Source organism: Pogoniulus pusillus, chromosome 10, assembly GCF_015220805.1.
Source record: "Pogoniulus pusillus isolate bPogPus1 chromosome 10, bPogPus1.pri, whole genome shotgun sequence".
NCBI lineage: Eukaryota > Metazoa > Chordata > Aves > Piciformes > Lybiidae > Pogoniulus > Pogoniulus pusillus.
In genome coordinates this window covers 18359791-18431879 of record NC_087273.1, presented here as the reverse complement: position 1 = coordinate 18431879, position 72089 = coordinate 18359791, and positions in this window count along the sequence as shown.

The window sequence follows — 72089 nt, the reverse complement described above, 5'->3', positions numbered from 1 at the left end:
ATTATAGAGTTTTCAATACGTGGAGAAACCAGGAGGGGCATCAACAGAACCTCCACACTGGACTTCTGAAGGGCAGACTTCAGCCTATTTAAGGAACTAATTCAGAAAGTTCCTTGGGAAATAGCCCTTAGAAACAAAGGGGTCCAGGAAGGTTGGACCTGCTTCAAGAAAGAACTCCTGCAGGCACAGGAGCAGGCAGTGCCACTGAGCCGGAAGATGAGCCGACGAGGGAGGCAGCCAGGCTGGATGGGCAGGGAGCTGCTGAAGGAATTAAAGATTAAAAAGAGAGTGTATCACCTTTGGAAAAGAGGGGAGGTGTCCCAGGAGAAGTTCAAGGAGGTTGCTAGGTCTTGTAGAGGAAAAATTAGAGAGGCACTTGGAGCTCAGGCTGGCCACGGCTGCCAAGGAAAATAAAAAGTGTTTCTTTAAATATATGAATGGCAAGAGAAGGGCCAAGGACAACCTCCAGTCCTTGTTAGATAGAGAGGGGAATAGAGTGACAAAGGATGAGGAAAAGGCAGAGGTGCTTAACACCTTCTTTGCCTCAATCTTCACTAGTGGGGCAGGTTGTCTCCAGGACAGCTGGACTCCTGACGTGGTGGATGGAGTCAGGGACCAGTACAGTCCCCCTCTAATCCATGAGGAAGCAGTAAGGGATCTGCTAAGTCACTTGGATCCTCACAAGTCCATGGGACCGGATGGGATCCACCCTAGGGTGCTGAGAGAGCTGGCAGCTGAGCTGGCCAAGCCACTCTCCATTATTTATCAGCAGTCCTGGCTCACTGGAGAGGTCCCTGAAGACTGGAAGCTGGCCAATGTGATTCCCATACACAAGAAGGGTCGTAAGGAGGAGCCAGAAAACTACAGACCTGTGAGCCTGACCTCAGTGCCAGGCAAGGTCATGGAACAGGTCATCTTGGGTGCCATCACAAAGCACCTACAGGATAGCCAAGGGATCAGGCCCAGCCAGCATGGGTTTAGGAAGGGCAGGTCCTGCCTCACCAACCTGATCTCCTTTTATGATCAGGTTACTCGCCTGGTGAATGTGGGGAAGGCTGTGGATGTAGTCTACTTGGACTTCAGCAAAGCCTTTGACACTGTCTGCCACAAGAAGCTCCTAGCCAAGCTGGCAGCTCATGGTTTGGACAGATTCACTCTGTGCTGGATCAAGAACTGGCTGGATGGCAGAGCTCAGAGAGTGGTGGTGAATGGTGCCACATCCAGTTGGCAGCCAGTCACAAGTGGTGTTCCCCAAGGATCAGTGCTGGGCCCAGTCCTGTTCAATATCTTTATTGATGATCTGGACGAGGGCATTGAGTCCAGCATCAGTAAGTTTGCAGATGACACCAAGCTAGGAGCAGGTGTTGATCTGTTGGAAGGTAGGAGAGCCCTGCAGAGGGACCTGGACAGGCTGGATGGGTGGGCAGAGGCCAATGGGATGAGATTTAACAAGGCCAAGTGCAGGGTTCTGCACTTCAGCCACAATAACCCCAAGCAGCGCTATAGGCTGGGGACTGAGTGGCTGGAGAGCAGCCAGGAGGAAAGGGACCTGGGGATACTGATAGATAGTAAGCTGAAGATGAGCCAGCAGTGTGCCCAGGTGGCCAAGAGAGCCAATGGCATCCTGGCCTGGATCAGGAACAGTGTGGCCAGTAGGACAAGGGAGGTTATTCTTCCCCTGTACTCAGCACTGGTCAGGCCACACCTTGAGTACTGTGTCCAGTTCTGGGCCCCTCAATTCAAGAAAGATGTTGAGGTACTGGAACATGTCCAGAGAAGGGCAACGAAGCTGGTGAGGGGCCTGGAACACAAATCCTATGAGGAGAGGTTGAGGGAACTGGGCCTGTTTAGCCTGGAGAAGAGGAGGCTCAGGGGTGATCTTATTACTGTCTACAACTACCTGAAGGGACATTGTAGCCAGGTGGGGGTTGGCCTCTTCTCCCAGGTAACCAGCAATAGAACAAGGGGACACAGTCTCAAGTTGTGCCAGGGTAGGTATAGGCTGGATGTTAGGAAGAAGTTTTTCACAGAGAGAGTGATTTCCCATTGGAATGGGCTGCCCAGGGAGGTGGTGGAGGCACCGTCCCTGGGGGTCTTCAAGAAAAGACTGGATGAGGCACTTAGTGACATGGTCTAGTTGACTGGCTAGGGCTGGGTGATAGGTTGGACTCGATGATCTTGGAGGTCTCTTCCAACCTGGTTGATTCTATGATTCTATGATTCTATGATTCTATGGTTGTGACACTTTGTGCCATAGTTTAGTTAAGTAGAAGGGTTAGGTGATTGGGTGGACTCGATCCTAGAGGTCTTTTCCACCCTGGTTAATTTTATGATTATGTGATTCTATTATCATGATCTAAGGAAATATCCAAGTAAACAGCTTGAGCCATGTTTAGCAGGTTTACTGTTCAAATGTTTGCGTGTCCATGAGCAATGGACAAGCAGTTTTCTGAGATTCCTCACTTCTAAAATATTTATCATGCATAGAGTACCAGAGAAGAGAAGTGTTCTTGTTTGAATTTCATTACATAAGGGTCTTGAAGTTTTACAGTGCACATTTTGATGAGTTTTATACTCTTTGCATACTTGTGCACACTATATTTAGGTCTTCTGGAGATGTTTCCAGAGCCAATCTTCCTTACAGAAGGGACTGATCTTTCCAGTTGCTGCCACTACATGGAATTTTCAGAAGAGGAAGAAACTCAATACAATAAATATGGATATTATATCAAGATGCCTTTGAGGTTTCTCATTCAGACAATTCAGTATATGTCTGCTGCTATGTTATGCGGGATGAGCTTTCAGATGCACTGCATTTTTGCACTATTAATCACTTCAATACTCAGTAAACTACTTTCTACACAGTGGAAGAAATTTTACTCCTTCAACACTCTATCTCCTGAGCGATTCAGAATGATAAATTCTGCATGCCACTGAGGAGCACTGCAGCACAGAAGATCTATTTTCTCAGTGTGGTCCAGAGAGCAAGGAATGTGTGGAAAAAAAATATTGATCTATTCTTATTTCTGATAGCTTCATAATTTTGTATAAATAATCACAATATAGTCTTATGGTCTTGTAATTATAAGTACAGGTCTGCATATTTTACTGATTGAAATCCAGCTTCTTTAAAATATTATCACTCATAACTCTATGTCAGTCATGTTTGGTGAAACAGTAACTGATTACAACCGAATGAGAGTCACTTCCTATATTTACAAACAAAAAAAATCATTAAAAGGTTTATTATTATTATTGTGTTTTTTTTTTTTTAATTTTCTTTTTTCACTTCTGCACTTTAGAGGAAAGCTTCATTGCTTATGAATGTGTGTGGTATCTCATTTAAACAATGCAAACTATCTCATTTTCACTGGTGTGCAAACCAGCAAATTTAAGGTGCAGAAGTTGATTTTTAAAAAATAAAACAGAATTGTTTTTCCATTGACTGTATGAGGTACTTTAAGCAAGTGGGGTGTCCAACTGTATTGAGTTTTAACGTTGAAATGTGTAGTGATGCATTATATCAATGACAGTGCACCAAGACACACAGACCAGGAATCTGACTATGAGCACATAGGAAAAACAGAGGGGAAATAAAATGTGTTTTTTATTGTGTTCAGGAGAGATTGGGACCTCAACATCATGAAATAACTGTGAGCAGTACTCACAGTTTCCTTCCTCAATCTAGGCTATGGGTGTTTTCCTATCCTCAGAGCCATTAATGATCACAATCAATAGTAAGCTGATGGTCTCAGAATTTTAATGTGTTGTCAAGGAAGAAATAATTACTACTTAATTTATCTGGAAATACCAGAGTATATTGATTTTTTTTCACTAACCTGTGGACATTGTTTTGTCAGAGCATTTTACTTGGAAACAGAGTAATGTGGTTTATGTCAAATCAAGAACTATTTTGAAATTAAATTTCACTATAGATTCTAAATGATTCAACTTAACAGTCCAGAAGCACTACAAGAAGCGTCTTCAAAATGTCTATAATATCTTTATAAATGTGTAACTCCATTATATGACAGTCTGAGGATACATTTCTATCGTGCACTGTCAATACACTACAACAACTTGCAAACAGGTTGTATGCCTTTGCCCAGTACTAAATTTGACCTGATAATAACTGCAGAGTTAACCGTTTGAGTACAGGTCTGTGGTAAAATGGCTGCACTGGTTCTGGATTAGAGATTCAACTGGTGCTGCCAGGGCAACTGATGCCAGCTTGGTTCTATACAGCCATACATATACATATGTATTTCATGCCATCCTCCATTGAAAATAAAAATATTTGCTTTCATGAAGCACTAGAAGTTTAGAAACTGACATCCAGTGTTTTTTTGAAGCCTGAAGAAAAAAATGGTTGAAAGAAATCCAAATTCAATTAATTTTTTTTTTCAAAATCCAATTGAGTTAAAAGTGCTGCATGCACAGGTTTCAGTGGCTGCTTTCTTTTGTTTGTTAGAATCATAGAATTATAGAATGTCAGGGGCTGGAAGGAACTTCAAAAGCTCATCCAGTCCACTCCCCCTGCCAGAGCAGGATCACCTATAGCAGATCACACAGGAACACATCCCAGGCGGGTTTTGAATATCTCCAGGGAAGGAGACTACACAACTCCCCTGGGCAGCCTGTTCCAGGGTTCTGTCACCCTCACAGAGAAAAAAAACAAAAACCTCCTCATGGTTAAATGAAACTTCCTCTGCCTCAGCTTCTACCCATTGCCCCTTGTCCTGTCATCAAGCATCACCCAGCAGAGCCTTGATCCATCCTCCTGGCACTCACCCTGTACATATTTATAAACTTTGATGAGATCACCTCTCAGTCTCCTCTTCTCCAAGCAAGTGCCTTTTTTGATCCATTTCACAGATGCCACATTAATATCTAAACTACCACCACCCATAAAAATAATTAGTTTCACAAACTTGAAAGAATGGGAGAAGTGTGTGCAGATGAGAGAGATAGAAGCACAAGGTGCTCACTGGCTTATCTCGACGCATTAAAACCCATCTTATACAGTTTTCACTGTGTGTGTGTTCAGTATAGCTCTGCTCCTTTGCCATGGCTTTCACAGCTACAGAACCATCAGATGCAATCTGTGAGTAATAGCACAGATATTAAACAAGTAGGGTAGAGGTCACTGGGTTAATTATTTATCCTGTACCCCTCTGGAAGAGGAAAGCAGTATAAACAACTTTTATTTATCTAAATGAGGCTGCTACTTGTACATAAACTGATATAGCCCCTGCCATTGATAGGACTGAGTGGGGCATAGTATCATATGAAAATGGAAACCTGTAATGGTGAAAAGAAATTGTCTGAATCTCATTATCAGGAATATAGCACTACAGCAGCACTTAACAACACTCATATTTTCAGATGGGAAGATGATAATTTTATCTTGTCTGGTTTTAAGTCAGTGTCTTTTATTCTCCAAACTACTTTTAAAAAGTATGTTTACACTCCCTGCCCCCCCCCCCCCCCCCCCCCCCCCCCCCCAATGAGCAAAAAATGAGAGGATATTCTCTTCAAACCAGGCATAAAAAGAAATGAGAATCTGAAAGGACATTTCAGCCTTTTTAATGGAACTGGCAGCAGACTGGAAGCAGCAGCTGATTTAACATGGCCAAAAGCTTGAGCTTAGTATGGTTGCTTTTCAGTAGCTTGGCTTTCCTTCTTCAAATGAAATCACAGTAACATACTAGTCTAGGCATACCTGTTCTAACTTGCATTAAAACAGAAATGAAAGAGTTCAGGTGTTTTTATTTCAGTATTTTAAAAAGTAATCTCAATCAAGGGAGGTTCTCCTTCCCCTCTACTCTGCCCTGGTGTGTACTGTGCTCAGTTTTGGGCTCCCCAGTTTAAGGAGGACAGAGACCTACTGGAGAATCCAGTGGAGGGCTATGAGGATGATTAAGGGACTGGAACACTGCCTGATGAAGAGAGGCTGAGGGACATGGGTCTGTTTAGTTTGGAGAAGAGAAGAATGAGAGGGGATTTAATAAATGTTTATAAATATCTGAGGGCTGGGGGTCAGGAGGAGTGGGACAGGCTCTGCTCACTCTCTGGGATAGGAAAAGGAGCAATAGATGTAAGCAGCAGCACAGGAAGTCCCACCTCAATAAAAGAGGGAACTTCTTTACTGTAAGGGTCACAGAGCACTGGCACAGGCTCCCTAGAGCAGTTGTGGAGTCTCCTTCTCTGGAGACTTTCAAGCACTGTCTGGATGTGTTCCTGTGTGATCTGAGCTAGATTATATGGTCATGCTCTGGTAGAGGCTTGGACTTGTTCTCTTTAGATCCCTTCCAACCCCTAACATCCTGTGAACACCTACTTCAATTACACTGTAGTTTAGGGCTCCCATGGCTAGATTTGCATTGTGGTGTTTTGACTAAATTAGCAGCAAGTTTCTAATAAGCTAAATAATAAAATCTTGTTTTCCTGTAGATGGTAGAGGGTAGCCAAGACCTTGCAAGCAAGGGCAGAAATTTCTGTGAGATCTACATGATTTGGAACCAGCAGCAGACTGGATGCAGTAGGTAATTAAGCATGGACAACAATTTGAGCCTGTCCTCAGTGGTCTCATGTGGAGGCTTTCTCAATTCCCAAATGATACCTACTACCTTCAGGGGCAGTCAACACTGAAAACAGCCTTCTGAAGAAGGGTAAGAAGTCTCAATAGGTGTGAGCCTAGCCAAAAAAATATATGGGCAAATGAGGAAGCCAAGGAGCTCTGCAGCCTGTTAGTTTTCACATGGGGTTGGTGACTCAAAGGGAGGTGCAGCTGCTGTTGAGGCTCATCCTTCTGTGTCTCCCCACTGGCCAGCGTCAAATATTGCATCCAAATATAGACAAGAATCCTGAAAAGGAAAACAACATAACAAGTACCTGTTTGAGACTCAGGTTTTTGGTGTGGGAAAACATAATTCGAACAGGTAATAAAACTCAGAAGACATCATTCAAAAAAGAACAAGCAGTAGGTTCATGGATTATTTCATTGCTGTCTACAACTACCTAAAGGGAGGTTGCAGTCAGGTGGGGGTCGGTCTCTTCTCCCAGGAAACCAGCAACAGAACGAGGGGACAGAGTCTCAAGTTGTGCCAGGGAAGTTATAGACTGGATATTAGGAGGAAGTTCTTCACAGTAAGAGTGATTTCCCATTGGAATGGGCTGCCCAGGGGGGTGGTGAAGTCACTGTCCCTGGAGGTGTTCAAGACTGGATGAGGCACTTAGTGCCATGATCTATTTTATTTGACAGGAGTGGGTGATAGGTTGGACTGGATGATCTTGGAGGCCTCTTCCAACCTGGTTGATTCCATGATTCTATGACTGAAGGAACATTAAGAAGGAAGTATAAGAGAGAAGTACTTCTCTACTACTCAGCACTTACCATCTCCTTTGGAGAAATTGTCTGAATCTCTTTTGGAGAAGATGGGAAGTGCTGAGTAGTAGGGAAGAGAGGGGAGAAAAAGCTGTTGAGCAGTAGAAGCAGTAGAAGTTAGAAATAGGTATCACCTAAGTCAGATCTTTTCACATTTTTAGTCTAGAATATGTATAGTCTGTACCTGTGGTGTGCTTATGAATCCTTTGCTATTCTTTAGGAAGTGAGCTCTAGATATAAGAGCATAATGGCATTTTTAAAGAAGAGAATGTTTCTTCACAGATACCTATCATGGAGTTACTGGAAGAGTCATGTGGAGGACAAGGAGGGTTGGGATGCAAGGGCAAAAGCAGAGCACTATTTTGTAGACCTGTAGAAGAATATGAAAACTTGTTAGTTTTATTTTATGACTTCCGGATTTGTTATATCAAAACTGGTACCCACAGGAAATCTTTGCCTGTCTATGGTAACTGCATCAGGGCAGATTCTTGTCTTTCAAAGATAGATGATTCAGTTCCTTTCTTTCAAAATAACCTCTTGTGTTAGAGTGCTTTAAATATCACAGTTTTATTCAAGGTTTCTGTGTGCAATGCAGTGCTAGAGAAAAAGGAAGGCTTGAAACTACTTTTTGTAGGACTGATTGTTAATGCCTCCACTGAAATAAAATAACAAATACACATAGTAATTTAGAAGTTTAATGTACTCTTGTGTTCACACTCAACTTTCAACACACATTGCATTAAAGCAGAAAAGTCTAAAGCTGTACTTAGTGTAACCTATTGTTGGTGGCAACAATGAAATGAAAATCTTCAGTATGTATGTTACGTACTTTGGAGGTTAATAATTACTCAGTGCTTATTCTATAAAGATAAAATATTTTTTTTTTTTGACTGCTGGTTTACTGAATCCTTTCTCTGCACCCACTTGAAGTGCATTTAGTCACATAATACTTGGTATTTTCAATAGTGTCAGGCAGGTAGGCAGACAAAATAGAGTGCCATTGCATGAGTAATTTATACCCACGAGTAAATTTGGGTCCTAAATTTGCATTAGTGAGCTTATAAGCTGTTTTCCTTTAGAAATAAAGTTGACTTTCATGGAAATACATTTGTAATTTTGCCCCCAAGATTGTATAACTTGTTGTTCTATTCTGGAAACTCCAACTAAGACCCAAATCCTTTCTACTGATGAAGTATGTGAATTTATGTTGGAATGAAGCCCTACTGAGACCTAATGCACCCAGGCTCCTTTTGGTGCAGTGCAAAGAATCATGGCATGCTTACTGATAAGTAGGATCCCACTGTGATTTTCTAGGACTCTGAAAATAAACTAATCTGTACCTTTGAAATTCATATTAGTCGAATGTGCAGAAGCAGGGGTTGATTCTGGCTGAGAATATGGCAGAAGCTATTCATAATTACACCCTGTCCCTGTTCACTGTCTCTGAAACAAGAAAGCTTAACTAGTGTTCTTAATACCTTTGAGGTATTATTCTCTAATGAAATGTGCTTAACCACAAGCATTTTCTAACTATATTTTTTAAATATATTATTATATAACATTATATATATTATTATATTTACATTATAATTATATAACATTATATAACATTCTGTGATTCCATGATTATCTATTTCTTTTTGTGTAAGTGCTTCAAGGATTTGTTGTTAATACTGTGCCAGCTCCAAGAAAACCAGTTTTCTGGAATTCTGTATTTAATAAATCTCCAGCTTGGTATCCCAAAGTTAAGTAGGAGAACACAAAAGGAGCTAAACTCTTGACAAGATGAGGTTCATATTTCTATTGGATAGAAAAGAAATATTCATCAGTAGATTAATATCTTATTTTCATAGTCACAAGGATCAGTAACAGGAAAAATAATCTTTAGGGGAAAAAATCAACTTTGGAAAAATATCTGAGAGTTTTTACACAATTCTTTAATTTTTTGCAGGATTTTGGGTTTGGGTTTTTTGTTTGTTTGGTTGATTGGTTTTGTTTGGGCTTTTTTTTGAGGTAGGGATGGAGGTGGTGTTGTTAGTTGTTTACCATAGGGATTTTTGGGGGGTTGGTGGTTGTTGCTGGTTTTTATTTTTTGTTTGTTTGTTTGTTTTGGGTTAGTTTGGGTTTTTTTAATCACATAGATACCTAAAAAACCCTGACCTTTCCAGAGTTCCTGTCCATAGTGGGTTAAGGAGCTTCTTCCCTCGCAATTAAAATTTACCAGACAAGATCAGATGGCTTGGAAGTAAGCTAAAGCTCTGTTTACAGCAAAGCTAAATGTACAAGCATATATATATATACATATATATATGTACAATGATATACAATTGAGAAATAATACAAATATCTAAATTCCCTCTCAGATAAACAAAAGAAGCCCAGAAGGGGCCACATCACCACTCTCTCTCTCTCCCAGACAGAAAATAATCTGCAAATCTTACTTGTTAGCTGTTAGCCAATGTTAGTGGAGGATATTAGAGAGAGAAGTCAAGAGATCCAGCACTCAGAAGTGAAAGAGGCAGAATTATTGACACTTTGGGTTTTTATCCCTTTTTAGTAAACCAACAAATGCTGTAGACTTTTCATTATTTTCTTTTCACAACTTTTCTCATTAATATATTCCAATTAACCTTAAACCATCATATTGTCATTGGGAATCTGTTTGGTACTCACCACTTTTCATGCTGATTTTCTCATAAGACTTGTTTAGTTTTCTGAAAGTAATTTTTTTAGGTGAGGAAAGGCAGGGAGAAAGGTCTTTGCCTTTTCAATACATACCACTCAACATCTGCAATCCAGATCTCTCAGTTAAGAATTTTTTTTATGTGCTTACTAGTGTCTGCCATGAATCACGGAGAAGACAACATGGCACCACCTATTAGTATATTTTATCCTCATTTGCCTTGTATTTTTCTGGGTTTAGATTTGTTCTCAGGTCTGAATTATATTATGCTGGAAATAATCAAAATATGCTTCAACATTTCAGAAGATAAGTCCTGCAGAAAAGCAAATTTAGCAATAAGGAGAAAAACAAACCAAAACATTGAGTATCTTTCAGTTAAAAAAATTCTAGTTCTGTGATGCAATCCATCGTCTACATTGAACTCTGTCTTGTTGGCTGCTGAGACTTGATTCTTCCCAGGCTTCTGAGAAAAGGAGGCAGACAATCTCTGACTTTGTCTTCTGGCTCCTCTGAACAATCTGTATATCTCCAGGACTTCTTGTCTTGTCAGGAGACACTCTGCACTGGTTAGACCACACCTCGAGTACTGTGTTCAGTTCTGGGCCCCCCAGTTTAGGAGGGACATTGAGATGCTTGAGCGTGTCCAGAGAAGGGCGATGAGGCTGGTGAGAGGCCTTGAGCACAAGCCCTATGAGGAGAGGCTGAAGGAGCTGGGATTGTTTAGCCTGGAGAAGAGGAGGCTCAGGGGTGACCTTATTGCTGTCTACAACTACCTGAGGGGTGACTGTGGCCAGGAGGAGGTTGCTCTCTTCTCTCAGGTGGCCAGCGCCAGAACGAGAGGACACAGCCTCAGGCTGCGCCAGGGGAGATTTAGGCTGGAGGTGAGGAGAAAGTTCTTCACTGAGAGAGTCATTGGGCACTGGAATGGGTTGCCTGGGGAGGTGGTGGAGTCGCCGTCCCTGGGGCTGTTCAAGGCAGGACTGGACGTGGCACTTGGTGCCATGGTCTAGCCTTGAGCTCTGTGGTAAAGTGTTGGACTTGATGATCTATGAGGTCTCTTCCAACCTTGGTGATACTGTGATACGGTGATACTGTGATACTATGAAGCAGGATTCATAATAAATCTGAAACTGCCTTTAGGTAATTGATGCAAACTTGATTTGTAAAAGAAAAACAAATGTACACTGTACTGTAAGAATAAAATCGACCTTAAACAGTCACAGGATCACTGGATAGCAGAGGTTAGAAGGAACCCAAAGAGATCATCAAGTCCAACTGCCCTGCCACAGCAGGACCATATAATCTAGCTCAGGGCACACAGGAACGCATCCAGACAGGCCTTGAAAGTCTCAAGAGGAGGAGACTCCGCAACTTCTCTGAAGAGGCTGTTCCAGTGCTCTGGAAACCTTACAGTCAAGAAGTACCCCCTTGTGTTGAGGTAGAACCTCCTGTGCTGCAGCTTACATCCATTGTTTCTTGTCCTACCCCAGGAAGCAAGTGAGCAGAGCCTGTCCCCCCACTCCTAACCCCCAGCCCTTAGATATTTATAATCATTTATTAAATACCCTCTCAGTCTTCTCTTCTGCAGACTACAAACAGAACACGATTGCACAAGGAATGAGCTAACCTGCCTTGCCCTTTGTTTGATGTTAAATTGGATAAGAGTTTTCTTGTGTGTATTGGACCATATGGAATATTATGGTAAGAATTTGTTTTGTGAATGTATAGGCTAATGATTATCTCTTTTATGCTGATTTTATGCTGATTTAAGGTTCTTTTCCTTTTCTGGATGGTACCATCTTCTTGAATTTTCTTTGGTTTTTCCTCAGTAATTATTTACTGGTTTAGATTTTTTAAGCTGATAATATAGTTAAGGTTAAGAGTTTATAATAGAATATTATAAAGTATTTTTCTTAATTTTTTTTTTCTGTCTATTAATATAGCATTATAGGATAAGGATTGCATAAAAATAAAATAAAATTTAAAAAATAAAAAAGAGAGGGAACGAGGGCAGCCACCCTGAAAGGGAGACTGCAAAAAGAAAACCGTATATATTTTAAATTTTTTAAGCTGATTTCTTATGGATAACAACCTCTGACAATCAGAATTTTTAATGTCAATGATTCTTTTGAGAGAGAGGGAAGAAAAAAATTGTAAAATTCTAATGAATCTTGGTATTTTCATGAGCTTTGAACAATTCTCACTCATAGGCAAAGATGGGAAACAACTGTTTTGTTAGCTATGTTTAAAGTGCTGTGATTGTTATCTTTTTGTAAAAGGCGCCTCGCAGGAAGATAGGAAGCACTGCCTTTATGTAAAAAAAAAACTCACCAAAAACCAAAACAAAAAACAAACCAAACCAACCAAACAAACAAACAAAAAAAATGCAAAACACAGAAAAAGGGGAAATGTTTGGTATAGTAATATTAAATGTAGTGATTTTATAGAATTGTCTGACTGTGGTACAGCTACTGGAAATTGAAATAGTGGAACATAAGCCATGGACAGGCAGGAGAGCACAAGCTCAGAAGTACTGATAGAAGATTGGAATGACCTTAGAGAATGGTGTAACAAATATAAACAAATGTAAGGCTGGAGTCTGTGGTTTTCGCCTATCTCTGCTGACGGACTGCTTAGACACAACATACATGTTGCTGAGAGAATGTGACGAATGTCTACGCTAACGTTTATGTCACTACATACACCTATAGACATCTGACTGTAGGGGTTTCTGTGTGTCTGGATACATATGTACACACATTTAACTTTTTTTTTTTTTTTTTTTTTAAACTGTGATGGCATGCAGTATGTCCTGTCAATTCATATTCCAATTTATTTATCCACTTAATTTGCCTTGCTGGCTTTAAGGAATATTGGTAAGTGTTGGGAAGCAGATTCCATAGAACCTCAACAAATTTCTGAATGAAGCTCTTGCTGCTTTCTGGGTTAAATCTCCACCCATCCCAGAGATGAAAATGTATGACTTCATAGAAAAATCAGAGTGAGTGTGTGTCCTGGAGTCCTGTACCCCTAAATTCCTCTCCTGCCCGGACTTCGGGGGGAAAGGGGAAAAGCCACCTGGTTTCCCCCCCCCCCTCACCTGCCCTGCAGCCGTGAAGGGGGCGGGGACTGCCCTGTGAGTTCCCGCGCTGGAGCCAGGCTGGGATTGGCTGTGTGCTTTCACGCCTAAGGTGTGGTAACTCTGCCCTTTGTCTAGCCAAGGTTATAAATATTGGGGGTCTTCCCACCTTTGGGGTTTCCGCTTTGGATTTTGCCTGTGCCTGGACATATGTCTCTGCCTGAGTTCGCTCACTCCCCTGTGCCTGGACTGCAGAGAGACCAAAGGATTCACTTTCCTGTTAGGCACACCTTTGTCTGCCTAACGACCCTTAACGACTCCTGCAGCCGCTGGAGGAGGAAGACAGACCGCACGAGTGTTGCGGAGGGCAGAAATAATTCGTGGCCGAGTCGAGAATTTATCAAAAATAGATATTTTTTTATTTTTACAAAACCCGCCCCCACAACTATATATACAAAGATTAATTTCGTTTGATAAACAGGTTAAGTTGCATGAGAATTCTACAAGGATACCATTAATAATCTGACTATATATATATTTGGAAGTCAGTTTTTGGAAAAGGAGTCTGCTATTAATTAATAGCGGTTTCTTACTAAATTAAGCTAAGCCAAATAACTCACTCAGGCTGGCTCGTGCAGTCGGTCTTCCTCCTCCAGCGGCTACAGGAGTCGTTAAGAGTCGTTAAGGGTCGTTAGGCAGACAAAGGTGTGCCTAACACCAAGGCAAGTCCTTTGGTCTCTCTGCAGTGCAGGCACAGGAGAGTGAGCGAACTCGTCCAGGCACAGGCAAAATCCAAAGCGGGAACCCCAAAGGCGGGAAGACCCCCAATATTTATACCCTTCGCTAGACAAAGGGCAGAGTTACCACACTTTAGGCGCGAAAGCGCACGGCCAATCCCGGCCTGGCTCCAGCGCGGGAACTCACGGGGCAGTCGCCGCCCCCTTCTCGGCTGCAGGGCAGGCGAGGGGGGGGGAAACCAGGCGGCTTTTCCCCTTTCCCCCCGAAGTCCGGGCAGGAGAGGAATTTAGGGGTACAGGACTCCAGGACATCCCACCCCGGTGGTAATGAGCATCTTTGTCTAGAACTTGAGTGAGAGGTGATCCCCCTTCAATTTAGGAACCTATTAATATATATATATATGGCTTAGCCTTTTCCAACATTAACAATACATTAATCGCCCCAACAATATTTAACAATACTTAACAAGGCTTAACAATAGCCCAAACAGTATTAACAAAGCTACACAGTCCATTTGAAGATTGCTCTGTTCCTGGTAGAGCAACCAAGTTCATGGCAGAGCCTTAGATGCTCTGAGTCCATGGCTGGAGGTCACAGTCCGTGGGTCCGGATGCCATCATCCACTGGCCACCCCGGTGATATGACTCCATCTCTCGTGTAGCTGGTTCTCCTTTCCCAGGTGCTGGTCAGGTGGTCAGGAACTGGTCCTCTGCCTCGACCTTAACCTGTAAGGAGACAAAATCTGCCTCGGCCTATAAAGGCCAGGCTTAGCAATTAATAGTTGGGGACGATCCACCGTGCACTGATCCGGTGGCCTTTTGTACTGGGGCAGGTGGTCAGTGACCACGTGGCTCACCTAGGCAGCAGGTCTTTATTCTGGGGGCTTCTGTAGCTCTCCCCGTGACTGCTGACCATTAAAAGCTGCCGAGCCACTATTACAGTAATTCAGTGTTTAGCCTCCCGTGTGGGAGACGAGAAAGGGTTAACCTTTCTGTCTGGGGACGAGCTGCAGTTCCCAGCGGGGGGGCTGCCGCTTCTGGGCGAGCCACTTCGGGAGCCACCGCTGGGCTTCTCGCGGCTGCCTCTGGATTTTGCAGCCGATTTCTGAAGGCACCGCACTAGATCCTTCAGCTGCCAGTCTGCCAGCTGCCTTAAAACAGTTTTTGGTACCCCTAAAGTCAGGGCTTGTCTATACCAACTGTTCTTTCCTCTGGGTCTCCAGTCACTCTGTGGGTCTCTGCCCCTTTTCCTCGGGGAGAAGCCTGCAAGAGCCGTCCCCCTGGGGGGGCAGTCCTGCACTGGCCGGACCTGCCTGTGCAGAGTCCTGGGATTTTCTGGGGGAGAAGCACGAGACTGTCTCTCCCCAGCCCCTTTTCCTTCAGGAGACCCAAACCCAAACTGCAGCCCGTGGGCATTCAAGTCAGTTAACAGTTCAGCCCAAGTCATTACGTGCTCTTTAGCACCATCGTTCTCTGCATTTTCTCCAAGCACACGTTCAATTTTCTCAACATTCTTCATTAGTTGGATTTGCAGAGTTGCTGGCAAACCCTTCATAATAGGGTGCAGTCTCTCCGGGTCCACAGGGGCATAAAATGGGCAATCATAATGTCCCTTATCATAGATAGCCTGGACACACGCAAGTCTGCGGAGAGCAGTGATGAGCTCAGAGGAGCTGGTGACCTTTAGTTCCGTCGGCTCCCCCCGGTAGGCTGGGCGGACACTGCTTGCCCAGTAGGCTATCCGGGCGGTGAGGCTGTGTGTTCCCTCGGGTTCACGTGTCAGGAACACATCGTCCCCCCAGTCTCCAGCAGCTTCCTGCGAGTCTAGAAGGACCCGGTCCCCACCGGCTCGGGACACTCGATACACATAGTCAGCGACTGAGTCTCCAGGATCTCTCGCATATTTGACTTGTAAGTCACTGAGCTGTGCATCTGTGAACTGCTTTTTGATCACGGTGGTCCCTGCACCGCCTTTTCTGCCCTTCACGGACTCAATTCTTGTAACAGGCAACACGTGCCTCTGCACCGTGGCGCCCTCCTCACCGGAGCTCTCTTCTCCGCTAGCTACGGGAGAGTCCGGTCGCGACCTGCGCTTTCTGCGTGGCTTTGAGGCTTTCTGCCGCGCAGAGGCATGTGCAGAGGAATTCTCTGAGTCTCTGGCAGAGTCTTTTGTGCCTGGTTTCGGGGAACTCCTCTCCCCCGAAGAGCCCCTCGGGGCATTCTCTGCCTCTCTCCCCGATTCCCGCGAATCACTCCATTCAAATTCAGACACGGAGACCGAAGAGGTGGTGTCTGCAGGCGTTACAAGCCTTTCTTTCATCCGGGCAGTCAGTGCCGCGGTCAGGCTCTTTGTCTGCGCCAGCATGCTTTCCCAGATACTTTGGCATTTAGCTTTTTCGGCTAATAAATCCTTTTCCAAGGCCTGAATTCTTTTTTCATAATTTTCAAATTCGGCCAGAGTCTGGGTCACGACTGACCCCAGAACAACAGAGAAATGCTCCGTTGGAGACTCAGAAATCACAGGGTCTGAGCGCTCAGCTAATTTCTCCAGGATTTTCTCCGGATTTTTACAATTTTTCTGAGCCCAAATTAAATCAAGCCCTGTGATTAGGCATCCCTTTTCTTGTAGAAATTCTATGATTGAACTACCCTGCTCGCTGCGCCATAATGTTGCGGAGGGCAGAAATAATTCGTGGCCGAGTCGAGAATTTATCAAAAATAGATATTTTTTTATTTTTACAAAACCCGCCCCCACAACTATATATACAAAGATTAATTTCGTTTGATAAACAGGTTAAGTTGCATGAGAATTCTACAAGGATACCATTAATAATCTGACTATATATATATTTGGAAGTCAGTTTTTGGAAAAGGAGTCTGCTATTAATTAATAGCGGTTTCTTACTAAATTAAGCTAAGCCAAATAACTCACTCAGGCTGGCTCGTGCAGTCGGTCTTCCTCCTCCAGCGGCTACAGGAGTCGTTAAGAGTCGTTAAGGGTCGTTAGGCAGACAAAGGTGTGCCTAACACCAAGGCAAGTCCTTTGGTCTCTCTGCAGTGCAGGCACAGGAGAGTGAGCGAACTCGTCCAGGCACAGGCAAAATCCAAAGCGGGAACCCCAAAGGCGGGAAGACCCCCAATATTTATACCCTTCGCTAGACAAAGGGCAGAGTTACCACACTTTAGGCGCGAAAGCGCACGGCCAATCCCGGCCTGGCTCCAGCGCGGGAACTCACGGGGCAGTCGCCGCCCCCTTCTCGGCTGCAGGGCAGGCGAGGGGGGGGGAAACCAGGCGGCTTTTCCCCTTTCCCCCCGAAGTCCGGGCAGGAGAGGAATTTAGGGGTACAGGACTCCAGGACAACGAGCCAGCCTGAGTGAGTTATTTGGCTTAGCTTAATTTAATAAGAAACCACTATTAATTAATAGCTGAGTCCTTTTCCAAAATCTGACTTCCCAAAAATAGTCAGATTATTAATGGTATCCGTGTAGATTAATTCTCATGCAACTGAACCTGTTTATCAAACGAAATTAATCTTTGTATATATAGTTGTGGGGGCGGGTTTTGTAAAAATAAAAAATATCTATTTTTGATAAATTCTCGACTTGGCCACGAATTAATCCTGCTCTCCGCAACAGTGTGCATTCCTGAGAGACAATATTCAGCAAAGCTACTATTGAAAGATAGTAACAAAGAGGAAATTCACTACTAGTAGGCAACATTTAGCAAATGGCTAATATGAAAAGGCAAAATGTGGAAAAAAAATGAGCTACAATAAAACTAGTTCTTAAGGGGCAGAAAAACACTCTAATCACGAAGTGCAAGACTTGGCATTAAATATTTTTCGGTGTTACTGAGCTACCAATCTCACCTGAGTGAAGAATCACAGCAATGATGTCAATCTTGCTGCTAAGAAAATGCCTCTGCATTATTTTGTTAAGATGTTTACTAGAAAGACAAATACAAGTATTTGTCCTTTAATTATGGTAGGTAGTTAAGTGTATGTGGCTGCTTGTGTAACTGAATGGAAATTAGTACTGGGAAAGGGTACATATGGAAAAAAAACACAACCTTGTAATACCTGCATGCACTTCAGAAACAAGGAGATCAAGGATGACATTTAAAATACCACAGTTAAAGCAGACAGAATGTTTAAGTGAAAGCTGCCTTAAAATCAGTTACTGAGCTGAATGCAAAGGTTTCTCTTCAACTCGACCAGAGCAGGAGACCTGTCACACAGTGAAGCTATTGTTGCAGTGGTAGCATGAATATGTTATGAAAAAATACACTGACAGATTTCACAAGTAGTATTGGATTGATATCTCTTGGTTGTCTATGTTGGCAATGTAACATGAGTGACATGAGTGAAGTTCCCTTTTTCAGGTAAGCACTCTTTAGTGAGAAATTAGGAACAGTGTTTCCTAAAACATCTATTTCTTTCTGATGCTAACCTAAAAAGACAACAAAGCAATTTGAGTGCAATTTTGTGAGAACAAAATACAGACGGAATAAGAAATGGCAAGTTGAGATTCATCTTAGTATTTTCAAACAGATGAATTATAAACCACTCAAAAAAACTCCAAACTGATGGTGGAATTGGCTCTGAATTTTAAGGCATAATGTTGCTACTGGATTGATACTGAATTGCTACAATTGTGCTAGAGAATATATTCAAGTTTCATTCAACAGAATAATATTTCCTTGAATCCTGAAAGAGCTTTTGTGATTACCACAAAAGTACCAAGCCACAAAAGCCTGGAGCAGTGGCAGGTGACCTTTGCAAGCAAGGGCTTCTGAGTGGACAAGTGTTGAATGCCTACAGAACCATCCATGAGACCTCAATTCAGTGATACTCAAAGCTTCTGTAAGCAGTTTCCTTAAGTAATGACATAGATTCATAGAATCACAGAATCAGTAAGGGTTGAAAGAGACCACAAGGATCATCTAGTTCCAACCCCCCTGCCATGGACAGAGACACCTCACACTAGATCAGGCTGTCCAGCCTCATCCAGCCTGGCCTTAAACACTTCCAGGGATGAGGCTTCCACCACCTCCCTTGGCAACCAGTTCCAGGGCCTCACCACCCTCATGCTGAATAAATTCTTCCTAATACCCAGTCTGAATCTACCCATTTCTAGTTTTGTTCCATTCCCCCCAGTCCTATCATTACCTGACATCCTAAAAGTTCCCTCCCTAGCTTTCTTGTAGGTCCTCATCAAAGCCCTCCCATAATATGTTTTCACAGATCAAATTTCAGTTCTTTTTGTGGTGATGCAAAATTCTGTGATTTAAGCCTATAAATAACCACAGCAGGTTTTTAACCACTGATTTGAGTGGTCTTTGGATAAGACTCTCTGTGCAACATTGCATCCTGTGCAGCATGTAAAATTCATTTTAGCATAAAGTTTATGCATAAATTAAACTGAAAAAACAGCCTAGTAACTGGCTTGTTCATTTTTATCTTCTGTTACCCTCACTAATATGGTGGTCTATGCCTCTGCCTCTCACATTTTTTCCTAGGTATTTTCTTTCTTCTGTAGCATCTTAAACAGTTGGATTTTGTTGTGGTTGCTGCTGGGTTTAACATAGGAAATCTATTCTCCCCGACTTTTTTTTTTTTCTTATCTTCTAATAAACAACTCCTTCCTACTTCTTCCACGTCTCCACCTCATACACCATGTTCCAATTGTTTTTCATGCATATGCACCTCTGAATCCCTGTCATTTTCTCATCAAATTCATGTTCATCCTCTCACATGTATCTGCTTCTAAGTTTCTCTCACTCTTCCACATTTACCTCAATTATTGCTTGAATCTTCTTGGAAAAACAAACAAACGACCAAAAAAACCCAAAACAACAAAACCTTCTTATATTTGCAAAAAGCTCAATGTTTATACAGAATCACTGAATTAACCAGGTTGGAAAAGACCTCTAAGATCATTGAGTCCAACTGTATCACCTAACTTTTCTAATTAACCAAACCATGGCACTAAGTGCCTCACCCAGCCTCCTCACACCTCCAGGGATGGTGACTCACCACCTCCCTGAGCAGACCAATGCAAATCACTCTCTCTGTCAAGAACTTCCTCCTAACATCTGGCCTATACCTCCCCAGGCACAATTTGAGACTGTGTCCCCTTGTACTATTATTGGTTGCCTGGTAGAAGAGACCAACCTCACCTGGTTACAACCTCCATTTAGGTAGCTGTAGACAGCAATGAGGTCATCCCTGAGCCTCCTCTTCTCCAGGCTAAACAACCCCCATCTCCCTCAGCCACTTCTCATAGGGCTGTGCTCCAGCCTCCTCACCAGTTTACCTCTCACATCCAATCAGTTTACCCCTTTCTAAATTCCAGCTCACCAATTCTTCCTTCTTTTGGACATACTTGTCCAATTTTCCTTTAATCTGATATACTATCTAGTGTAATATAGACAGTAAACTCTGAAGAAGCATTCAGTAGAAAATGTGTAAATATGTAAAAATATATATTTTTTGTTAAACCACTTAATGGAATTACTTTGGGAAGTTGCATCTTCTTGAATATGCCGAGTCTGTGGTTGTGAGAATATAGGGAGCATTTGAGAATGAATTTTCATTGCATACAATTCTGATATTTGAGACAAATCCAAACTGGGTGGCAAATGGATGACAGCAGCCCTGAGGAAAAGGACCTGATGTTCTAGGATGATGAAAAGCTCAACTTGAGCCAGCAGTGTGAGTGTAGCCCAGACACCAATCATGTGCTGGGCTGCAGCAAGAGCAGCATGAGCAGCAGAGCAAGGGAGGAGATTCTGCCCCTTTGCTTTCCTGAGACCCCATCTGGTGTACTGCGTGCTGTTCTGGAGCCCCCAGCACAAGAAGGATATGGAACTGCTGGAGTCAGTCCAGAGAAGCCATGAAAATGCTGAGAGGGCTGCAGCAGCTCCACTATGAGGACAGACTGAGAGAATTTGGGCTCTGCAACCTGGAGGAGAGAAGACTTTGAGGAGACCTTGGAGTGGACTTCCAGGATCTGAAGAGAGCTACTGGAGGTTTGGTGAGGGACTATTGACAAGGTCTTATAATGAGAGCATGAGGAGTGATGAGTTTAAAGTGGCAGAGGGGAGATTCAAAGTGGATGCTAGGAAGAAGTTCTTTCCAGTGAGAGTGGTGAGACACTGGCACAGGTTGCCAAGGGAGGCTGTGGCTGCTCCCTCCCTGGAGGTGTTCAAGGCCAGGTTGGATTAGGCCTTGAGCAACCTGTTCTAGTGGGAGGTGTCCCTGCCTATGGTGAGGGGTTGGAACTAGATGATCTTTGATGTCCTTTCCAGCCTAAACCATTCTATGTTTTTTAAGAAAAATAATAATTTTTAAAAAAAGAAAATCAGACCAAAAAAAAATTTAAATTCTCTTATTTCTTCAGAGCAGAGAGAATTAGGCCAGGCTAATGCAAATGACACAGATGTCTATCTATAGCTTTGTCTAGGAAAAAATAGGTTCATCTTAAAAAAATTACTTATCACTGTTTGTTGTTCTCATGCCAGATAATCATTGGCAGCTACCTAATGCTTGTAAAATCAGTGGGAATTACAGAAAATGCTTTCAGCATTTTCAAAACTATCGTCTTAAGAAAACTTCTGTGTGCATTATTAGATGTAATGCCCAGGAACAGCCAATGATACTGCAAAGCTCCTGAATGCTTCTGAAACAACGTGGTTAGCACATTTAAACAGACTTGATTAGGGATTGAGGCCCAGTTCCTCAAAGGTGATTAAGTACATAAGTCCCACTGAAATCAATTTACCTATATGTGAATTTAAAATGACTACAGAGATGTATTTTGATATTAAATACCTTTTATGTATATACTCATCACTGTGCAACAAAGTTAAACTCTTTTGCCATGAGCTGTTTAAAGTTTTCTTAAATATGTGATGTCAGCATTAAAAAAAAAATCTTACCTAAGAATGATTGTTTTATAGTAAATTTCTGGTATTTTATTGATTTAGAAAATTCAGCTGACATGGGATACAGTTATTAACATAGCAAGATTTATAGTTACTTGGCACCTTCTAGAACTTGAGATTTTCTCAAACAGCAGTCACAGCCAGAATTGTGCAGTAATTTAGCTGAGAAATAATCAAATCTATAACAAAACTTTAAACCAGACCTATTTTTAGAATTGTTCCTGACTTCCTAAATAATTCTGTTAATTTACACTTTTCTAAGCATATTTGTCAAAAAGAACTTCTATTTGCTAGTAAATCTCAACAGAAATCACCTCTCCTGTATTCCTGTTTACTTTCTGTTGAGGCAATCAACATCTCCTATATTGAACGCCTCATATGAAAAGTGAAGAGACTGCAACACACACAGAGAATGAAGCTTGTTTGTTTTCTTTTTGTTTCAACCATGGAACTGCAGAAGACACTGGAAAATAAAGCCTCCCTCCAGTGCAAGAGATACATTTTTATGCCTACTAAGTTTTCTATCTTTTAAGCCAGTATTTATTCATGCAAGGACCTATTCTACAAAACCAAAGTGATTTATTTTCCTTAAAGGAAGTCTTTGGTGAGAGATTCCCCAAAGTCTTTTGGGACATATAACAATGAGATGCCTCCATGTGTTCCAAAAGGTATTGGGGCTGAGCTTCCCTTTACAAAAAAATCTAAACGATCATGTCTACTCTTTCTATATGTACTCTACTTATCCAAGTGAGTTCCCAAAGGAGTACTGTTACGGAGGGGGTATTCTGCTACCTGTATGCTTATTTGGTGGAGGGGACAAATTAATTGGAGTGAGATAATTTTATATATAAATATAGATTTATTAATCTCGATATTCTGAATGCTCACCACCCCCAACCACTGTATATTAATATAAAATGATTCTTTACATGGTTATGAAAACAATCTAGGATAAATTATGCACAGGAACTTAATAATTACTAGCAAACATTAAAACTATAAACAGAGAGAGGAGTTTTCCCCACTGCTTAATGCTGCTTGGGGTCTATAATGCTATTTGCCCAGCAGAGTGGGCTGAAACTGATTCTGCTCTGTGCAGAGGCAGCAGATATTTACAGAGGTATTAAAGCTTTTACTCACAAGTCTTAGTAATTGTTAATCACCCTCTGGGGCTGCATCACAGCCTATATGAATGTTCAGACTTCAGGGTCTCTGCCTGTGGACTTTGAGGCTGGAATCTTCCCGGCTTGAGGGGGAAAGGATAAATCTTCCCAGCTTCTGGGGAAATGATGTTCTCTAACCTTGTTCTCCTGGCGAGGGGCAGAATCTCTGCCTTTGGTGCTGCTGACTTCCTCTGGATGCTTCTGTCCAGGAACTCTCATCTGGCAGGATCTCAGGTATAGGAGAAGAATATTGTGCTGTCTCTGGCACGGTTCTCATGGCTAGCAGGCCGTGTGTGTGTGCAGACAATTTAGAATCTGCTTCCTGGTTATCTCAGCGGCAGTGGTGCTTACCAGGCAATGATAGGCAGTGGGCATGTAAAGTGTGAGTGGCTGCTGGGAGTCTGAGCTCCGTAGGTAAATGCAATACAGGATCTGGTCCTGATAACGCGGTAGCGTGTGGGTGTGCACAGCTGTCTTAGGAGACTATAGGCTCCTATGATATTATAGGCAGGCTTAAATGAGCTCTGCAAGAAAGATACACAGGCAGGTGAGCTGCGAGTAAGTCAAAGCATGAGGTCTGGGCCTCTGAGCATCTGAGTTATGCAATGGCATCCAAGCCAGGGGGTCTGAGTGGCTGAGCGCTGCAAGTGAGGTTCAGAGCTGTGCAAGAGAGTCTCAGCTATGCAGGGTCTATGCCTGAGGGTCTGAGCTGACCACTTTGTTTACCTGTGTACCCCTATTTGTTGAATGTGGGCTGAGATTAATGGTCCCTTTGGCCACTAGAATGACCAATCAGGTTGGCAGTCAGCCAAACCTTACCATACTGAGAGAGTCATTGGCTACTGGAATGGGCTGCCTGGGGAGGTGGTGGAGTCGCCGTCCCTGGGGCAGTTCAAGGCAAGGTTGGACGTGGCACTTGGTGCCATGGTCTAGCCTTGAGCTCTGTGGTAAAGGGTTGGACTTGATGATCTGAGAGGTCTCTTCCAACCTTGGTGATACTGTGATACTGTGATAATAGGCAAAAGCTGCTTGCCTGGACTTTCCTAAATATGGGGATCACATGGGCTTACCCCAGGGAGATACGAACTGGGTGTGTGGGGGCTTACACAACCTGTTTACAACCAGAGGTCCTGGGAGAAAAACATGTCCAGGCAAGGCATAAGCAAGCCTGTTTTCAGTCCTACAGGCTCTCCATGACAAGTACTCTGTCGTGGTAGGCCTGATAGGTTGAAATAGGCTTATACATGTATTGGCTTACCCAGGAATGTTTTTCTGCTCTCCCTTCTTCTCTTTTGGGGAGAAGCACTCATGGGAAAGAGGACAAAGAACCTGGAGCCACTCAGTCTAAGGACTGTGGCCTGCCCAGACTTTTTTACATCCTTTTCCCAAATTTGCATAAAGCAAGATTATAGTTTCACCTAATATAGCCAAGCTTGGATAACTACCATTCTGACTGGTTATGCTGTGTACAAAGTCCCATTAGTCTTGGCTACACTGATAAAAGGAGATATTCAGGTAAGCACAGTGTGCTCTGCCATTATATTTGTGCCTGTTGTTGCCTGCTGCTATTGCTTACTGCCTCTGTGCATCCTGAATTGCCTAGAAACTTATTTCCTCGAGTTTACCAGGAACAGGCTCTAAATGCCTCCATTCGATTTGCCTTCATAGCCACCATGACACCCTGCTGAGAATACACATTACAAGACAACCTGCCTGCACCTGAAAGTCTCCTGTCAAGATGACAAGTCCTGGATACACAGATTGTACAGAAGACCAGGTCAGAGATTGTCTGCCTCTTTTCCCTGGAAACCAGGGAAGAATCAAGTCTCAGTGGCCAACAAGACAGTATTCCCTGAAAGCATTTGGGTACTGTCTGAAGTTGTAGCTATCTCTGCAAGTCAAGAGATAATTTTATGAGTAAATATTTATAGCCTCTTCAAATTCACTATAGCCTTCTGCCATAAGCAGAAAGAAGCTACTTGAGTCCATCTAGTAAGCAAGCGGTATATTGACCAAAAGCGATATTTGGTCGCAAGAACCTTCTTTTCCAGTTCAATTAATGTTTACATATTTTTTATTAGCTATTTTTAGATCTTGTTATTATCTGTTTAAACTTTCCATGAACATGTGAAGAACCCCTTATTATTAAAATTAGTGGTCAGTGTGGTGAGAATTCTGAATATCAGAATTAATAATTAATATTAATTTTGGAAAAATATACTCTTGCAATTATTAATTTCCCCTTCATAACAGCCCCCAGCACAAGAAGGACATGGAACTGTTGGAGCAAGTCCAGAGGAGGCCATGAAGATGCTCAGAGGGTTGGAGCATCTCTGCTAAGAGGACAGACTATGAGAGTAGGGGCTCTGCATCCTGGAGAAGAGAAGGCTTTGAGGAGACCCTGTAGTAGCCTGACAGTATAATACTTTCTCTGTTTGACTAGCTGTGGTGTTAGTTCACAGAGGAAGTTGCTTAAGAACATCTCCAGGGGTGGCAACTCCACCACCCCACTGGGCAGCCCGTTCCAATGGCAAATCACTCTCTGTGAAGAACTTCCTCCCAATATCCAGTCTACATCTCCCCTGGCACATCCAAAGGGAGCTACAGAAAGGCTGAAGAGAGAGTATTTGCAAGATCTTGTAATGACAGGATGAGGAGCGAGGAGTAATGGGTTTAAACTGGAGGAGGGAAGATTTAAACTAGATGTTAGGATAATGAGGCTGGTGAAATACTAACACAAGTTGCCCAGGGAGGTTGTGGATCCTCCCTCCCTGGAATTGTTCAAGGTCAGGCTGGATGAGGCCTTGAGTGACCTGTTCTAGTGGTGAGTGGTTGGAACTAGATGATCTTTGAGGTCCATTCCAACCATTTCATGATTCTATATACACAGATAACAGTAATTGATTAAGGAGGAGGATGACAATATTACTGATGATATCAAAGTTCATGACGATATCCAGGTATCATGATATCATGGTATTGAGTGTCGTGATTTAGTTAATTAGAAGGGTTAGGTGATATGTTGGACTTGATGGTCCTAGAGGTCTTTTCCAACCTGGTTAATTCTATGATTCTGTGATTCTTTGACGTGTTAAATGTGAGTATCAGCTAAAAAGAGCTGCAGGACTTTGTGATTGATTCTATCTAGGAAAAAAATAAACAAAATAGATGCAGAAAATGTCTCTAAAAGTATTAAAATAGGCACATGGGGAAAATAATGACAACTTTACATACAAAATAATGAGCTTTGAGGCAATCATATTTACTCAGGAGCAATGCCAAGACAAGAAATATGATGCATGTAACATCACATCTTTCCACTTTTCTATCCATGCATCTCTGAAGTGTAGTCTTTGTGAAGTAACTGATTTTATCCTGCACCTAAAAAAAGCACATCATTGTCTTGTATATGGAGAAATAGATTTTGTGTTTTCTGTTTCTATTGTGTTTCTATTGTGTTTTCAAGAGAGATATTGAGGTGCTGGGATGTGTCCAGAGAAGGGTGACACAGCTGGCAAGGGGCCTGGAGCACAGACCTGTGAGTAGAGGCTAAAGGAGCTGGGCTTGCTTAGCCTGGAGGAGTTTCAAGGGTTAATTCGTTGCTGTCTACAGCTACTTGAAGGGAGATTGTGGCCAGATGGGGGTCGGTCTCTTCTCCCAGGCAACCAGCAACAAGAACAAAGGGACACAGTCTCAAGTTGTGACAGGGGAGGTACGGGCTGGTTATCTGGAGGAAGTTCTTGACAGAGAGTGATTTGCTTTGCATTAGAATGGGCTGCCCAGGGAGGCGGCAGAGTCACTGTCCCTGGAGGTGTTCAAGAAAAGACTGGATGGGGCTCTCAGTGCTGTGGTCTAGTTGATTGGATAGGGCTGAGTAATAGGTTGAACTGGATGTTATTGGAGGTCTCTTCCAACCTGCTTGATTCTATGATACTAATGCTTGAAGTCTTAGCTTCTCAGTCTGCCATGTCACTACTACAAATACTCGAGGTTGGTGATTTTTACAGGGTAAATGTCAATGATCATCCAAAAAGTTGAACCAAAGGAAATAAGTAGAGTCACAACAGATTCCTAGAAACAAGTGTGTAAATGTGTAATTCTTTCTAATAAACTGAAACAAAAAGAGAAAAAAATAAAAGAAAAAGAAAATCACAGGAGAAGGATACTTGAATCATGACCACAAACTTAATATTCTGGATGATTAATGTCTTGTAACTTCTTGATAGCTGTTATAAAATATTTAAAGACATTGACTATGTATAAAAGAGTTGAAAGGCTGCATAGACTTTTTTTTGAAGTTTAATAGTCTCTAGTAAAAAGGCTTCCATTCTCTCTCTGGTTGCTTGGGAACTGACATCAATGTAAAAACTTTGCACAAGAGCAAAGTAGGATTTATGAGGATTCTGGATACATTTCTGCTGGTATTCTTAACAACAAAGAATCCACGAGGAAAATAAACTTCAGACCATCCATTTAACTGTAAATTTAAATATGTTAAGAGATTTCACTGAGAAGCTTACAAGCAGAGAATATATTAAGTGCTTTATGATGCATTTCCTTGATCTCTATTATCTTTATTCTTACAAATATTTTTTTTTAGATAGTGAAGAGAAAAAGTTTGGCTACTCATTTTCAACTCTTTCTTCTCCTTTGACACAAATGTCAGCACAGTGAATATTTCCCTCTCAAAAGTATGTTTTGGGGCTGTGCTAGTGTCTTTACAATGATTTGGGGGTTACCTCTCATTTCTGACTTATTCCTGCCTGCTTTCAGGAGGAAGAAGGACCTGTTGCTGCTGAGAGCTTTTCCCCCAAAGCATAGCAGTGGGCACTGCACACACATTTAGCAGCCAGAAGCCTTCTTGCATACATCCCACAGACACTGTCTGGGGTGCAAACTTTCTTGCTTCTACCCTTATCAGTTAACTACTTCCCCACACAATGGGTAGAGAAGCAGCAGGAATGAAGGACAGAAATTAATATTAAAGACATGAAGTTTAGTATTAAGCAAGGCTTAGTGAGGCTTGGACTTACACTGCTGGAAACCGTTTCAAAGAGACTGATTCAACTCCCCAAATACAGCCAATGAAAAGCTTAATCATCCGGCTTAAACTAATCACCTTATGTTTTCCGTTACCTGGCTCATTGAATAATTTGGTCAAATATCTCCCAGCTTTCATAGTGTATTCAAGAGCTAACAAACTAGGAGGGAAGAGAGCTGTTGATAAGTGTGGTAGATAAGGATTTATTTTAAGCTGCATTTCTCTTGGAAGCTCTTTTCCAGTAGTCCTGTCATGGCTTAACTGCCGTTGGAAACTAAGTACCAGACAGTCATTTGTTCAATGCCTTTCTAGTGAGAATTGGGAAAAAAAAATGGGATGGGGAAAAATGGTTAAATAGGAGAGAAATCAAGAAAATAATAATAATAGTAATGTTAAGATAAAATAATGATAGTAGAATCAAGATATAGAAACCAAGTGGCGCATAATGCAGTTGCTTACCACTCTCTGCTTGATGCCAAGGCAGTTCCCGAGCAATGGCTCCTGGCCAACTTTCTACTCATGATCATAGAATCAACCAGGTTGGAAGAGACCTCCAAGATCATCCAACCCAGCCCTATCCAATCAACTAGACCATGGCACTAAGTGCCCCATACAGTCTTTTCTTGAACACCTCCAGGGATGGTGATGCCACCACCTCCCTGGGTAGCTCATTACAATGCCAATCATTCTGTGGAGAATTTCCTCCTAATACACAGCCTATACCTCCCCTGACACAACTTGAGAATGTGTCACCTCATTCTGTTGCTGGTTGCCTGGGAGAAGAGACTGACTCCCACCTGGCTACAACCTCCCTTCAGGTAGGACATCATGTATGATGTCACGTGGTAGATAATATTCCTTTGGTGAGTTCAAGCCAGCTTTTCTGGCTGTGTCTCCACCCACCTTCATGTCTCTCTCCAGTCTTATGGCTAGCAGCGCATGAAAAGCTGAAAAGTCCTTGGCTTAATGTAACCACTACTTTAGGGCGCTGTACAGTATGAAAGATAAAATAAAACACAACAACAAAAACACAAACCCAAACAAAAAATAGAGATAGAGACAGATTTTTTTCTTTTAAAAAATAAATATTTTTCACCCTTATTCTATTTTGTGATATCTTTCAGATACCTGTTCATCCTAATCTGAAAGCGAAATGCTTTTGAAGTACATTCTTATGAATATCTCAGAATGGATAACCTGAAACTAAAGCAGGTTTCTATCATTATGGTTACTCTGAAACATGTGCCTTTTGGGGTTTGTTTTTATTGTTTTTATTTGGGGTACTGTTTTTATTTTATTATTACCATTAGTACTTGCCTGAGGTACACTTTAAAAAGCACAACAGAAATCCAATTATTGCAAACAAAATTTTCCTCCAACAGTATTTTTTTCTTTACTCTCTAGAGAAATCTTCGCACCCTTCTATTATGCATTAGAAATGGTAGGTTCACGATGCTTCCTTGCTGTTTTCACTGAAATCTAGATTGATAATTAAAACATGGCCTAGAATAATTGTCTTCCATGCTCTCAAATCTTACATCTTTGGTTACTTGAATTTCAAAGAGTACAACACAGATAAGTAGTTAATTTAATTTTTCTGACTGATTGCTATGCTTGTTACTTGAATAAGCTGCAAAATAATATCATTTTGGTTTTTTGTTTTAAGGAATGAGCTCAAAGGTTATGAAATACTGAATAATAATACAATTCACAGAGGTGGATTTCCTTCAGTCATACACTTAAATCAGATTCAAAGCAAAGATGCAGACATACAATGCATAGTGAAATATCTGATGTGTAAATCTCAAAAGGTAATTCTGGAGTCTTGAAAATTTCTGGGGTTTGTGATGGGTTTTTTGTTTGTTCGTTGTTTGTTTTTGTTTTTTTTAAATTAATTTTCTACTTTGCCTTTGTTCTTTAGATATCATTATAGTTACATCTGAATCTAAGAGGATTATAAAAGCATCTAAATTTTAGGCTAAAAGGGTGATAGACTATCTTAAAATCTTATGGGAAGAAAGGAAATTTCTATTTCTCTATAAGATGTGGAAGTTATGTATCTTGATTACTCATAGAAGTTCAAATAGAATAGAATAGAATCATAAAATCATATAATAGAATCATAGAATCAACCAGGTTGGAAGAGTCCTCCAACATCATCCAGTCCAACCTAGCACCCAGCCCTATCCACTCAATTAGAGCATGGCACTAAGTGCCTCATCCAGTCTTTTCTTGAACACCCCCAGGGACAGTGCCTCCATCACCTCCCTGGGCAGCCCATTCCAATCGCAAATCACTCTCTCTGTCAAGAACTTCCTCCTAACATCCAGTCTACACTTCCCCTGGCACAACTTGAGACTGTGTCCCCTTGTCCCATTGCTGGTTGCCTGGGAGAAGAGGCCACCCCCCACTTGGCTACATTGTCCCTTCAGGTAGTTGTAGACGGCAATGAGGTCACCCCTGAGCCTCCTCTTCTCCAGGCTGCACAACCCCAGCTCCTTCAGCCTCTCCTCATAGGGTTTGTATTCCAGGCCTTTCATAATGCAATAAGGAGGTTTATTTACATTCAGTGTGGGATGCACAAATATATAAAATTGCAACTAAAAGCCTCGAGTCCAGGAGGCTATAAGAAGATGGGAAAATCTTTCCTGTAATTCTTCATTCTTCAGGTTTCTCTTTATAACTTCATTCCTATTCTCCATCAACAAGCATCAGGACAAATAATTTATTCTCTCTATTTTATTTTTATTTTTTAACTTAAGCATGTTTCTAAATGACCATAATTGTGGAAGAATTTCTCACCAGCCGAGGACATAAATTTATAAACATGAGCAACCTGCACTGAGAACGTCCTTGGGAGCCCTGCTAGCCCAGGAAATTGAGCTGTAAACAACTGAGCACCCCACACACAGCTGCAGTGGGCAGAGACTAGATAACTAAAGGGGCTGGAGTGGGTGGTGATGGAGGCTGACCCTTAGAATGTTGTGATAAGCTAACCTATGCACACCTTACATGTAACTCTGGACCCTCTGACTGTAACCAATCTTGGTGGAGCACGCCTATTGCTAGAAATGCATATAAGTCACTGTATCACAGAAATAAAGTGGATGTGACCATCTAACCATATTGGTGCACAAAGAGTCATTTTCCCATAGCGCTCCACTGAACATTTCTCAACACATAACTAACTAAATTCAACAGATTTTTTTTTTTACTTTAACATAATTATGAACTTTCCTAAATATGGATTTGTTTAATGAGATTATTCTCTTAGTTTTTGATAAATAAGATAGAAAAAGTAATATTGCTGAGATATGACAGAAATTAACAGTAAACCAGGTACATTCTTTGATCAATAAGGCCCCTTATCATTTTACAGTCTCTTATAGCCACACACTCATTAAGAAAGTTATGAATTCAAGTCTTTTACGAGAGCTTTATTGGTACAAAGTATTTATTTCAAGCACTAGTATCTCCAATTATCATTCTGCTGCAGTTCAGCAGTGTTGAAAATGAATGTCAATCATAAGATTTCCTTTGAACTTTCAGAAAAGCAGAGCTGGAGCAGAGTATACTGCTGCCTTCTGAACTTCAGAACATTTTAGGCACCCTCTTTGCATACTATAAAGCACAAGTCCTTGACTCTAGCATAGATAATGGCAGTAAGCTTCAAAATCAATTACCTTTAACTACTGTACAAGGAAATCAGTTTGATTTCTCATCAAAAGCACCTGGGATATACAGTCTTTAACTGTAATTTAAATTATATGCAAATCTTGTTAAAGGAACAAAAATTAAACTATATTGCTTCTGCCTCTATGTGTAGCCTGCATTAGCTACCTGGCATGTTGAGCTGGTGCCTGTTGCCAAGACACTCCAGATTTCACATCTCACATCAGAGCTCGCTCTTGAGCAAAACACAACTTGAGCAGGTCAGGTTGCCTGATTTATGAACTGTACTCACACTCATGGTTTATTGTAGAATTATCCTAGAATGGTTTAGGCTGGAAAGGACATCAAAGATCATCCAGTTCCAGCCCCTCACCGTAGCCAGGGACACCTCTCACTAGAACAGGTCACTCAAAGTCTCATCCAACCTGGCCCTGAACACCTCTAGGGAGGGAGCAGCCACAACCTCCCGAGGCAACCTGTGCCAGTGTTTCACCACTCTCACTGGAAAGAACTTCTTCCTAACATCCACTTTGAATCTCCCCTCTGCCACTTTAAACTCATCACTCCTCATCCTCTCATTATAAGATCTTGTCAACAGTCTCCCCAAAACTTCTGTAGTCCTCTTCAGAAACTGGAAGGCCCCATCAAGGTCTCCTCAAAGTCTTCTCTTCTCCAGGGTGCAGAGACCCAATTCTCTCAGCCTGTCCTTATAGCAGAGCTGCTGTAGCCCCCTCTGCATCTTCGTGGCCTTCTCTGCACTGACTCCAACAGTTCCATATCCTTGTGTTGGGGGCTCCAGAACTGCACACAATACACCAGGTGGGGTCTCAGGAGAGCAAAGGGGCAGAATCCCCTTCTTTGCCCTGCTGGCCATGCTGATTTTGGTTCTCAAAGGAAGATGTCATAAGCATAAATGTCATAAACATAAAAAGAAAAAAACAACCCACCACTCTTTTAGGCACCTACCTTGACTTTAAATACCAGCAGAAGCTCAACAGAAACCAGGAGAAAGTACCAGCCAGTTGTCCTGGGGACACAACATTTTCTTCCTCTCTGATGCTACTTACGCCATGTTACTTGGGAGTCCCTGTCTCGCAGGAAAAGGAGTATTCACACCACCAGATGACTACTCATCAATTTCGGGCAACATCCTTTTGTCAGTTCATTCCTGTTTGTTTGTTTGTTTGTTTGCTTTTGAGGGGGGGATATTGTGGAATGTGTGGTATTGTGTGTTTGTGGGTTTATTTGTTTGTGGGTTTTATTTGTGGTTTTGCTTGTGTTTTATGTTTGGGGTTTTAGTTTGTGGTTTTGTTTGTGGTTTTATTTTTCATGTGTTTGTGGATTTGCTTGTTTGTGGGTTTTCTTTGTGGGTTTTTTGTGGTTTTGTTTGCAGTTTTTTTTGTTTGTTTGTGATTTTGTTCATGTTTGGTTTTGTGTGTGTTTGTTTTCTTGTTTGTATGTATTTTTGTTTGTGGTTTTTGTTTGGCTTTTTGTGTTTTGGTTTTTTTTTTTTTTTTTTTGGTTTGGCTTTTTATTGTTTGGGGGTTTTTTAGTCCATTTTTTAGCCGTTGTATTATTTTGTTTGGGTTTTTTGGTGAGGAAATGGAAGGATACTGGAAGTACCTGAATTTTCTGGTTGGAGATTTGGCTGTGGAAGAACTGACAAAGTGTGCCACAGACAGAAATAGTGTAAGCAAAGAATGAAAGATTGGTGAAGAAATAAGCTGGTAAGTTACTATCGAGTTTCTTGGTTGTTTTTTTTTTTTTTTTTTTTTTTTTAATGAATGATTGAACAGCACATTGAGTCCCTGCACAGCACAGAGTCCCTGATCTGGCTGTTCCTCCAAGGCTTCTCAAGGCTGGAAGCATTCTTACTTTTCTTGTTTCTCTTGAGCACTATGCATCTGTAAGACAAATGAAAAGTTCCCAGCACTAAAACTCTCCAAAGAATCAAGGCAAACCAGGGACACTGGAGACAGAACTGAAATGGAGCTTTCCAATGGCCAGCTACTAATGCCACCTTCTAGTTGGCATAAGCCTATGCCTGGCTCACATCTTCAAAGTGAAAATCACATGACATGTTCTATCAAGGTGGAAAGAACATTGGCTGTCCATCTTAAAAAGATACTTGAAGAACAGTTGTGTAAAATCATCAACAAATTTATTGCATAAACATCCACTGGCCAAGCATAACATTAGGGAAAGTCATCTTACCTTTACCAAAACAATTATGCTCATCCGTACTTCAGAGAGGACAGAAGGATTTCCTTTTTTTAAAAGTCTTGGTTGTACACTATTAGGTTTTGGGGGTTTTAATTCTGTAAAAATGCTTCAAATTGTTTGTTTAACATTGAATAATCTAAACTCCTTTTCTCTACAAATTAAAGCTTAACCATTTTTACGTTCTGCAGATATTCACATCCTATTTCGTAGAGCATGTCTGGGCTTCTAGAGAAAATTTTAGTGCTGACAGTAAAGAGTGAAGCAGAAAGATTAATGATTTTATGTTCTTAATTCAAACATGTCATTTGTTCAATAATTTAGAAGTAGAGTTTATGTAAGGAAAAAAATGAATATTATTTATCTTTCTGTAAGAGTATTTTACAGCCATCATCCTCATAGAAAGTGGCTGAGCCCAGAAATCAATATTTATTTCCAGCATATTTAAGCTTCTTATATAACTAGAATATTAAGTTTATGGAGCTATGTAAAATATCTGTTTTTTAAGACTATGGCAAGTGTTTACTACGACATAAATATATTTGTGGTGTTTGTGTTATCCCCTGAGGAATATATTGCATAAAAACAGTTTCACAGTATCACAGTATCACAGTATCACAGTATCAAGGTTGGAAGAGACCTCACAGATCATCAAGTCCAACCCTTTACCACAGAGCTCAAGGCTAGACCATGGCACCAAGCGCCACGTCCAATCTTGCCTTGAACAGCTCCAGGGACGGCGACTCCACCACCTCCCCAGGCAGCCCATTCCGGTGTCCAATGACTCTCTCAGTGAAAAACTTTCTCCTCACCTCGAACCTAAATTTCCCCTGATGTAGCTTGAGGCTGTGTCCTCTCGTTCTGGTGCTGGCCACCTGAGAGAAGAGAGCAACCTCCTCCTGGCCACAACCACCCCTCAGGTAGTTGTAGACAGCAATAAGGTCACCCCTGAGCCTCCTCTTCTCCAGGCTAAACAATCCCAGCTACCTCAGCCTCTCCTCATAGGGATTGTGCTCAAGGCCTCTCACTAGCCTCGTTGCCCTTCTCTGGACACACTCAAGCATCTCAATGTCCTTCCTAAACTGGGGGGCCCAGAACTGAGCACAGTACTCAAGGTGAGGTCTAACCAGTGCAGAGTACAGGGGCAGAATGACCTCCCTGCTCCTGCTGACCACACCATTCCTGATGCAGGCCAGGATGCCACTGGCTCTCTTGGCCACCTGGACACACTGCTGGCTCATGTTCATGCCATTATCAATCAGCACCCCCAGATCCCTTTCTGTTTGGCTGCTCTCCAGCCACTCCGACCCCTGCCTGTATCACTGCATGGGGTTGTTGTAGCCAAAGTGCAGCACCCTGCACTTGGAGCTATTGAACACCATCCTATTGGACTCTGCCCATCTGTCCAGGCAGTCAAGGTCCCACTGCAGAGCCCTTCTGTCCTCCAACCCAGCCACATCTGCCCCCAGCTTGGTGTCATCTGCAAACTTGCTGATGACTGACTCGATGCCCTCATCCAGATCATCTATGAAGATGTTAAAGAGGATGGGGCCCAGCACTGATCCCTGAGGGACACCACTAGTGACTCTCCGCCAACTGGATGTGGCACCATTCACCACCACTCTCTGGGCTCAGCCCTCCAGCTATTTCCTAACCCAGCACAGAGTGTTGCCATCCAAGCCGTGGGCTGACAGCTTAGCCAGCAGTTTGCTGTGGGGGACAGTGTCAAAGGCCTTGCTGAAGTCCAGATAGACCACATCCACAGGCCTCCCCACATCCACCAAGCGGGTCACCTGATCATAGAAGGAGATCAGGTTGGAGAGGCAGGATCTGCCCTTCCTAAATCCATGTTAGCTGGACCTCAGCCCTTTGCCATCCCTCAAGTGCGCAGTTATTGTCCCCAAGATAACCTGCTCCATCAGTTTCCCTGGCACTGAGGTCAGACTGACAGGTCTGTAGTTCCCGGGTTCCTCCATCTGACTCTTCTTGTGGATGGGGACCACGTTGGCCATTTTCCAGTCTCCTGGGACCTCTCTGGTGAGCCAGGACTGCTGGAAAATGATGGGGAGCAGCTTGCCCAACTCATCTGCCAGCTCTCTCAGCACTCTAGGATGGATCTCATCTGGTCCCATGGACTTGTGGGTGTCCAGATGGCTCAGCAGGTCCTGAACTAATTCTTCATGAATTTCCAGGGGAACACACCGTTCCCCGACCCCATCCCCCAGTTCAAGAGGCCACTTGCCTTGAACTCCTCCCTCCTTACTGTTGAAAACTGAGGTGAAGAAGGCATTCAGGACCTTAGCTTTTTCTTCGTCATCAGTTGTAGTGTTCCCCTCCTGGTCCAGTAAGGAGTGGAGGCTCTTCTTGCCCTTCATTTTAGCATTGATAAATTTATAAAAGTGCTTTTTATTATCCTTCACAGAGGTGGCCAGCCTAAGTTCTAACTGGGCCTTAGCCTCTCTAATTTTTCTCCTGCATAATCTGGCTACCTCCTTAAACACATCAGGAGAAGCCTTCCCCTCCTTCCAAAGGTGATACACCCTCTTTTTTTCCCCCAATTCCTTCAGGAGCTGTTTGCTCATCCAGGCTAGTCGCCTTCCCCGACGGCTCATCTTTAAGCACATGGGAACTGCCAGCTCCTGTGCCTTCAAGAGCTCCTGTTTAAAGTAGGTCAACCATCCTGGACCCCTTTGTTCTCAAGGACTGCTGCTCAGGAGACTTTGCAAATAAGTTTCTTGAGCAAATTGAAGTTTGCCCTTCGGAAGTCCAAGGTGAGGATTCAGTTATAGTTCTTCTCTATCTCCCTGCATATTGAAAACTCCACTATCTCATGATCACTACACCCCAGGCAGCCTCCCACTGTCACATCTCCCACCAGACCTTCTCTGCTGGAGAGCAGCAGGTCAAGCTGAGCTTGACCCCTAATAGGCTCACTTAACAGCTGCATCATGGAGCTGGCCTCCATGCGCTCTAGAAATCTCCTGGACTGCCTCCTCTCTGCTGAATTAAGTTCCCAGCAGATATCTGGCAGGATAAAGTCACCCACAAGAACAAGATCTGATGATCTTGAGACAGTCTCCAATTGTTTGTAAAATACCTCGTCTGTTTCCTCATCCTGGTTGGGTGGTCTATAACAGACTCCAAACAGGATGTCAGATTTGTTTGTCCTCCCTCTGATTTTAACCCACAAGCTCTCAGTCCCTTCATCCCTCATCTCAAGCTCAGTGGCAAGGAGTGACTCCCTAATATACAGGGCCACCCCTCCTCCTCTTCTCCCTTGCCTATCTCTCCTGAAGAGGCTGTATCCCCCCAGTATAGCACTCCAATCGTGCCTGTCGTCCCACCAAGTTTCTGAAATGGCAACTATATCATAGTCACCCTGGTGGACCAGGACTTCCAGTTCCTCTTGCTTGTTACCCAAGCTGCGTGCATTGGTGTCGAGGAGTGAATCTAACACTTTCTAGAATGACATCCTGTTCTCTAGTAGCCTGCCATAGTAAATATCAGCAAATTAAGTCTACCACCAAAGTTGCAAACAATTTCTGAAAGGGTTCATTGAAATCTCAGATTTATTATGTAAGTTTTGAACTACAATACTAATACTTTTTCAGTGCCTGTATTTATAGAACTAGAAGGATATGGGAGTGACATATTTCAACTCAGTTTAGTATGAAACAGTGGTCTGCCTTCTAGGTGTAGATGGTAGATAAGATAAATGGAAGTGTGAACGGAAGGAATGTGGATGTATGTCTGATGTAATTAATCAATGTAATTAGTATGTATGGGTAATAAAGGGTGCAATCTGAAGACTATCTGTAGATTGTCATGTGAATAGAACTGGAAGTATGTTTCAGGCCGTGCTGTCTGCTATCACTGCTTGCTGCGGGCCATGATAAACAAGCCCATAGACCAATATGGTGTTGGGCTAGATGTGAGGGAGTCCTCAGACAGTTCAAATGTGAATTATGCAGAAGCCTATTTATTGATCATGACAGCCTGAATTTATACACTCAGGCAGTAGAGCACACGCCTACACATTAGCATAATTAGTCACGGACAACCCACCACATCTGCATACATACAGGCCTTGTTATTCTCGATAACGAAGGTCCATTATCTACCCCTTCTGAGCTGCATGTGAGAACCAAGGTCTGTTATTACAAGGAGCTGCCTGTTGTCACTACTCTTCACTCCATTCCAACAGCTCTCCTGCACCTGCACCCAACAACTCTTCTGCATTCTGCATTCCCACAGAAGTATATATAAGAAAATTAAATTGTGCAAATAAATGTTTTCATGGTAGAAAAGTCTGCTGAGTTCCATGCCTGACACTGCCCCAGCCAAATACTACAAATGGTGAACCCCAGCGTGCTGGTCTTAATATTGTGGAGAAGAGAGCGGACCAGTAGCAAGGCCAGCTGAACTAAACAATACAGCGGTTCAGAGAGCTGTTTAGTTGTATGACATTTTAAATGCCTCTACAGTTCCAAGAGAAGAGGTGAGCAGGTGGGAACTTTACTAATCACGGGTCAGTGTATGAACAGAGAACATAATTGCATCTTGAGCTGTTTTGCTCACAGCATGGTGGTTGAAATTGTGGGACTGCCATCACTGCTGCCACAGAAGTGGAAGGAATGCTGCCATAGCACTAGGTACCCCCTGTGAAGTTCTTTTGAATGCTTTGGGACTGGATCTGAGAACTCAAAAGCCTCTGCAATTAGCCTGTCCTTGTATGATATTCCTGATCTACCTCTTGGGTGTCCGACTCTTTTACCACCCTGACTCTCTGTTTAATTGTGGCTTGAGGACAGTGACTGCTAAGTTTAAGGATTTAAATATATTTAAGTTTAGTTTTAAGAATTTAAAGATGTTCATGTTAAGATGTTTGAGTAGGTTGCATGTGATACATTTTTCTCTTTGTCTTGCCTCAAGATAATTTACATTTGAATGCAAAAGCCTACAATGGACAAGAAAAATTAGTGTACCTGAAGCACAAGTGAACTTTCTGAAAATAACACTCTTGCAGCAGCAAGCAATTCACCTGGAATTGGAAATCAATGACAGAACTCTTTCCCAGATGGTGATGGTAACAGAACACTGTTGCAGAGGGCAGAATTACGTGGCTGAGTCAAAAATTTATCAAAAGTAGATATTTTTTATTTTTTCCAAAAACCCGCCCCCACAACTATATATACAAAGATTAATTTAGTTTGATAAACAGGTTGAGTTGCATGAGAATTAATCTACACGGATACCATCAATAATCTGACTATATATTTGGAAGTCAGAGGTTGGAAAAGGACTCAGCTATTAATTAATAGCGGTTTCTTACTCAATTAAGCTAAGCCAAAGAACTCACTCAGGCTGGCTCGTGCGGTCTGTGTCTCTCTTCCTTTCCAGCGGCTGCAGGAGTCGTTAAGGGTCGTTAAGGGTCGTTAGGCACACAAAGGTGTGCCTAACAGGAAGGCAAATCCTTGGTCTCTCTGCAGTCCAGGCACGGGGGAGTGAGCGAGCTCAGGCAGAGACATACGTCCAGGCACAGGCAAAATCCAAAGCGGGAACCCCAAAGGTGGGAAGACCCCCAATATTTATAATCTTGGCTAGACAAAGGGCAGAGTTACCACCACCTTAGGCGTGAAAGCGCACGGCCAATCCCAGCCTGACTCCAGTGCGGGAACTCACGGGGCAGTTGCCCCCTTCACGGGGCAGTCCCCGCCCCCTTCACAGACGCAGGGCAGGCGAGGGGTGGGGGGAAACCAGGCGGCTTTTCCCCTTTCTCCCCGAAGTCCGGGCAGGAGAGGAATTTAGGGGTACAGGACTCCAGGACAAACACAAGAGCTTTTCTGGCACTGGCAGAATGATGCTATGGACTGAATTTCTTTGGCTGCTTTAGCACACAAATGAGCAGCAGTTTGCTAATATTATCTGTTCTAGAACTGAAGAGCAGCCACTGACTATCACCCCTGAGTGGAAAAATCTTCAGATAAGGAAATGAGCAATATCTGACTTGTGTAAAATACCTGCAAACACCTGTATAATCCCACAAATAACAGGATGCTTATCCTGATACTGCTTTATTTCTGTATGTACTGAAGAAATAAGCACTCTGTTTAATTACTCTTTGTTCCTAACACCTGCTTTGTGAACATGAAAAAGGTTATGTCTTTTGAAATGTAGTGATGGGTGTAAGTGTAGCATTTGCATGATGAACTTTTGAAGGCAGTTATCAGAACACACAGTATCTGTGTCTTGTAATCTTGTCTGGGAATCATAGAATCATAGAACCATAGAATTGTTGTGAAGGGGTTTGTCTGGGTTTTGGGGGAATGAAACATGAGGCTGAATTTAAAAAGGTTTAGATAATTTAATATTATATACACAAGGAATTCCCCCCTTCCCCAAACTATATACAGCTACCCCACACAAATTCTTTGTATGCAGTTGGGAGATTATATTACAGAATGTCTATCTACAGCAAAAACTCAGGAATTTAGCAAAGGTTATGGAGAGGTTTAGATAGAGAGTTCTGTGGCATAAATAAAGGTGCCACGGGTAAAGTTACTGAAAGTCTATGCTGGTTTAAATCGAGTTTGCTCAGTTACTCACTGGCTGGAGTCAGTTTTGGTGATCCCAAATATGTACGGCAAAGCCACATTGTTAACCCTCGTGGTTTGAATAGTTCAGTCCAGGGATTATTGAGGCGCGCTGTCTGGAGCTTCCACAGGCATGGTCAAGCTGGGAACAGTGGGCTGGAGCGGCAGCTGGCCAGGAGCGCCTTGGTCAGTTTCCCTGGGCTGGTGCGAGGTGCCGTGGGCTGGAATTATGCAGCAGTGGTGGTCCCCAAAAGCGGCAAAGCGGCTAGGAGTGGTGGGTGGTAGAGGAGAGGGGAGAAGAGAGAGGTGGCAGGAACACCGAATTGTCCCTTTTATGAGATATGACCCTGAGATTAATGGTCCATAGGCACAGTTCTGTCCAATAGGGGTCTAGCAGCAGGCCAAAACATACCAAATAAGGTGAAGTCCACGGGTCCGGTACCCCCAAATATGGAGAGGGGTCAGGTGGATCCCCACCCTAGGTACGTGAGCTTACACATTGTGTTTACTTCAACCTTCAAGCAGGCAACCCAGACTCAAAGGCACCAGTTCTATTGTGCTCCTCTCTCCCTCTTAACTTGTTTTCCCCAAATTTGGCAGGGTAACACCTTTTGGGGGGACAACATGTCGGGGCATGAATAGATTTGTAAACACGGTCATTTGGGGCCTGCGCAGCCCTCCACCACAAGAATCAACCAGGTTGGAAGAGAAAATTTACTGGATATTTTTATTTAAGTTTTAATTTGTATAGTATTTTTAAAACGCTTTCTAGACAGACTGAGTGGAAGATTTAAAATACGTGTTTCAGTCAAATGTTATTATTCTTTATAACTGAAAACGCACACTTACATCATAAAAACATGGAGCATATCAAATAATCATATACTGTGCTGGTTTGATGCTAATTTTTACTGAGATAAATTAAATCCTTAGCTGTGAGAAGACAGAAGAAAACCAACAGTAATCTATATCTCTCAGTTTTCTGCTGAGAAACACAACTAGTCAAAATATAGATAAGACGGTCACTTCTCACACACTTCTCAGCTCTCACTTCTGGTTGTGCCTTCTTTCTGGTGGGTCTGGTCTCTGTGGCTGACTCTGCCTTTAACTCTATAATTCACCTCAGCCCTTTTTCCTCTATCCTACTTGTCATTTTTTGACATCTCACCTCAGATATCCAGATTTATCATGTGAGATATATGTGGGTTGATTTGGTTGTTTCTGAAGGGAGGGGAAGGGGAAGTGGGTTAGGAGCCCTCCTGGGGACCTTGATTGTTTCTGTGAGGGGTCTTGTATTTCTGTATTACTTTTAATTTGTATATAACTGTATACATTTCTGCATATATGCTTGTATTTTGTGCTAAGATCTAAATGTAGCTTCATTCTTAATTTCCAGCTCAGCTGAGTCTAGTCTAGGTGATTTCGTAAGAGTAGGGGAGCGGGTAATACCCAGACCATCACATATAGTGATTGGATTAGATAAGTTATTTTTCAAATGAGTAATTCTTTTTGTTATTGCATAATTGTTTTACCTTTTATTATCAACATTGAAAAGACTAGATTAATGGCTAAGCAGATAAACTAATGAAATTGTTTTGATTTATTAGAGATTCTATTACACATGTTAATTTATATTGGATATGGTAGCAGAAATTGTTGGGGTTTGATATTACTTACTGATACACCTTTTGTGTATCACTTATTGACTACTGTTGCTTGCCACACCTTTTGCTGTATTAATTCTATAGATGTAACACAAGTTTTATTGTATTGTAACCACCATTTCTAAGTGATAAAGAAAAGAGGGGATATAGTATGGCTGTCAAAGGTAAAATACAGCTACTTTTCTGTTATATAAAAAAAAAAGTGAGTCTTTTAACATTATATAATTAAGGAGATGCTTTGCCCATCATTTGCAACATCTATGGGTCCTATGCAACAAGATGTAACCAAAGCTACTGACACAACATTTTAATTAATCATAAGTGGATATGTCCACCAAAAAATTGATTCCTTGCTGTCTCAAAGTCTGGACTGTGCTCCACCACTGTGTAAGTAAAAAATTAAACAAATTTTTAAAATAATTAAAAAAAAGGGTGTTGGGGAGAATACAGGAGTGGCATATTTCAACTCAGTTTAGTATGAAACAGTGGTCTGCCTACTAGGTGTAGATGGTAGATAAGATAAATGGAAGTGTGAACAGAAGGAATGTGGGTGTAGGTCTGTGTCGGGGTACGGAGGCTGGCGAGAGGCGAGATCAGGGTACTGACGACTCAAGACAGCAGCTTCTAGGCATCTGTGCATCAGTACATCAGTACAACTTTGTTAGGGTAGTGCAGTGTCTTATATAGTGCTTCAGAGGAGGTGTTTCCAGCCAGCCTGGGGCTGGCACAAGTGGACAGTACAGATTGGCCCCAAGTTATGTGCAAGGCAGAGATAGGTTACCTGTGGTAAACAACCTGTGAGTACCACTCAGGAGGGCTGACCAGGGTCAGCTCCCCTTGGGGCTGCGTCCGCCCCGGGGGCCGGCAGATTCCACCCCCTGACATCTGTGCGTGGGTTGCTCATGGTTGCCAGCTTAGGCCCCTGGGAATCAGTAAGACCCAAGGACACTTCCCACCACAGGGCCTGATGTTTACATTCCATACCTCGTTGCAGGAGAAGGCTTCCCACAGGTCTGATGTAAGTAATCAATGTAATTAGTATGCATGGGTAATAAAGATTGTGATCTGAAGTCTATCTGTAGATTGCCATGTGAATAGAACTGGAAGTGTATATAAGAAATCTAAATTGTGCAAATAAATATCTTCATGGTGGAAAAGTCCTCTGAAGTCCATGCTTGATGCAGCCCAACCAAATGCTACAGAAAGGGATAGAAACGGTGGAGGAGAATCTGAACTATTATGAGTCTGATCACTTGGCATTCCTATTTTTAAATTATACTTGGTCATGTTAATTTATGCTCATACTTATCTTTAAGTATGAATAAGTTCACTGAAATTTGTTTCATTTAAGTTGGCTGAAAACTGAGACTCTGAATCAACAACAAAAACTGCTCTGGGGCACAGTATTCTTTAAGAGTTGAAGTTAGTGATGTAGTTTTATGTGTAGAAGTTGTATTTTCAGAAGAACAACTAGCATTCAGATAAGTGCAATTCCACTCAAATCGTAGCCAGGCTCTCATTATAATTTTTTCCCCTGTTATTGGTATTCCTTTGTGCAGGTTCCATAATTGACCTTTTTCTTTCATTTTTCGTAGTTTAGAGTGAATTTTATCTTTTACATCTATGACTCGGACATAGGAGACAAGCACATTATTAGAATTTGACTTTATCTTGCTCAATACAGTCCTTTTCTTCTTATGTTTCTTGACTATATCAAAGCTATCTCACATTTCATAAACGTGTTGAAGTGTTGTTCTGGCTCTCAGTCCTCATTTCTTTTTCCCTAAAGCTCACAATTTCTTCCAGTCATTCCTGGCTAACCTTTGACTTTTATCTTTTTCTTTTTTATTCCCTCTCCATTAAAAATGTTCAAGAAAGTCAGAAATAAAGAAGAAAAAATATATTACATATAAAAATATAGATATAGAGATAGAGATAGAGATATAGAGATACAGAGAGATATAGAATGTTAAGTATATAGCATATATATATTAAACAAATATATTTATACATAGATATATAAAGTATATATAATAATTCTAGATATAATATCTATACATATAACAAAATATATATTATATTAAAATATACATACAAAATATATATTATATTAAAAATATACATATTCACATATATGCATATATATATATTCACACACATATTCTTTACAAAGAATAATGATGCATTTCTTGACATAGCTAAGCCAAATTCAATGTAAATTATAACCAAGTAAATTCCTTTGACTATTTTTTTTCCATACCCTCATGAGACTTTAGGACTTTTCTTGTCACTGGCAGTATGGTCATGATTCCATAGTTTTTATTTCTGCATCAAGCCCACACAGAGTCTGTCTTCTAAAAGTTATGTTGTAATGAAGTTTGTTTTTTTTTTTTTCTGAATATTCTTTCTTACTCTTAAAGCAAAAGGTAAGGGTTTTTTTTGGTGTTTTTTTTTTGTTTGTTTGTTTGTTTGGGTTTTGTTTGGTTGTTTCCCTACATTTTTAATGACATGTAAAGTTTTGATTTAAATAATTTTGAAATGTGAAAGTTTTCTATCCATAGTTAAAATTGGTAGGTATTAATTACACATGTCCGTTTCTATACAACTCACAGTCTATAAACAACGCTTTAAAATATAATTTATGACTTGGTCTTCAGATGTTTCCCTAGAGATTCAACAGAAAAAAGGAGGAAGAAGTTTAAGAGGAGATAGGGAAAAAAGACCTTTGTATGCCAGAGGACTTTCTATGATTCGAAGACTGATGGGTTCTTTTGTTTTCCCCTGGTAACGTCAAAAATTCAGTTGCCATATTAACTTCATAGCACTATGATTATTTTTTTTTTACTAAATATAGACTTTTTAAAATGAAGATACTGCTTTGTAAACAGATACATTTTCTTATTGCACCAGTATATGCTTTTAAATTAAAATATCTCAAAGAAAAGGCAATTTTCACTTCTGTAGATCATTACTTAAACTTGCATTGCTCTGGAAAGGATTACTTATCTATGTTCACTTATTGTGGCAAGCTTCTGAAGTAACTCAATATTACAATTTTATTTATGTCTTTAATTCTCGTATCACAGAATCTCAGGATCACAGGATGTCAGAGGTTGGAAGGGACCCAAAGAGATCATTGAGTCCAACCGCCCCATCAGAGCAGGATGCTTAGGTCACACGGGAACACATCCAAACAGGCCTTGAAAGTCTCCAGAGAAGGAGACTGCAGAACCTCTATGGAGAATCTGTTCCAGTGCTCTGTGATTCTTACAGTAAAGTTTCCCCTTTTGTTGAGGTGGAACCCCCTATGCTGCAGCTTACATCCTTGTCCTACCCCAGGGAGCAAGTGAGCAGAGCCTGTCTCTCTCCTCCTGACCCCCAGCCCTCAGATGTTTATAAACATTTATTAAATCCCCTCTCAGTCTTCTCGTCTCCAAACAGTCCCAAGTCCCTCAGCCTCTCCTCATCAGGCAGTGCTGCAGTCCCCTAATCAGACTCCTCCGCTGGTTCTTCTCCAGCACATCCCTGTCCCTCTTAAACTGGGGAGCCCAAAACTGAATGCAATACTGTATCATCTCTTTGATTTCTAAGACAGATATTAGTTCATCAGAGCTGGTCCTCACATCGTCTCTTAGAAATCAAAGGCAGGTATCAATTCATTACAGTCATAAATAATTCGGTAAACAACACAGATTAGCATCTTTTTAATACATTGCTGTAGTGAATAGGAAGGACAGCAGAGCAACCTCTGACCAGCATTGAAGTCAGCAGCTTTCAGGTTTAGATAAATTAAGCAATGTAAATAGATTTTACAAAATTCATAGTACTAAGATTAAATGCAGTTCCCTTCATTCAAATATGTAGGCTATGACACAGGAAGAAAGTAGAGCAAACAGATTGAAAGAATGGAGATCTGCATCAGCTAATTACTTGTTATATGTATTTCATTCAAATTTATCACTGAAAATTAAGGATTAATAGCTAGTCTTCTAAAATATAAATTATATATTCTTATTTGCTTGCGTTTCTCTTTGCACATGGATTTTCAGTTGCATGGAAACATTTTATCACATTAGGTTTACTTCTTCACTTGTGATTATTTTATCTGTTCAAGCAGAAAAATTCAGTCAGCCAATGTCTTTATTTGAGGGTGGAAATAAAAATGACAATTTAAGAAAAGTCATTGCAAGCAGAATTTTGAGTATAAATGCTGAATTTTAATTATTTCATAATTACTATTCAAAACACTTGATAATGTCACTCAGGCTATCAGAATGCATTCCTTTGTATAAAAGAATTGCACAGTCCCTTCTTTCTATTTTTGTTATACAAATTTTAAATTTCCTTTCATGTTACTATTAAGTCCACATGAAAAAGAATTTAGAAATTCTCTTTCTTCCTTTTTTTCTTGTGGACATTATGTTTTAAAGTAATCATTGAATTAATTTCTTTCAGTTTAAAATTTGGAACTCTTTTTTTGCATTTTGCCTTCCTCCTTTAATCCGTAAGGTTCAGCTTAAACGGATTAGACGATAGGTTGGACTCAATGATCGCAGAGGTCCTTTCCAACCTGGTTAATTCCATGATTTTGTGGCTTGGTTTTCTTTCTAGTTTTGTTTTCAATTAAAAGTATCCTCAAATATTCTTGTTTAACTGATTAAATAAAAACCAGGATATTCAAGGAACTGGCAAGGTCACATAGTTGAGTGATTGGCAACATGAGACTTGTAGTGTATTAGAAATGGCTCGAACACCTTAGGAAATACTTTTGCATGGCATTGATACAAAGTTTACTCTTTTTTTTTTTTTTCCTCCCAAAGCTTTCTTTTTAACCCCAAGCAACTTTTTTTTTTTTGTTTATTAATTTGAAGGAAAAAAATCATTGCAATTAGAAAAGATTTCATAGGATAAAAAGCAAAGCCCTACCAATATAGAACTGTAACACAGGATGTAGTCCCTTGTGTTTTACCCATTTCTTTTTAATTGTTTTGAGGAAGATCTAATAGTCTCAGGAGAAAAAAAGTGGAAATACTCTTTCTAACTTACAGTAAGTCATTCTTCAAATTCAGACTACACTGTCCTCTTCTCAATTTGATCTCATTATTTCTAAACATATCCCATTTGTATTCTTAAATAATTACTCTTGCCCCTTGGTGTTTACCTTCTCATTGCTTTTGACAGATATATCTCCTCCCTCTCTCCCCATTTAATTGTTGGTTAGTGAAGCTGTACATATTTAATCTTTCTCAGCTTTCTTGTGTCTCATCCCTTCCAACATATTAAGCCTTCTTTCCTCTGCTTTGCTCTGAGTTCCTTTCAGTAGGTCAGAGCACAAAAGATGGAGCTGATTGTACTCATCAAATGTTTTCCATACCAAAAGTGAAAGGGTAGCCAGATCTTTGCTGACTTTCAAAGGAATGACAGCTCTATCCCTTGCTTAGGCTGAGGTCCAGTTTCTGGCAATGCAGATGTGATTTTATTGCCTCTGTTGTAGAACAGTCAAAGAACACCAAGTGTCTGGCTGATATTTTATCAACTTATTTAAAAATAGTCAGAACTTTAAAATGCTTATTTTCATGAGTCTCTTTTTGTGGTATAGGTATTTAGTTATATGGAATCCTTATTATAATGAAAAATTATTCAGGAAAAAAAACACTTTTGTGACTTCTTGGAAATCTAAAAGAGGTCTCCCAATACCTGAAGGGGGCCTGCAAGAAGACTGGTAAGGGACTGTTTCCAAAGGTCTGTGATGACAGGATGAAGGGAAATGGTCTGAAGTTAGAGAAGAGTAGACTTAGTTCGGATTTTAGGAACAAGCTCTGCGCCATGACAGTAGTAGAACACAGGAACAGGTTGCCCAGGGAGGTACCTGGGGCGCCATCCTTGGAGACATTCAAAGTCAGGCTTGATGGGGCTCTCGGGGAAGCCTCATCTAGTGGAGGACGTCACTGCTCACATCAAGGAGGTTTGACCAGATGACCTTTAGAGGTGTGCTAGTTTGAAGCAACCTGGAATGTTTTGGTAGAAGAACTAGATAATGGGCAGTGAAATGAAAAACAATTGTGTCTACTTCTCTCACAGTCACACTGAGAGCTCTGGGAAGAAGAAAGACTTTTTCTCCATTTTGTTTCTCACTCTTGCTTTTGCCTTAGACCTGGTCACATCTCATTAACCCTGCTCCTACTAACTTTGCTCCCTAACCTCTTGGCTGCACCTCTTTTCTTCCTGAGAACTGGGGTAAGGTTGAGAGGGGCCGGGGGGAGGTGTTGGGGTGGTTTGAGAGCCCCTCCTGGGGACTCAGGTTTCTGGGAGGGGAGTTGTGCTTTTGTATTGTTTATCCTTTGTATATTTCTGTATATAATTGTATATAACTGTATATATTGTAAATAGCTGCTTGTAAATTCTGCTAGCTGTAAATAAATTGCTTCATCTATATTCCCAGGGTCCGTCTGAGTTAGCTGGGGCAAATACAAAGTGTGGGGGGGCGGGGTAACCCCCAAACCATCACATTTTTTAATTGGCTTTCCCAACGTGGGGCTAGATATTTCAGTGAGTGGAAATTATCTCTGGGAATTAAGATGAAGCTAATCAAGCAGCTATTGTATTTGGTGGGGATTGATGTGTGGCCTGTTTTCTGGTTTTTTGTGTACAATTGGATCAAAGATCAAATTGGTTATTTCTTGCTTCATTTAGTTTTTAAGAAGGTCAAAGCTAAGCTTTCAAGCATGTTCTGGAACTGGGGTGATTTTATTCTTGGTTATGCTGGTTTTAGTGTCACTGAGAATATTACTAGTGATATTACAAGAGTTTTTGTCAATAATGTTATAATCAATCGAGAGTCTGCTTTATCTACTGCTCTCATGAGGGTCATCCAGCCCCATACTGAAATGCCAAATCCCTGCAAGGATTGCTACTCAAAACAGAGCATGGCAGGGTTGCTGGGCATTATACTGGCTCTTGTAGTTTTAAATTTCATATTAATTTTGGCATTATTGGTGAAAAATTCAAAACCAGCTTCTGTAAGAGCTAGGAAAAATTCTGTGTCTCAGAAGCAGTCTCTTTCACAGCAAAACAAGGGAACACAGTCATCGGCTTCCCCCTTGTCAGCCTCTGCCCCTCCTTCTCCAAGTGCTGGGAACACGGCCAATGTTCCCGCCACTAACTTAAACAATGATAGCAAAAAGAAAAACAACGGGCAGAGTTCAGCAGGAGCCCTAGGAGGACAGACAGGTACCCAAAATCAGAATGTTCCTAGCAACAATCAAAACAAGTCAGGGTTGGCAGGCATCCCAGGAGGACAGGCAAACAATCCCACTAATGCTAACACTGCTAATGCTGGTAACACTAGCCCAGTCAGTCCAAATCCTAATGACACCAGCTCAGCCAATTCGAACCCCCAGCCAGCAGACCAGAACCAAAATCCTCCTGTTAAAAGCAAGGCAGATTTGAACTCACAAGCTCCAAGTCAGACCTCTAAGGATACAAATGCTCCAAGTCAGACCTCCAATAATTCAAATGCTCCAGGTCAGACCCCTAAGGATTCAAACCCTCCAAGTCAGACTCCTAAAGATTCAAATCCTCCAGCAGACACATCCAAGTCTGTTGCTGCTCAGGCTTTTCTGGCACCTGCTAAGGCAAAAGCTAAGACAAAGAGTGGTTCACAGGAGGATGTAAGAGATGGGACCTCTGGTGATCAGCAGCAAGAGGAGGAAGAGGAGATAGTTAGTCTGCGAGACCTTGTAGATGTGCTGAGACAACAATACTCAAGTGAGAGGAGCGCTGTGAGGTTAGCTGCCAGGAGAGAGGATGGTTCCAATGAGTTTAGGAATGCTATGAGGAAGATTGTGTTAGGCCCGGCACCACCAGAACAACAGGAAGAAGAGGAGGAAGATGACATCCAAGGCTCAAAGGATCCACTCAGAGAGGTCAGGGAAGTTAGGAAGGAATACTCAAGGGAATCAGGTGAGCCAATCCTAAGCTGGTTAGTGAGATGCCGTGGCATTGGTGCTAATGCTCTGCAGGTAGGAGACAAGTCTGCCAAGCATCTGGGACCACTCACTAAGGAGAGTGGAGTGGACAAACACCTAGCAAGTCCTCTTGGTAGGGTTAGCTTGTGGACACGCCTTCTTTTGGCTGTGGCTATGAGATATCCTTCCCGAGATGATTTGCCATGGGCTGCCAAGAAGTGGAACACCGTTGAGCAGGGAATTAAGCTTCTGAAGGAGTTTGCTGTGAAGGAAGTGCTTTATGGAGATCATGGTACTCATGAGCCTGACGATATTCCTTTGGGAACAGGACTCATGAAGAAGCTGATTAAGCTTGCTCCTTCATCCTATGCTAACATCTTGGCCAGTAAATTTCTAGCAAGGAGTGATAATGGAAGATCTTTCACTGTTGGTGAATTCACTGACCAGCTCAGGCAGATTGAGGACAGTTTGTCACATTCTGGTTTAGTCTCTGCCATAAAAACTCTAGGTACAGAGATAAGGGATGGCATCAAAGAGAGTATGAAAGAACTGAAGGAGGATCTCAAAAACATTACTAATCTGGTAAAGGATACCGTTCCTGCATCATCTGAATGGGTGCATGTTTCTGCAGTCAGGAACAGATGCCCACCTCCTGCAAGGCAATTCCAGCCCAGGAGGAGACAAATTCCACCCAGACAGCAGCAATCACGTGCATCACTGTGCATACTTCTGTGTGACACATACGGTGAGAACATGAACAAATGGGATGGTAAACCTACTTCAGCTCTTTCAAAGAGACTCAAGGATCTGCAGAGTGGCAGAAACAGAGGCAATAATGCCAGGAAAGTAGCTGTCACTTCTTCAGCTCCTGAGGGCAACTGCAATTGTTCCAACAGTTGCAATTCCTCTCACAACAACACCAATCACTGTGTACACCCTACATGCCATGTTCAGCATTAGGGGTGCCCTGCCTCCAGCCAGGAGGAGGAAAGGGATAGTGGTGAGAACCGAATCTATTGGAATGTATTCATTAGGTGGCCTGGCAGTTCAAGAGTTCGGAAATACAGGGCTTTAGTTGACACAGGTGCTCAGTGTGCTTTATTGCCATCCAATTGCAAAGGGACAGAGTCCATTTCTATCATTGGAATCACTGGTGGATCTCAAGAGTTAACTAAGATACAGGTTGAGATCAGTTTAACTGGTAAAGAGTGGAAGACACATACTATTGTAACTGGTCCTGATGCGCCTTGCATTTTGGGAATTGACTTTTTGAGACAAGGTTGTTTCAAAGATCCTAAGGGTCACAGATGTGCTTTTGGAATAGCATCTGTAGAGATTGAGGATGATAAATTGAAATTGTCTATTAGACCTGAACTTTCTGATGAATCTGCAGTTGTGGGACATCATGACATAGAGGACCTGGAAGTGCCAATTGCTACTCAAACTGTTCATCACAGACAGTACAGAACTAACCGTGACTTTTTGTTGCCCATTCATCAGCTGATTCGTCAACTGGAGAGTCAGGCTGTCATCGAGAAAGCTCATTTACCTTTCAACAGTCCCATCTGGCCTGTGCGCAAACCTACGGGCGACTGGAGACTGACAGTAGACTTCCGTGCCCTCAACGAGGTGACGCCACCCATGAGTGCAGATGTGCCGGACATGCTGGAACTCCAGTATGAGCTGGAATCGAAGGAGGCTAAATAGTATGCAACCATAGGCATTGCTAATGCTTTCTTCTCTATTCCCATAGCAAAGGAGTGCAGACCTCAGTTTGTATTCACCTGGAGAGGAATCCAGTACCAGTTCAACCGTTTGCCTCAGGGGTGGAAACACAACTCAACCATCTGTCACTCAGTCATCCACAATGCACTGGAGAAAGGTAAAGCTCCAGAGCACATCCAGTACATCGATGACATCATTGTGTGGGGCCAAACTGCTGAGGAAGTCTTCGAGAAAGGTAACAAAATCATTGACATTCTGCTGCAAGCAGGTTTTGCCATTAAGAGAGACAAGGTCAAAGGAGCTGCCAGAGAAATTCAGTTTCTGGGAGTGCGGTGGCAGGATGGTCGCCGTTACATTCCTCAGGATGTGATCAACAAAGTCTCTACCATGGCAGTTCCCACCAGTAAGAAGGACACACTTTCTTTTCTTGGTGTGGTGGGATTTTGGAGACTACACATTCCTGGTTTCAGTCAGATTGTCAAACCTCTGCATGATGTGACTCATAAGAGAAACAATTTTGAGTGGGAACCTGAACAACAAGCAGCCTTTGATCAAATTAAGCGAGAAGTAGTCCATGCAGTGGTCTTGGGACCTGTGAGATCTGGTCCGGACGTTAAAAACATTCTGTACACGGCTGCCAGTGACAGTGGTCCAACTTGGAGTCTTTGGCAGAGAGCTCCAAATGAGACACGTGGTCGTCCACTTGGTTTCTGGGGACGTTGTTACAGAGGTTCAGAGACAAATTACACTGCAACTGAGAAAGAGATTCTAGCAGCCTATGAGGGAGTGAAAGCAGCTTCTGAAGTGATTGGAACTGAGTCACAATTGCTTTTAGCTCCTAGACTGCCAGTTCTTAACTGGATGTTCAAAGGCAAAGGTTCATCACCGCATCATGCCACAGATGCAACCTGGTCTAAATGGATGGCTTTGATAACCCAACGAGCGCGAATGGGTAATCTTGACCGACCTGGTCTGGTGGAGGTGATCACCAACTGGCCGGAAGGCACAGACTGTTCCAAACCTCTGGGGGAGAAAATAACTCGTGCTGAGGAAACTCCTCCCTATGGTGATCTCTCTGATCAGGAAAAGAACTATGCTTTGTTCACAGATGGTTCCTGTCGTCTTGTTGGGAACAAGCGAAGATGGAAGTCAGCAGTTTGGAGTCCAACCAGGAGAGTTACCGAAACGAAAGATGGCGAAGGAGAATCCAGTCAGTTCGCTGAGGTAAAAGCTGTTCAACTTGCTCTTGATGTGGCTGAATGTGAGAATTGGCCTATCCTTTACCTCTACACTGACTCGTGGATGGTAGCCAATGCTCTATGGGGTTGGCTGAAGGACTGGAAGAAGAATGGTTGGCAGAGGAAAGGAAAGCCTATTTGGTGTGCTGATCTGTGGCAGGACATTGATGCACGGCTGGAGAAAACTCCAGTGAAGGTGCGGCACGTAGATGCACACATGCCTAAGAGCAGAGCTACTGAGGAACATCAACATAACCAGAAGGCAGACCAAGCTGCTAAGATTGCTCAAGTTGATACCAACTCTGATCTTGACATTGACCTTGATTGGAAACACCGAGGTGAGCTGTTCTTAGCTCGGTGGGCCCATGACTCATCTGGACATCAAGGCAGAGATGGAACATACCGATGGGCTCGTGATAGGTCAGTTGACTTGTCCATGGACGCTATCACCCAAGTCATCTATGACTGTGACATTTGTGCTGCTATTAAGCAGGCTAAGCGAATCAAGCCCTTATGGTATGGTGATAGATGGTCAAAGTACAAGTATGGTGAAGCCTGGCAGATTGACTACATTGCTTTACCTCGATCACGTTCTGGCAAGCAGTATGTGCTAACGATGGTAGAGGCCAGCACTGGATGGTTGGAAACCTACCCAGTTCCACATGCTACTGCACGTAACACCATTGTTGGTTTGGAGAGACAGATCTTGTGGAGACATGGAACTCCAGAGAGAATTGAGTCAGACAATGGTACTCATTTCAAGAACAATCTTGTGAAAAACTGGGCCAAAGAGCATGGTATTGAATGGATCTATCACATACCCTACTATGCACCAGCTTCAGGGAAGATTGAACGCTACAATGGTTTGCTGAAAACCACCCTAAAAGCCATGAGGGGTGGAACTCTGAAAAACTGGGACAAACATTTAGCACAAGCTACCTGGTTGGTAAATAGTAGAGGTTCAGTAAACAGAGCAGGACCTGCACAATCAGATTTGGTCCAAACAGTAGACGGTGATAAAGTTCCTGTTGTACATGAGAAGAATCTGTTAGGGAAAACTGTTTGGGTATTTTCTCCTTCGGGCGAAGGGAAACCTGTCCGAGGGGTGGTTTCTGCTGAAGGTCCTGGTCATACATACTGGGTAATGCAGGAGAATGGTGAAATCCAGTGTATTCCACAGAGAAATTTAACCTTAGCTGAGAGAGTTTAAATTCAAGCTGTTAGGAGTTTTCTGTTCTAGGTAACATCGGCGCCCAACACTGAGAGAATCTACAATAGAATCTACAGTATGTGAGCACGAACCCAACATCACCTGGGAGTCCCTGTTCTGAGCTTTTGAATCACTTACATCTGATTGAAGTGTGAACTGAACTTGTATATATTATTTTAGTGTAAATAATTGGTTTAGATTAGATTGGATAATTCTCAGCGATACTCTGAGCGAAGTAGACAAGGGGTGGATTGTGCTAGTTTGAAGCAAGCTGGAATGTTTTGGTAGAAGAACTAGATAATGGGCAGTGAAATGAAAAACAATTGTGTCTACTTCTCTCACAGTCACACTGAGAGCTCTGGGAAGAAGAAAGACTTTTTCTCCATTTTTGTTTCTCACTCTTGCTTTTGCCTTAGACCTGGTCACATCTCATTAACCCTGCTCCTACTAACTTTGCTCCCTAACCTCTTGGCTGCACCTCTTTTCTTCCTGAGAACTGGGGTAAGGCTGAGAGGGCCGGGGGGAGGTGTTGGGGTGGTTTGAGAGCCCCTCCTGGGGACTCAGGTTTCTGGGAGGGGAGTTGTGCTTTTGTATTGTTTATCCTTTGTATATTTCTGTATATAATTGTATATAACTGTATATATTGTAAATAGCTGCTTGTAAATTCTGCTAGCTGTAAATAAATTGCTTCATCTATATTCCCAGGGTCCGTCTGAGTTAGCTGGGGCAAATACAAAGTGTGGGGGGGCGGGGTAACCCCCAAACCATCACAAGGTCATTTGCAACCCAAACCATTCTGTGATTTGACAGGATTTCATGAGGCTGAATGCATGGAAAGTAATGACTTCACCCAGAAGGCAATGTAAATCTCTGATCATCAGTTGCAAAAGAGATTCTGCCACACAGATACATATCAATATTGTTTTAAATTAAAATAAATTAAAACATTTCAAAAATACTTAGATCAACATTTTTTTCATGTGTTGCTACACAAATATCTTGATGAAAGCTTTAGGCAGAGGTCTGTTTGTAGACCCTGGTACTCAATTGTCATTACTGTTTAATGTTGTTAAACATAATTAAAACTATTCTATCCACATTTAAGCCACGACTAACCATTCAATTTATATTCAGAATTTTTAAGTAACCTCTAAATACATAAATAAAAGTGGGAAGGAAAAAATAAATGGGAATACTCTATTCCAGAAGTTAATGATGGCTAATATAGTGTTTAAAAGAACATGAATGGTATGTCTTGAATGAACCTTCTCAAATATACTACCTTGCCTGTGAATTCAGGCTTCTGAAATGGATTAACTCTGAATATTTTCTTTATTTCTCTTTAAAATATTGCTAGAACTCCAGTTTACTTTCCATTTGAGTCTCTTTGCTCAGTAACTCCTTAAGCTTTCTGCTTCTGACAGATTACAAGGGTATCATTAAGTAATGCAAGTTCATGTCTTATTAGTAGACAATCCTGTTGACCTTCATTTCCCCATGTCCTATCTTGCATTGCATTTTAATGTTGGCAGTCTCATTTTTACTTTATGCAGGCTTTTAGCTCTCCACTTATAAAACAAGTGCAGGAAACCATGAGAGCTTTGGTGCCCTGACCTCATCTTGGAACCATGGCTTTCGAAGGCATGTTAAAGGGTAATGATCATCACTAGTCCTATTCCTCTGTTATTTACATTTGCATGTGTTATTGTTTTAGGGGAAATTAATCCTTTCTTTCTGAAAGAGGTCATAAAGTGTGAAGGCATAGGTAGTTTGTGCTGTCATTGTCATTAGCTCCGATGAGTCAAGACAGGACAATTGTTTTTAAATCTCACCATTCTTCAGCCTTATCACTTGGTCCATTTTGTGAATTTGATATTAAAGTCCCCCCATGGACCTAATACGGTCATGCATTCATTAACCTGTGACGTTAATACTTGATGATAGTGGTTAGCTCAAGTTTCTCATGTGCTTTTTCTCCTTCTGTGCACAAATCAGTTTGACCTGCCTTTAATATGCATGATTTGATTGACCCCTGACCAGTCGTGTGTAACGCCCTGAGACAAATAAGGTCTGGTAACAATGCTAATCACCCTCTAAATTTCTGTAAAACAAGCTGGTATGAAAAGGACATAGCAAATCAAATGCCAGTTGCTTTGAATTCTAGGCAAATGGGTGTTAAGCAAGCTTTCACAAAGTAGAGATTGTACTGCCCTTTCATTTCAAGTGAAGGAAGGAGGCAGAGGGGTGAAAATCGGCCAGATATCTCAAAACATCATCTTTCATCTTGCCTGAAGAAAACTGACATTAACACTGTTGATGTGAAGGAAGGTATAAAATTATAGAAGTTTAAGATGTGGATCTTGATACAGACAATCACTTGGGAATGTGGAAGAGGAGAAAACTGGGTTTATATATCAGAAGCTGCATCATAGTTGTAAACCATGAGGAAAAAGTAATTCCACACACTGTACTAAAATCTCCCTTCTCAATAGAAGAATCACTTACATTAGAATAAATTTAGAGGAAATTATTATTATATTTGTTTTGGAACCTTCTTTCAGCCAGCCAGGATAAACTAGATAAAGCATTTGTATCTATGGATTAGAGAAAATTGCCTGTAGTATTTCTTTAAAGCAGTAAATAACCATGAGCCATTACTGCTTGTTTAGTCAATGCCTACAAATAAATTTTCTTATTTTATTATATACAGCAGCTCTATTTAAAGATACTTACACATGAACCTTGTTTCTGTAAATAAGTTTTAAGACCTCATAGGAAAGCACAATATTTCATAATAATTGTGTATTGGTTCTTAAACACTATCTCTAAAACAACTTCAGATTAAATACAAGATTTACATACCTGAACACTTGTGAAAGCTAGATTTCCATCTAACCTAATCTTATTCCTCTAAAGAAAAAAACCATCCATTCTCCATTCATTCTACCTCTCTGGAAATAGGCATCCTGAAAAGTGGAGCTACTGGCTTGGCACTGAATTTTATATGCTGTACCTATCAGTCTCTGGGTTCCTGACAACCACTTGAGGACTGAGGTCCAGAAAACAGAAAAAAACCCCAACATTTTACAAGCCAAATACTCATTGTTTTCTCTCCAGCAGGGAAGAAACAGTCATTATGCTTCCCTTAGGTATGTATTTGAATAGTCATATCTGCAAGTCATGGAATCAGACTAGACTATAAAACAAAAAACTTTGTTAATTGTGTTGTAAGCTTGGATGGGCTTGTCAAGAATTGAAGAAAAGAGTATTACAGTGAGGAATGATTTTAGGTTGTTTTAATATATCCAGCCTCTCCTTCAGACAGGAGACTTTTGTGTTATATCAGGTAATTACTGAATTAATGAAAACCATTATAAAGCAGACAAATTAATCAGAAGTAAATTTGTCTGTGATTTGACCCTATTGTAAAAATTTGCTATTGACAGCATTGGGACACCTGATGTGACAGAAGAGGCTTAGAATAATGTGATCTAGGTTTTATTTCCCATATTTATTGGAGATAGCAGTAAATAAATATTTGGTTTATCCAATTTCTGTATGCATCTTCCTTTAAAAAAAAAAAAATCAGGTGATCTATGTAATATCAAGTAATATAAATAAACATTTCCCACAACTTTAAGAGAAGTATGTGGTTTTAAAGAGTTCAAAGGCCTCTCACAGGCTTGAAACTGTCTGGATAATTTACCCATACCATGCTTTTTATCAGACCACAGATCATAGAATGTTAGGGGTTGGAAGGCACACAAAGAGATCATCAAGCCCAACACCCCTGCCAGAGCAGGACCATACAATCTAGCTCAGGTCACAGGGGAACACACCCAGAGAGGCCTTGAAAGTCTCCAGAAGAAAGAGACTCTACAATCTCTATGGGGAGCCTGTTCCAGTACTCTGTGACTCTTACAGTAAAGAAGCTTCTCCTTTTGTGGAGGTGGAATCTCCTGTGCTGCAGCTTACATCCATTGCTGCTTGTCTTATCCCAGGGAGCTTGTGAGCAGAACCTGTCCCCCTCCTCCTGACCCCTAGCCCTCAGATAGTTATAGACATTTATTAAATCCTCTCCTAATCTTCTCATCTCCACACTAAACAGCCCCAAGTCCCTCAGCCTCTCCTCATCAGGTAGTGCTCCAGTCCCCTAATCACTCTCTTGGTCCTCTCTTGGACTCTCTCCAGCAGATCCCTGTCCCTCTTAAACTGGGGAGCCCAAAACCGAATGCAGTGCTCAAGATGAGGTCTCAGTAGGGCAGAGTAGAGGCAAAGGAAAATCTCCCTTGATCTGCTGGACACATTCTTCTTAATGCATCCCAGGATCCCATTTGCCTTCTTGGCCACTAAGGCACATTGTTGTCCCATGAAAGTTATTCACCAGCATTCCCAGGACCCTCTCCACAGCACTGCTCACCTCCCAGCCTGTATAGTGAAGTTTGTTCTTTCTCCCCGGATGCAGGACTCTGAACTTGTTCTTGTTGAACCTCATCTGGTTCCTCTGTGTCCAGCTCTCAGTCTGTCCAGGTCTTGCTGGATGGCCACACAGTTTTCAGCTGTTTCAGATATTGACAATACTAAATGAACTCTTGGGTTTGGTCCCAGGCAATGCAGTTTTGGGTTGAACTCATAATAGGTAAACAAGAAATGGCTTCTTTTTTTTTTTTTTTTCCTTGGTGAGGTGCATTTCATGGTGCAAATTATTTTCTCTACCATGCTCCTTTTTGCAATTGTGCTTGACTTTGTCCACAAAGTTCCAGATCAATATCAGGTCTAACACCTTAATTTGTGCTGTGACAATGAATATCTGCAGTTTTAGATCCTGAAGGTCTGGCTTCAGCTTCTCTAGGTGGATGTGTTTGCAGACAGAGGCTCTGAAACTAAGACTTAGAGAGGTGTCTTTCAGTTATTTCAGATTATGAGCATCTGCAGCAAGTGGGCTTTAAAGATGTGTCTCTGGACATGAAGGAAGAAAGACATGAGATGTAATTTAATTACAGAATCACAGATTGTAGATCAAGTCATAGAATCATAGAATGTCAGGAACTGGAAGGGACCTCAAAAGATCATCTGGTCCAGCCCCCCTGCCAGAGCAGGATCACCTAGAGAAGGTCACACTGGAATGCACCCAGATGGTTCTTGAATATCTCCAGATAGGGAGACTCCACAGTCTCCCTGGGTAGCCTGTCCCAGTGTTCTGTCACTCTCACAGGGAAAAAAAATATTCTTCCTCAGGTTCACATGGAACCTGGAACCTTTTATCGTCTCTGATTTTTTTTGTGGATTAGCTTATATGGGTAGTTATAATTCTCCTGTCACCTATAGGACATAGAATCATAGAATCAGTCAGGGTTAGAAGGGACCACAAGGCACATCTAGTTCCAGCTCTCCTGCCGTGGGCAGGGGCACCTCACACTAGATCAGGCTGGCCAGAGCCTCATCCAGCCTGGCCTTAAACACCTCCAGGGATGGGGCCTCAACCACCTCCCTGGGCAGCCCATTCCAGTCTCTCACCACTCTCATGGTGAAAACTTCGTCCTAGGAAGTCTGAACCTACCCATCTCCAGATTTGCTCTATTCCCCCTAGTCCTGTCACTACCTGGTATCCAAAAAAGTCCCTCCTCAGCTTTTTTGTAGGCCCCTTTCAGATACTAAAAGGCCACAATAAGGTCACCTTGGTGACCTCATTCTGGTCTACAGCTACATCCTCACCTAACTTGAAAGGAAATAAAAAGGCAACAAAGAGCCAATTAGAAAAAAATAGAAATCCCAACCAAAGAAATGCAAGTGAAGCTATGAAGGAAGTTATTAAGAGGGAAAAAAAAAGGCTAAAAATATGTATTTCTTTGTTACTTCTAGAGACAATAACGTGGCAACTTATGTTCCAAATGTGATAGAAGCTTCAGAGTGGTCAGATTAGGGCCATGGTCTAGTTGATTAGTTCGGGCTGGGTGACAGGTTGGACTGGATGATCTTGGAGGTCTCTTCCAATCTGGTTGATTCTATTATTCTATTATTTGTTTATAAGTTTGATGATGAATCATCAAAGAAGAGAAAAGGAGTAAGTAGTATCATCAATAGAGCTCAGGAAACTGCAATCACAGAGTGCTGTCTTGCTGTGTATCTCACAGTGAGAAAAACCACTCTGGAATGAGGTTCCCCTGAACTCCCTTACCTGTTTTGCCTTTCTGCATGGTGTAGTTTCCCTTCTGAACAGGAGTTAGTTATGACAGTGGTTTCAGCAGTAGGCTCTTCATGATGGAATATGGAACTTTTGTGTAGCTCTTTAAATCTTATTAACCACATGGAGCTAGAGTGACCCAGAAGAAAGTCTCTAGTGCCTGAGAGAATAAACAGAAAAACAGGTCCTTTCAGTATGAGATGAAAGAAGGAGAAAGATGGGCCTAGAGGAAGGCTTATGCGCAAGGGGAAATGCGATAGTGACTCATTGTACTGTGATTGATTGTGAGAGCAGGGGAAATGAAACAGAAGGATCCATAGAACCAATGAAAAAGGGAGCAAGTGGGCTGATATTACTATGTTCTTTGCAGTATGTACCACTGGCTAGAATTCAAACAACAATGTCTAAATGTCAGAATAGTTATTGAGATGGTAACTGGTACAATACTGTATTGTGCAGCCCAGTAGGTTTTCAGAAGCCTCATGGTCAACGTAGTAATCACCTGGGTGGCTACAAACATAATTTTGAACTGCTGGATGAGAGGAAATCAAAATCAACAGTTTGTGAATCCTGCACTTCTGACTCATTTGGAGCAGCTTGATTGTTAAATGCTGCTCTATGAATAATTTCTTTTTGTTTCTCTTCTCTTTGTGACAAGGAAAGAAAAAAATTAAATGACTAAAATTTCATTCAGCCTGTATCTATTTTTTTTCCTAAACTGAGCAGAGCCGCCTTTAATAAGTAAATAATCCTTGCCATCCTTGTAGTTGTTGTGAGTTGTTTCAGCTTTACTGTCCTATGTGAAATTACTGCTTGATTGACAAACTAGCATGCATCTTTTTCTAGGACATAAGTGTGGCTTCCACTTATGAAACATAATTACATGATCATGTTGGAAACTCCAGGAAAAATGTCAGCCCAAGGGTTAAGGCTGACTGTTAAACAGAAAAGCAGACTTTGAATATTATAACCTCTGAGCGAAAATTAGCATGCCAGTTCCCTAGGCAATCAAAGCACACAGAGAGCACAAAGGATCAGAACTTCATCCTGACAGACATGTTATTGAGAAAATGGCCACTTTTGGCTTCGTAATTATTTGTTCAGATGTTTAATCTTCCCATGATAACGGAGAGTGCAGAAGCTAGCTGCTAAGCTGTTCATATGTGTCTGAAGCTGAGAGCATAGCAAGGCTTGTGCTCACTAAGCAGGGAAGTGAAACGGTGGCTGGCTGAATACACTGCCTCAACAGCAAGGCAGTACCTACAGATATAAGAGGATCAGGTTCAACTCCTCATGCCAAATGGGCCAGACATAATAGCAGCGACTTGAGAGCATGTTCACATTACCTGGTGCAGCAGGACCCAGAAGCTTTGCAGTAACTAGCTCCAGCCCTGAGACATGCTCATCCCACTGCATTGCTTCTGGTCCAGGCACTAGATTAACCACAGATAGATAATGAGATGCTGTGGGATGGAAGAGCTCCCTGAAAAACTTGGACTTCAGAATAAGCAGAAGCCTGTTAAGCAAAGCTTCTTCTCTTGAGATATGACACTTCTGGAGCCAACCCTTCCTCCTGTCCCTCTTTTGCAAACCAGATGTTGGAAGGAATTTTGTAAAAAGCTTGTCACATTTGCAAGACAACTACCCTGGGTATTCATGCTGTGATAGCCGTTACCAAGTGCCCACTCTGAGAATCTGAAGTTGATGAAAGGACATGGTTTCCCTGTGGTGTGTACCTGCTGGCTTGATCAAGTCACACCAATGTCAGTGCAAGGACCAGGACTGGTATCAAATGTACCTCTACACTCAGATTGGATGTGTACCTACACTTGTCCCCCTAATAGCTGAAAAGTTCATAAAAAAACAAACAAACAAACACACTTAGACTCACCAGCTTAGATCAGTTCAAGCCTAGGAATTAATCTTCATCTTTTGTTGATATACAGATAGGTCCTCTCTTGTTGCCTGCCTCCAACTCCGATATCCAGTTCAGGATAGTTGGAATGGTTCCTTTATTAAATATTTCTTCTATTTGCTCAAGCATCATGACACATGTGACATAAACACCAGAATGGACTTGTTAGCAGAGGGAGGTTATTGCAGCCCCCTATCTCCTTATAGACACACTATGCTCTGCAATGGGCCCTACATTGCACAGCTTCAGCACTTGTGAAGTCAGCCTTGAATGCAGTGCAGTAGCTTGAGCAGATAAATAAGAAGAAATTATAACATCAAAATGAAATTCCATCATTTGCACAATAGCTTGTCTAATTATTAGCATATAAAAGTATTTTTTCCTCCTTACTAACATCATTCTCTCAAATGTCTAAAACAAATTTACCCAGTGAATGTGCAAGGATGTGAAAACATAGTCTAGCAAATCTGCATGGTTCTAGATACCAAAGTAAAATACCTTTTACATAAATATGAGAAGAAATAGGTCAGTCACATGCATAATAAATTCTCAAGTATAGAATAGTATCTATACAATATGTATTATACAATATGCAAATTAGTTGCTGTTCTCAGTGTTTGCATTTAATTCACTTCATATTATCTCTGGCCATTAAAGAATAGTATTCACAAGCATCAGTTGAATGGAAAGAGATTTGTGGTTAATCTGCAGCTTTTTAATTTTGTATTCTTAGCTGGCCTCTGGTAACTATATCATTAAAAAAATACTGTGGAATAAAACATTCCTTTCAGAGAGATATGCAATGCTTGCACAAATTCCAACAGAAAGCCTTCAGATCAGGTAATGAGCAGTACAAATCACAGCAATGTCTGTATAGATGTAAAGCAATGTATGTAAGAAATATCCAGACCATTTATATCTATGGTTTATTCCCAAGTGGTTAAATAGCAGTGCAAATATTTCTCTGAGGAACTCAGAAATATTTTAGCCTTTATTTGTGTTTTGGAATGTGCTCATGTAGAGATCTATATAAAATGTTAGTCATGATTCTATATCACACACTTGTCTATCCGTCTTTATTTTGGAGGTGTTGTTTCGGATTTCCTGAGAAATTACTGAGACGGGATGTGTCCAGTTCTGGGCCCTTCCATTTAAGAAAGATGTTGGGGTGCTTGAACGTGTCCAGAGAAAGGCATCAAGTCTGGTGAAGAGGCTGAAGCACAGCCCTGTGAGAAGCTGAGGGAGCTGGGGGTGTTCAGCCTGCAGAAGAGGATGTTCAGGGCAGACCTCAATGCTGTCTACAACTACCTGAAGGGAGGTTTTAGCCAGGTGGGGCTGGTCTCTTCTCCCAGGCACTCAGGGACACAACAAGAAGACACAGCCTCAAGTTATTCATGGAAAGAGTGGTTGGCATTGGAATGGGCTGCCTGGGGAGGTCACTGTCTCTGGATGAAGCACTTAGTGCCATGGTTTAGTTAATTAGAAGGATTAAGTGATAGGTTGGAATTGATGATCTTAGAGGCCTTTTCCAAGCTGGTTAACTCTGTGCTTCTGTGATGATTCAGGTCCTTCATATCTTGGAACAGTCATAGATCTCAGACATTTCACATTTCAGAAATTCCAGGGTGAACATCTTTCAGAAACAGGTGCATTACCATGAAAAATAAATAGTGTTTATACCATTGTTTAGTACATTTTCATCTACTTCATAATATTCTTAGAAATTTCTCAGCAACGGACTTTCACTTGCAGTCTGCGTATAAGATCTGAACCCCGACAGAACTATTGCAGTCAAGTAGCTATGGTTTCTTTTCTTGTATTAAATTAATTCACACTTCCAAATTCCAGACAATCTGTTTCTGTGAGCTGTCCAGTTGTCTCAGAGACAGGGGATACCTTTCCCAATGATTACAGGAAACACAAGGGATGGAAAGGGCAAGAATATTTGAGCAGAAAAGATTAACATAGAACTCTGACCAGGACATGCAGAATGGATTTTAAGACAAATTTCAGGAGAAATGTTAGGCAAACAAGGTCTTATATTTATGCAGGAAGTAGTTTTTGGACCTTCATATAATCCAAATCCAACTGCTAATTGGAGTAAACTGCATAATGGAAACTCACCTGCTTGATGGAAAATATCTGTCATACACATGAGGGTATATGCCAAAAAAAATGGGAGACCAGCTAAGATGACAGCTCAGAAGAATGAGGTACCAGATTTGCAGGACCATAAGGCATCATGGCAGAATACCAGAATGACAAAAAAAAGTTTGGTTTCTGTGATTCCATGGGATATATTCTCTTTTTTAACATTTCCTTCCTTCCTTTCTTTCTTTCTTTCTTTCTTTCTTTCTTTCTTTCTTTCTTTCTTTCTTTCTTTCTTTCTTTCTTTCTTTCTTTCTTTCTTTCTTTCTTTCTTTCTTTCTTTCTTTCTTTCTTCTTTCTTTCTTTCTTTCTTTCTTTCTTTCTTTCTTTCTTTCTTTCTTTCTTTCTTTCTTTCTTTCTTTCTTTCTTTCTTTCTTTCCTTCTTTCTTTCCTTCTTTCCTTCTTTCCTTCTTTCCTTCTTTCCTTCTTTCCTTCTTTCCTTCTTTCCTTCCTTCTTTCCTTCCTTCTTTCTTTCTTTCTTTCTTTCTTTCTTTCTTTCTTTCTTTCTTTCTTTCTTTCTTTCTTTCTTTCTTTCCTTCTTTCATTCTTTCTTTCCTTCTTTCTTTCCTTCTTTCTTTCCTTCTTTCTTTCTTTCTTTCTTTCTTTCTTTCTTTCTTTCTTTCTTTCTTTCTTTCTTTCTTTCTTTCTTTCTTTCTTTCTTTCTTTCTTTCTTCCTTCCTTCCTTCCTTCCTTCCTTCCTTCCTTCCTTCCTTCCTTCCTTCCTTCCTTCCTTCCTTCCTTCCTTCCTTCCTTCCTTCCTTCCTTCCTTCCTTCCTTCCTTCCTTCCTTCCTTCCTTCCTTCCTGCTTTCCTTTGCTTTCCTTTGCTTTTTTTCCCCCCACTAGTTAGTAGAAAGAACAATCCATCCACTGACAGATATGTCTGTTTTATGACAATGCAAGCTAGAATACTTTAAGCAAGTCCAATGATTTTTTTTTTTTTAATACAAAAGCATTCCTATAAAATTGTTTTTAATCCAGTCACCTGCTAATCTCGTTCCAAATTCTTACAGGGAAAAAAATAAAAGAAAGCAAAACAAAAGAATATCAACCAACTACCCAAGCCCCCAAAACAAACCCAACCAAAACAACAACAAAGTAACAGAATCAATCGCTTTTTAGGAATAAAGGGAAATTGGTTTTGCAGTCCAACTCAAAACCAAAGGTGAAACTTTGATTACTCATGAAGATTTTCCTACAAAACAGCAAGAGGGAAAATTCCTCTTCTCTCTCTGCAGTAATTTCTTCTCAACCATCCCAGCAGAAGTGACAGATTCAATGATGCCCTTAGCTCAGTGAGAACTCTGATAATGGCTGCAACATGAACAAACATAATACAGTTATATTTACTATTTAGTTGGTACTCTGTTTTATAACCATTTATCTTTTTTACCCAAATTTAAAGAGCTGTGAATTTAATGAGTGTCTAAATTTCCATTTTATATGTTGTTAATTAATTTCAGCAAATACTGGATGACAGAATATTTCTCTTTGCATATGAAAAGAAACACTAATACTAATAGTACACATAGTACAATGTATAATAGTATCGTACTATAATAATATCAATGATCTCCATATTATTAATAATATAAGTTATTATTATATTTTATATACTATACAATAGTAATGATTTAATGTAAGAATATAATTTCTTATTATATATAGTATATTTATAATACTATAGTACAGAAATCACACTTTTTATTATTATGCAGTTAGATCACACATTTTGATGAGAAAAAGATCATTTAAAATTGTTAGGGAAAGTGAAACTATTTGTTAGGCATCTCATTTTGATAAAGACACTGAGAATTACTCTATTTTCTTGTTTTCATAGATAGATGTGTTATAAATATACAGATATATTTTTATATATAAATGTTTTCATAAATATATAGATACATTTTCATAGATGTATATGTATCATAAATATATGTAGTACATAGATGTATAGATATGCTTTCACAGAAAAACAAGTAAAGTATGTATATGCGGAGAGAGATTTACTGATTCTGCAGAGTTCTCCTGCTCTCCATTCTGAAGTGAAGTGAGTTGCCTGCTGGCCTCGGGTGGCCTGTCTGTCTGATCTGTCTCACTCCACTGCAGAAAGTAAAGGCAGAACAGTCAGTTTATGTAGTCAGCTATTCTTGGAAGCAGTTGATACCATGCACTGTTCCCATGCTGACACACATAAACAAGCATGTAGGAGAAATCATAGTCCTTACCTATAATGACATATTATATTATTATTAAAAATAAAAATATTATTACAAAACTTTATATTATTATAGTCCTGTTATAATATTAAACATAATGAACCAAAGCCAACAAAAAGACTGCGAACTGCTGTCAGTTTTTTGTTATGCTTTCATAAAAGAGTAGAAAAAAACAATCAAACAAAAGCCCATTTTTTGGCATCTAGTTGCTTTGTGTGTGTGCGTGTGTTTTAAGGGAAATATGAGGATGATAGCTTTGAAAGTGGAACCTTTAGTATGTTATTGTTTCTTTTTTTTTTTAAGTTATGTTCAACTGCAGATTTATATATGGTCATAGTGTTCCCGCACACACTCTGTAGGAGCAAACCTTTACATTTCAATCTAACCAGTACTTAAGTTGTAAGTCAGAAGAGCTCTTTCCTAAAAGACTAGAAAAGCTTTTCCTGCATATTTTTACCTTCTCCTTGGAGATGCATTTAAATAAATTTTTATTACAGTAGCAGTGCTCTGCTTGTGACCTGTTAATGTTCAGGTAGCATAACAGCTTTCCTCAGTTGCTCTTTACCTTTCAGACTGAAAATCTGCTGTTCTTTACCTGGGGCTGAATTTTAATGGCAAGCTCAGGCAAAATTGGTTGTGCCGTTTGCCAACAAGAGTAGAATGAATCAACAACTCTCTTCGTTACGACATCATTGGCTTTTTGGTGTTTTTTATTCTTCTATTGTTTGAACTGAAACACAGCATTTTAATAGAGATTTTCCTTTGCTAGCTGCTGATGTGCAGACACTGAATTGCATTCCTGAGGATCACTGCTCTATTTTCTGCACTTCACCGTCCTTTTAATGTGCAAACATATATTCAGCTGTGAGGGAAAACACTGGGAGGGGATGCTCTTGTCAGAAAAGCAATGAAGCAAAACTTGGGATGCTTGGATTTTGTTTGTAACCAGTCTGTGCATGCCTTGAATGGTCAAGCTGTTTAGGGACAAAGATCTTTCAGTGGCACTTGAAGGTGTTCAGAGTGCAACCCGATTGCTTTTTGGGAAATAAAAGTCACCTTTTTGCTTCTCTCAGCACACTTTCAAGGTATTTTTGGTTCCTCCCGAGTAAGATGGGTGATAGATTTTTATAAATTCCATTGAAATAATTTTGTAAAAAGGGAGGTGATAACATTTCCTTTCTTTCCTCTACCTTGCTCCTTTGTGACAGAAGCTATCTTTTGTTGCATTTGCTTAGTACGATGAAGCTGGGAGCTGAATAGCGATGACGATATTATGGAACAATTTCTACTTCCTATGCTATCTATTTTACACTCCGGAGGAACTGAGTCAAAATGGTAAGTTGCTCAAGGGCACCAAATGTCGGAGGAGGAGTACCTGCCTAAGTGATTCAACAGACCACTGAAAGCCAAGAATTAACTAATCTTAAGGGGCATTGTGGAGTTGATTTAAATCACGGGCTTAAAGCTCCAATTAGGAAAATACTTGAAAGGATGCTTAAGTCCCATCACAGGCAGAACAGCATTTAAATAATACCCTTTATTTAGGGCTTCATCTTAAGTTTAAAATTAAATATGAATGAAAGGTGGCTTTGTCTATAAAATAATCTTCAAAATCAGAACCTTCAGTAATTTATGGGTATCTGTTATCAGATTCCTAGATGTGAACTGTTACTCAATTTTAACTTCACCAGTCATTTTCAGATCCACTTCTGCACTCATACTTTAAATTGCACATTTTGGAGAAAACAGATGCAAAGTAAAACCCAAATGAGACTGTCCTGAGTAATTTGTATACTGTAGACTGCAGAGTGTCAGGATAGAAAGTTATATTACTAGTATTCAAAAATAAAATAGATTATTAACTATTAGATTGTTTTTTTTTTCTTCATAGTGGGAGAGTAAGATGAATTCTGAATATCCCTCATTTTGCTTAGTAATTAATGTAAATAATCTTAAATCCACATATATCAGATCTTGCTCTTCTATAGGTCTGTCGTCTGAAGTGTTTCTATTTTTGCATATGCATTATTGGAAATTTTAGTCAGGGATTTCCAAATATGTGTTCAAATACATAGGTGGGCAACAGTTTCCAAGTATTAGCTGAGCATAATCTGGCATTGAATTATTTCAGTGGTTGAAATACCTCTGTCACCTTTGAATGAGTTGTCAGTGAACTGACATTCATATAAGGGGAGCTGTGATATAGTACTTTCATGAGATATCAAGAGTTTTCTAAATTAGTCTTGCAAAGTGTGCTCCAAACAGCTAAGAATATTATGGTTATTAAAAAAAAAAAAAAAAAACAAAAAAAAAAAAACCAACTATAGAGAAGTATGTATTCAGGCAGCATAATTTTCTCATTCAGTTAAAGCAACCAGACATGATGTTTCTCAGGACATTATTTTCCATTTTGCTGATGGATTTGCTCTAAATAGTATTTTAGATTTAAGAAAACAGTGAGTTACTGTGTAGAATTCTCTTCAAATGTGTGACACGGTGCTTTTTCCTCTGGTTCTAGCAAGCAGATGTGGGGATAAAAAAGGATCCCATCGGCAGTAATTGTTACTGCTACACTGTTGTGAGCACCGCAGGAAGCACTGCTGGTCCTGCGTTTCTTCAGGCATCCAATGCACTCATGCAAAATGCCTTGAGGGTATCTTTTCTTCTGAGGGAGAGGGGTCTGGAGGGGGGACTAGGTCGTGATCCTGCTTTTACAAACGTGAAGTTTGAGATCTTGATAGGGATGTGTGAGAGACCAGGCCCTTGATCTCCCTTTTCTTAACAGCTTTTGCAGGCATATATTGTGCTGGCATCTCGACTGACTTCTTCAGTCAACTGGTCCTTTAATAAATCACATTTGAGTCAGGGAGGTCACTGTAAGAGCTACTTAAGCACAGGTTACAGAAATCAGATTTTTAGGAAGTCTGTGGATTTAATTGAAATGGCTTGGATGGTTATAGTGTTTGTCCGAAGTCACTCAGCTGGGAAGATTATACTCTGCAAAGTGACATTCTTGTCTGTATTTTGAAACCTCAGTACATTCCTTAACCATCTCTCTGACTGATGCCTCCCCACGCAAAAAATCTGCTTGCTTACAGATTAACTTTGAATCTCTCTTCAGTTTTCCAAATGTCTCATATCCTAAACTCTCCTCTTGAGCAGAATAATAGAAGCATCTGGGATGTGCAAGGACCCTTCTTGCTGTCCTTTACTTCTGTGAAGACACTGAATTACAACAATGAAACAAATACACATTACAAAAAAGTGTTTTAAAGTATATGCTTCTTTTGCTATATTACATATACTGAAATTATTCAGCCTTTATAATAAAATGAGATGTACAAAGTAGAAGTAGTATTAGCCAGGAATTTTTTTAAGATGATTTCTGCCATTGGATCTAAGCAGGCCTATAATTTTTTTTTCTCCTGCAAATGGCTCCCAAGTTGGCCAAAAATTCGATTGGATTCTTTAAAAACAAACAAACCATAATTGGTGACTGCCTTCAGTTTTGGTTGTTTCTGAGGAAGTTTGGCACTTTTGCCTCATTCTTTTTAGTAATGGGGCAGTTTCTCACTGTGACATTGTGAGTTATGATACAGAGCCAGCTGAGTGCTCACAACTGAGTGTAAATTTAGTATTAAAGTTTCTTGGGAATGCAGAGCTTAATGAATAGGAAATTTATAAACGATTGTATTCTACCGAAGCAATATACTTGTAAGCTCTTTGTTCTGAACACCATCCCTTGTGCACAGCCTTAAAGAATCCTTTGGGGGTGATGAGTAATGCACCAGAGCGAGCAGAAGCTGGATTTGGAGAGATGTCAGGATACTTCTGATCACTTTGGAAAGAGACAATATTATTATACCAAGTGAACACTGAAGCAATCTGTGGGGTGGAAACTGCAGGACATCTTTTGTCCATGTGCTTAAGACCCTTTAGGGAGGCCTGTATTCCTTTGCAGAATGTTGTCTTTAAAATAAATATATTAACAGATAAGATATTAAAAAGATTGCTGTGGCTTTAGGTAATGTTTTTAATGTTCAGCTCTGTTTGACACATCTGTCTGGAGCCATGGGAAAATTGCAAATTAAAAAGATTCACATGATACGCACACCCCAGTGTCTGGAAGAGACTACTCATTTGGGTAAGTCCTTTTTTTTTTCTTTTTTTTGCATGCTCTGACCCAAATAGCTTATTTTCCTCCTTTGATTTAGAACACAGGAGGAGTTATTTGCTATTTGCAGATCAGGTTATTTGGGTCAAAGCACTGGAGTAGGCCTAAAGTTTCTGAATGGATGGGGTTTCTTTCCTCTCCTCTCCTCTCCTCTCCTCTCCTCTCCTCTCCTCTCCTCTCCTCTCCTCTCCTCTCCTCTCCTCTCCTCTCCTCTCCTCTCCTCTCCTCTCCTCTCCTCTCCTCTCCTCTCCTCTCCTCTCCTCTCCTCTCCTCTCCTCTCCTCTCCTCTCCTCTCCTCTCCTCTCCTCTCCTCTCCTCTCCTCTCCTCTCCTCTCCTCTCCTCTCCTCTCCTCTCCTCTCCTCTCCTCTCCTCTCCTCTCCTCTCCTCTCCTCTCCTCTCCTCTCCTCTCCTCTCCTCTCCTCTCCTCTCCTCTCCTCTCCTCTCCTCTCCTCTCCTCTCCTCTCCTCTCCTCTCCTCTCCTCTCCTCTCCTCTCCTCTCCTCTCCTCTCCTCTCCTCTCTCTCCTCTCCTCTCCTCTCCTCTCCTCTCCTCTCCTCTCCTCTCCTCTCCTCTCCTCTCCTCTCCTCTCCTCTCCTCTCCTCTCCTCTCCTCTCCTCTCCCCTCCCCTCCCCTCCCCTCCCCTCCCCTCCCCTCCCCTCCCCTCCCTTCCCCTTCCCCTTCCCCTTCCCCTTCCCCTTCCCCTTCCCCTTCCCCTTCCCCTTCCCCTTCCCCTTCCCCTTCCCCTTCCCCTTCCCCTTCCCCTTCCCCTTCCCCTTCCCCTTCCCCTTCCCCTTCCCCTTCCCCTTCCCCTTCCCCTTCCCCTTCCCCTCCCCTCCCCTTCCCCTCCCCTCCCCTCCCCTCCCCTCCCCTCCCCTCCCCTCCCCTCCCCTCCCCTCCCCTCCCCTCCCCTCCCCTCCCCTCCCCTCCCCTTTCCCCTCCCCTCTCCTCCCCCTTCCCCTCCCCTCCCCTCCCCCCCCCTCCCCTCCCCTCCCCCCCCCTCCCCTCCCCTCCCCTCCCTCCCCTCCCCTCCCCTCCCCTCCCCTCCCCTCCCCTCCCCTTCCCTCCCCTTCCCTTCCCTTCCCTCCCCTTCCCTTCCCTTCCCTTCCCTTCCCTTCCCTTCCCTTCCC